At 39.6% G+C, this 72,089-nt stretch overlaps 1 protein-coding gene and 2 pseudogenes across 1 annotated transcript; 1 reads left to right on the forward strand and 2 right to left on the reverse strand.

Moving 5' to 3' along the window:
• Positions 1-11,206: 11,206 nt before the first annotated feature.
• On the reverse strand, positions 11,207-15,956 carry LOC144216888 (immunity-related GTPase family M protein 1 pseudogene; annotated as a pseudogene).
• Positions 15,957-29,223: 13,267 nt separating this feature from the next.
• LOC144216835 (interferon-gamma-inducible GTPase 10-like) lies at positions 29,224-41,660 on the reverse strand. The gene is made up of 2 exons (XM_077746281.1): positions 41,373-41,660; positions 29,224-30,938 (listed from the first exon to the last, which is right to left on the reverse strand). The coding sequence occupies exon 2, from the start codon at positions 30,916-30,918 to the stop codon at positions 29,653-29,655; it is 1,266 nt and encodes a 421-aa protein (XP_077602407.1). The 5' UTR covers positions 30,919-30,938; positions 41,373-41,660; the 3' UTR covers positions 29,224-29,652.
• A 20,008-nt stretch (positions 41,661-61,668) lies between these two features.
• LOC144216889 (immunity-related GTPase family M protein pseudogene) lies at positions 61,669-62,387 on the forward strand (annotated as a pseudogene).
• The last annotated feature ends 9,702 nt before the right edge of the window (positions 62,388-72,089 follow it).

Consider the following 72,089-nt stretch of genomic DNA (forward strand, 5'->3'; position numbering starts at 1 on the left):
TGCTCTGTCCCAGCCCCATAATGTTCCTGTGAGGTGGTGTCACAAAGACAGACAAGGGGGTAGGGGTGCCCCTCTAATAAGAAGGCAAGTCAAATGCCTGTCTGGCCGTGTCCTGAAGGAACTTAGGTGACACTTAGCCATAGTGCTCTCAGCTTTGTGACTTATGATTAGATACTATTCTAATGCCACCACAGACTGTATGCTGTTCACCACGCAAATGCAGACAGGCCCACTCAGACTCTCCAGGCTTTTGAGGACCTTAAGGGTGCCCACCCATCGAGCCACAGAATCGAACCTGGCAGGCAAGCCAGACCGAGTCCCACATTCACATTTACATACACACCAGAGGTTATTACATTCCCTCCCACAGAATTCCTACAGATGAGACCACTGTAGTCTCCAGGGAGTAATCAGCTCCCCCTTCCACCACTATGAGTGGGCTAGACAGATGGGAGCTCCAAACAGAGAGACCATTGAAGTCTCTGGAGTGATCAGGTCCACCTGATGGGATTGATGGATGGGCCGATGGAGTCCTTGCAGGTTTCCTGTCAGTGAGACTACTGAGGTCTCTGGGGAATGATCGGCTCCCCCTTCCTCCACTACGAGGGGGCAGGACAGGACAGACTTAGGGCCCAGGCCTTATCGGTTTCCTATGTCGGTTCCAGGTCCTCATTTGCCAAGTCTCCTCTAGTCCTGCGGGAATGGTGGAGTGGGGGCCGGCCCAAGTGACCGAGCTGGGGACTGCCTGCCTAAATTGAGGCAGAGAGTGACTTCTCTTTTTCAGTTCCTAGTTCCATCACCACCTCACTGGTTTCCCAAACCGGTGGCAACAATGGGCAAGCGCGGCTGGGTTTCCTGGTCAGGGAACCAAATATCCAGAAATCTGGTCTGGATCACTGGCAGAAGAACCAAGCGGCACTCGGAGATCTTGGAAGGGAGGAGGTTTATCTTGCACTGGTGGGCTCAGAGGAGATCATTCTCCACAGGTCTGAGACCAAAACAAAGGTGGTCATTTGTTTATAAAGTTAAAAGAAGTCCACCCATACTGGAAGAGATGTTTAAAGCTGATTGGATGTATAGGGGTAGGGTGTGACTTGGGGTCATCACTACACAGAGGTAGAGAAAGGAAGTGGGTGTGGTGCGCACCTGGCCTGGGAAATTTGGGTAGTTCGCCATTATGACCTATATGACCTCAAAGAGTTTTCCTTTATTTTCTCCATTAATGTTACTAGGGACAGTCAGGAAATTGACCTGCAGAGAGGCAGAAGGATCTCCAGAGTTGGAGGGAGACAGCTTGGTGGGAGCAACTTGTGTGAAGGTGAGTTGGGGGAGATAAATACAGTAGAGCAATGGAGTGGGAAGCCTTTCCATGGAGAGACTAAAGGGAGAGGAGAGAAGGTTTGAGATGATAGGGAAAAATCCATTATAAGATGGCTCACAGGACTGTTAGGGGAATTCCAGTCTGCCTGAAAACTCCCATTCCGGGTTCCCCTTCCCACCCTGCTTGCCTCCCAAACAGACTATAAATTGTCACCTCTGCTTATGCTCGGGGTTCAGACATCTGGAGAATGATCTGTTCTGAGACCACTGGTGTAAAATAAACCTCCTGCCTTTCAAGATCTCTGAGTGCTGCTTGGTTCTTCTCCCAGGTGATCCAGACCAGGTCTGTACCAGAGATAGTGTGGCATCACATTAGCATAAGTGGAAAACCTCTCTTGACCGTAGACTGGGAGCAAAAAGTAGTGAGTATCCGAGATCTTCTTTGCAAACAGCATGTGGAGTTCAAACTCAGAAGTTTTTTTTAAAAAATATAATTTATTGTCAGATTGGTTTCTATACAACACCCAGTGCTCATCTCAACAAGTGACCTCCTCAATGTCCATCGCCACTTTCCCCTCTACCTTACTCCCTCCATCAACCCTCAGTGTGTTCTCTGTATTTAAGAGTCTTTTATGGTTTCATCCTTTCCTCTCTGTTTGTTACTTTTCTTCCCTTCCCTCTCCCCATGGTCTACTGTTAAGTTTCTCAAGATCCACATATGAGTAAAAACATATGGTATCTGTCTTTCTCTGACTGACTTATTTCACATAACATAATACTCTCCAGTTCCATCCATATTGCTGCAAATGGCCAGATCTCATTCTTTCTCATTGCCATGTAGTATTCCATTGTATATATAAACCACATCTTCTTGATCCATTCGTCAGTTGATAGATATTTAGACTTTTTTCATGATTTGAAAGTGGTGCTATAAGCATTGGGGTACATGTGTCCCTATGCATCAGCAATCCTGTATCCCTTGGGTAAATTCCTAGCAGTGCTATTGCTGGGTCATAGGGTAGTTCTATTGTTAATTTTCTGAAGAACATCCACACAGTTTTCCAGAGTAGATGCACCAGTTTGGATTCCTACCAATAGTGCAAGAGTGTTCCCATTTCTCCACATCTTCGCCAGCATCTATAGTGTCCTGATTTGTTCATTTTAGCCACTCTGACTGACATGAGGGTATCTCAGTGTGGCTTTGATTTGTATTTCCCTGATGATGTGTGACATTGAGCATTGTTTCACCTGTCTGTTGGTCATCTGGATATCTTCTTTGGAAAAGTATCTATTATTGTCTTCTGCCCATTTCTCCACTGGTGTGGAGTTTGGTGAGTTCTTTATGGATTTTGGATATTAGCCCTTTATTCAATGTGTCATTTGCAAATATCTTTTCATATTCTTTCATTTGCTTTTTAGTTTTATTGATTGTTTCCTTTGCAGTGCAGAAGCTTTTTTATCTTGATGAGGCCCCAATAGTTCATTTTTGCTTTTAATTCCCTTGCCTTTGGAGATGTGTCAAGTAAGAAATTGCTGTGGTTGAAGTCAAAGAGGTTGTTGCCTGCTTTCTCTGCCAAAGTCCAGCCCCAGACAGGTGCAGGGGTCCCTGAAGGATGGACGGTATTTGCGAGGGAGGGAGTGAGAGAGCCCCAAGATTCTTTGTGATCACCAGGTAGGCATCTCTGTCCTGTCGGTTTTGGTGTCTTTGTTTAATGGTCAAACATTAATATAGCATCAGAAAATGGAGTTTTTACAATGGATAGTTCTCTGTGATAAGATGTTTCGGGGAAAAGTAGAATAACAGGTTTTACAGAAGTATTCTTGCAGAACTGCCCCAATCATAGTGAGGTTGAGTAACTAAGAAAATAACAGGGTGTTCACATTTTAATAACACTAAGATTAAGTCATAGGTTTGTAGATACTCTTATCCATCCTCATCACAACTGCCAGTGTAAGGGAAGATGTTTGTGGAATGTAGGCCTTAGGGAAGGGACTGCTATACACCACCAATTAGCAAAGGAATATGTGGTAACATGTTCTGCTCTTATCTGTTCCTTCTCTCTAAGTTAGGCTTTTTGTCTCCGGGCAAGACTTGATTTCCCAGTTATATTCTTTATAGCACCAGAGAGCCAACCGGTATGGTTTAAAGGTACTGTTTAAAGGTATTTTAAACAGTTTAGCTCATTTCCAATACATAGAATAGCCTCTTTGAGTGTATTTACCTTTGTGCCTAGTTTTATGATTTCTTGAATAGATAGGGCATGAGAAACATTTTTGGTTAGCTGATTTACATGTTGAGCTGTAAGAACATTTTGGACTAACACAATGGTAGAAACAGAATTGTACATGTAAAAGGTCAATCTTTTATGAGTAAGGGTCATTAGCCTGTTCATAGCTCAAGGGAGAGTATGAAGGGAAACAGGACCTGCTGGAGACATGATGTCTATTCCCATAATCAAAAGAAGAAGTTCCCACAATAAGTTCCTTCACAAGGTGCAATCATCATACCAAGGCCAGAATAAGGGGACAAGTCACTCCCCATATTGATCAGCAAGGTACCTTGGGGGCCAGTGCTCAGGCAGAAATAATTGAGTGGGGGTGGATATCGGTTGTCATCTGATTGGCAAGAGACTGTGCAAACTTGCTTTAACCTCATCAGGAGTTTTCTTGACTAGTGGGCTCAGAATGGCTCCCAACAGGAAATTACTAGATCATTAAGATAACTAAGTGACTTCATGAAATAAAACAATATCCATATCATAGGAATCTCAGAAGAAGACTAGTGACAAAAAGGACCAGAAGGTTTATTTGAACAAATTATAGCTGATAACTTCCCTAATCTCAGGAGGGAAATAGGTGTCCAAGTCCAAGAGGCAGGGAGAACTCATTTTAAAATCAACAAAACCAGGTCAACACCATGACATATCATAGTGAAACTGGCAAAACAGAAAGATAAAGAAAGAATTCTTAAAGCACCTAGGGACGAATGTTCTGAATGTAGAAGGGTAGATACATAAGGTTATCATCAGATCTGCCCACATAAATTTGGCAGGCCAGAAGGGAGTGGCAGGAAACATTCAATGTGCTGAATGGGAAAAAAAATATGCAACCATGAATCCTTTACCCAGCAAGACTGCCATTCAGAATAAAAGGAGAAATAAAGAGTTTCTCAGACAAACAAAAACTAAAGGAATTGTGACCACTAAACCAACCCTGTAAGAAGTTTCAAGGGGTACTTTTAAGAGAGAAAAAAAGGTGATGAAAGCAACAAAGGCTACAAAGGATAAGAGAATATCACCAAAAACACTAACTCAACTCCTGTTGAGTTACAATGACACTAAATTCATATCTTTCAATAATCACTCTGAATGAAAATTAATGAAATGCTCCAGTCAAAAGGTATAGGGTATCTAAATGGATTTTAAAAAATAAACAAACAAGTTTTATATGCTGCCTACAAGAGATTCATTTTAGACCTGGGAACACCTGCAGATTGAAAGTTAGGGTATGAGAATCATCTACATGGTAATGGGTGTCAAAAGAAAGCCAGAAAAGCCATACTTATATCAGACAAATTAGATTTTAAATAAAGACTGTAACAAGCAATGAAGAAGGGCATTATATCATAATAAAGTGGTCTATCCATCAAGAAGATCTAATAATTGTAAACACTTATCCTCCAACTTTGGAGCACCCAAATATATAAATCAATTAATCAAAAACATAAGGAAACTCATTGATAATAATACCATTATAGTGGGAGACTTTAATATCCCATTTACAGCAAGGGACAAATCATCTAAGCAGAACATCAGCAAGAAAGCAATGGCTTTGAATGATACATTGGACCAGATGGTCTTAACAGATATATTCAGAACATTTCATCCTAAAGCAGCAGAATACACATATTTTTTTAATACACATGGAACATTCTCCAGCATAGATTATATACTGGGTCACAAATCAGCCCTCAACAGGTACAAAAAGATTGAGGTCTAACCATGCAAATTTCCAGATCACAATGCTATGAAACTTGAAATCAACCACAAGAAAAAAATTTGAAAAGACCATGAATATTTGGAGATTAAAAAACAATAAATGGGTTAACTAAGAAATTAAGGAGGAATTTTAAAAAATTTTTTGTTAAATGTTTTATTTATTTCTGAGAGAGAAAGAGAGACAGAGACAGTGTGATCAGGGGAGGGTCAGAGAGAGAGAGAGAGAGACAGAGAATCTGAAGCAGGCTCCAGTCTCTGAACTGTCAGCACAGAGCCCGACCTGGGGCCCGAACCCACGGACTGTGAGATTTGACCTGAGCCGAAGTCGGACGCTTAACCGACTGAACCACCCAGGTGCCCCTAAAGTACATGAAGACCAATAAAAATGAAAACACATCAGTCCAAAACTTCTGGGATACATCAAAGGTGGTCATAAGAGGGAAGTATATAATAATCAAGGCCTTCCTAAAGAAGAAATAAATATCTCAAATACATACCTACAGGAACTGGAAAATAATATCAAATAAAGCCCAAACCCAGCAGAAGAAGGTAAACGATAAAGGCTATAGCAGAATTCAATAATATAGAAATTTCTAAAAAACGATTAGAACAGATTGAGGAAACTAGGAGCTGGTTCTTTGAAAGAATTAACAAAATTGATAACCCCCTAGCCAGACTGATCCAAAAGAAAAAGGACCCAAATAAATAAAATCATGAATGAAAAGACAAAAGATTATAACCAACACTGAAAAAATACAAAGGATAATCAGAGAATATTATGAGTAATTATATGCCAACAAATTGGGCATTCTGGAAGAAATGGCAAATTCCTACCATCATAAAAAGTACCAAAACTGAAACAAGAAGAAATAGAAAATTTGAACAGACCCATAACCAGTAAATTGAATCAGTAATAAAAAATCTCCCTATACATAAGAGTCCAGGGCTAATTGCCTCTCCAGGGGAATTCTACCAAACATTTAAAGAAGAGTTAATACTTTTTTTTTTGAAGCTTTAAAAAATATATAAATGAAAGAAAACCTTCCAAACTCATTCTATGAGACCAGCATTACATTGATTCCCAAGAGCAGATAAAGACCCCACTAAAATGCAGACCATTTCCCTGACGAACATGGTTGTAAAAGTTCTCAGCAAGATACTAGCAAACTGAATCAAATAATACATTAAAAGAATTATTCACCATGATCAAGTGGGATTTATTGCTGGGCTTCAGGGCTGGTTCTTTATCCAAAAATCAACTAACATGATACATCACATTAACAAAAGAACAGATTAAAATCACATAATCCTCTCATAGATGCAGAAAAAACATTTCACAAAATACAGCATTCTTTCTTGATAAAAACCCTCAAGAAAGTAAGGATAGAGGGAAAAAAGTTCAATATCACAAAGGCCTTGTATAAAAGACTCACATCTAAAATCATTCTCCCTCGGGAAAAACTGAGAGCTTCCCCCTAAGTTCAGGAACACAACAGGGATATCCACTCTTACCACTATTGTTCAATATACTGTTGGGAAGTCCTTAGATTCAGAAATAAGACAACAAAAAGAAACAAAAGACACCCAAATTGAGAAGGAAGAAGTCAAACTTTCACTCTTTACAGATGACGTAATGCTCTATGTGGAGAACCCAAAAGACTCTACCAAAAACTGCTAATACCGATACATGAATTCAACAAAGTCATAGAATATAAAATCAACATGCAGAAATCAGTTCCATCTCTATACACCAATAATGAAACAGTAGAAAGAGAACTAAAGGTATTGATCCCATTTACAATTGCATGGAAACCCATAAAATACCTAGGAATAAACCTAACCAAAGAGGTCAAAGATCTGTACAATTAAAACTATAGAAAGCTTATAAAGGAAATTGAAGATTACACAAATAAATGGGAAAAAATCCATGCTTATGGATTAGAAGAATAAATATTGTTAAAATGTCTATATTACTCAAAGTAATCTACATATTCAATACAATCCTTTTCAAAAAAAAAAAAAAAAAAACCACCAGCATTCTTCCCAGAGCAAAAACAATCAGTTCTAAAATTTGTATGGAAGTAGAAAAGGCCCCTAATAGAGAATGTAGTGTTGAAAATGAAAATCAAAGCTGGAGGCATCATGACTCCGGACATCAATCTGTATTACAAAGCTATAATCATCAAGACCATTCGGTATTGGTACAGAAACAGACACATAGATCAGTGGAACAGAATAGAAAATCCAGAAGTGGGCCCACAAATACATGGCTAACCAATCTTAGACAAAACAGGTAAAGAGACAGTCTTTTCAGGAAAAGATGAGGGGAAAACTGGACAGTGACATGGAGAATAATAAGCCTGGACCACTTTCTTACACCATACACAAAAATAAATTCAAAATGAATGAAAGACCTAAATGTAAGATAGGAAACCATCAAAATTCTAGAGGAGAACACAGGCAGCAACCTCTTTGACCTGGGCCACAGCAACTTCTTACTATTTTTATCAAGATAAAAAGCTTCTGCATAGTGAAGAAAACATTCACCAAAACTAAAAGGCAACTGATTGATGAGAGAATATATTTGCAAATGGATAAAGGGTTCCCAAAATCTATAGAGAATTTACCAAACACAACACCCAGGAAACAAATAATCCAGTGAAGAAATGGACAAAAGACATGAACAGACACTTTTTTTTTTTTACAAATAGTTTATTGTCAAATTAGTTTCCACATAACACTCAGTGCTCATCCCCACAAGTGTCCTCCTCCATGCCCACCCCCTCTCCCCCCCACATCCATCAGTCCTCAGTTTTTGTCAGCATTCAAGAGTCTCTCATGGTTTGCCTCTCTCCCTTTCCCCCACCATTTCCCCCCTTCTTCTCCCCCTTGTTCCTCCGTTAAGTTCCTCCTAATCCTCCTATACGTGCAAACATATGATATTTGTCCTTCTCTGCCTGACTTATTTCGCTCAGCATAACACCCTCAAGGTCCATCCATGTTGCTACACATGGCCAGATTTCATTGTTTCTCATTGCCATGTAGTATTCCATAGTATAGATAAACCACATCTTCTTGATCCATTCATCCGTTGATAGACACTTAGGCTCTTTCCATGTTTTGACTATTGTTGAGAGTGTTGCTATGAACATTGGGGTACATGTGCTCCTATGCATCAGCATTTCTGAACAGACACTTTTGAAAGAAGACATCCAGATGGCCAACAGACGCATGAAATGATGCTCAGCGTCACTCATCATCAGGGAAATACAAATCAAAACCACAATGAGATACCACCTTACACTTATAAGAATGGCTAAAATTAACAACTCAGGAAACAACAGATGTTGGTGAGGATGTGGAGAAAGGGGTACCCGTTTGCACTGCTGGTGGGAATGCAAACTGGTGCAGCTACTCTGGAAAATGGTACTGAGGTTTCTCAAAAAATTAAAAGTAGAACTACCCTACGACCCAGGAATTGCACTACTAGGTATTTATCCCAGGAATACAGGTATGTGGTTTCGAAGAGACACGTGCACCCAAATGTTTATAGCAACACTATCATTAATAACCAAGTTATGGAAAGAGCCCAACTGTCCATCAACTGATAAGTGGATAAAGAAGATTTGGTAAATACATACAAAGGAATATTACTTAGTGCTCAAAAAGAATGAAATCTTGCCATTTGCAACAACCTCAATGGAACTAGAATTTATCATGCTAAGTGAAATAAGGCAGTCAGAGGAACACAGATATCATATGATTCCATGCTATGTGGAATTTAAGAAACAAACCAGATGAACATAGGGGAAGAGAAGGAAGAATAACTTAGAAAGAGAGAGGGAGGCAAACCCTAAGAGACTGTTAAGTAACAGAGAGCAAACTGCAGGTTGCTGGAGGGGAGGTGGGAGAGGATTTGCTAAATGGGCATGGGCATTAAGGAGGTCATTGGTTTGGATGATCACTCGGTTTACATGTAAAGGATGAATCACTAAATTATACTTCTGAAGCCATTATTACACTATATGTTAATTAACTTGGATTTAAATTAAAACAAAAAGAATGAGAGAGAGGGAGAAATTGAAGTCTTTGTCTTGGCCCCTTAATCAACAAATTATCTGACACAGGACTGGTGAAGAAGAATATTTGGGATCTTATAGTATACAGACAGTGAGGAGTGGCTTAGCTCTGAGCAAAGGATATCCATACCTAATTCAAGTACTTGTCTGTAAAGTGTATTAAAGGAACAACCTGGAGGATGGGCACTGCTTTGTACTTATGTAGTAACTGTCCAGAATTTTCATTTGGATCTGTCCTTTGACATTTCCTTTCCTAAAGGCATGCACTTGCTTTGCTGTTATTTTAAAAAATACTCCAGTCCTGACTGTCTCTTTCCTCTCCAGACCCACTCTCTGCCTTTCTCCACTCTGTTAGACATCTTAAGTGTCAGATCTGCATGGATTGTTTCTGTGGAGCCTCTTGCACGCTGGATGGTGTTGGAATTTTGCCAATGGTCAGCACTGGCAGGACTGAAGGGGAAAAGAGTGAGGTTCTGGTTTCACCTTCTCTGGTCTGATAGGTGACTTCCTTCTTCTGTAGTCATGGCTATCAGGCAGTGTACACTGTGTATACACTGCACACTTTGTACAGCTCTCATCATCATAGGCCAACAATTTGCCACTTTACCTGATCTTTCAGACCTTAATGGAGTCACTCCCCTGCTGTTGCTTGGTCTGTACCCTTTCACTTGGTGTCTCCCTGTACCCTACTCATACCTTTGAAAGCACTCTCCATATTACATTCTCCTCAACGAAACAAGATTGAGATTCTAGGTTACCATCTCATTCTTGCCAGGATTCTGAGTAATACAATCCGACATGACTTTTTGAAATATTGATTGTTCTTTGAACCTGGTGAAGAGTGCTGTCAAGGATAAACATCTTTGAGGCCAGGAGGCCTACCTAAGAGTACTGTCCCATTGTTCAATATAGCAAAAAACCAATTATAACCACACTATCTGCCTCAAAATTGTGACATGCTCCTTTGCGCCAGATGTATCTCAGTGGGTCCAGTGAAAGGAGGGAGAATAAGACTTTAGTGAATAGGAATCAACTTTATTTATTTATTTATTTATTTATTTATTTATTTATTTATTTATTTTAACGTTTATGTAATTTTGAGAGACAGAGAGACAGAGCATGAGTAGGGAAGGACAGGGAGAGGGAGACACAGAATCTGAAACAGGCTCCACACTCTGAGCTGTCATCACAGAGCACAGCACAGGGCTTGAACTCACATACTGTGAGATCATGACCTGAACTGAAGTTGGCTGCTTAACCGACTGAGCCACTCAGGTGTCCCAGGAATCAACTTTAATGCATTAGGAGGTAAAGAAACTGATCCAGATGTACTTGACAATTTGCAACTCAAAACAAAATTTGCATATTCTGAACCCAGAAAAATTACTTAATTATTTTAACAAATATTTATTCTTCAAAGGAATAGCATTAGAACTGGAGTAGAAAGATAAGCCATTTTTAGAATTGCTTTCAAAGAATTGAGTAACACTTCTAGAAATAGAAGAAAGTGTTAGGTTAAATTTCTTCCTTTCTAGTGGAGAAAAAATGTGTCATACTGCAAGAGGACCCCAAGGCAGCCTGAGTTCCACTTGAAAACAAACCTATTGGACTTTTTTTCAAGCTGGTCTTCACCAGAAGAAAGATCTCCTTTGTATGGTGTTTGTTTCCTTGACATCTAACTAAGGAAACATCTTTGCTTCATTACCTGAAGCAGACAATGACAGGTTTACCCAAGAATTGGATGTAGTTAGGAAGTCTGAAGAACTCTTCATGACTGAATAAGTCATGGAAATCAGTCTCCAGTTCACATTATGGAGAATGTACAGATACGGAGACATCATGATGGCCCCTATTGTTTTTCATGGATATCCTCATACTCTGGGATACCTGCCAGAGAGATTCATTACCCATTCCAAAGAGTGAGTAATAGATAGTCATACAGTACTTCAAATCACCTTCATCTTGGAGGCCAAGAGTGTCCTGAAAACACTGTAAGGCTATTCTTTTCTGCAGAGAGGTTGCCTTGTCATTAATAATCGTCTCACAGGTGTGGTACAGGTTTTCCAGAAGACCACAGCACCCGATGTTGAAGAGGTCCCTGTGCAAATTGCTCCTATGTTCAGAGAAGTCATGACATAAGGGGTCAAGCCTAGAGACACACAATATGATGGGTTCACACACCTACTGATTCTCATGTGTTTTCCGGATATTCTCCTGCTTATTCTGCAGGAGTCATTCCTCTGAGATGGCACTTGTTCTGAGGTCCTTGCAGTTCAGCTTGGTCTGTATGATGAAGAACCTCTTTCCCAGTCTCTGGGTGGTTTTGGCAAGCCTCACGAGATTCATGCTGATCTGCTTAGATGCAATGATTAGAAAGAGGTCATACTTGCTAAACTGGATGTCCTCTAGATAGCTCTCCAGGCTTTGGGTGGCAGTCCTTGTGCCTGGCAGATTCCATAGCACCATGTTGGGAGAGTGGGAGGAAGAATAGGAAGTGGGAGTCTGAGTGGTCCTTACCACCCTAGTAGGAGCTGAGGTTTCCTCCTCATGCCCAATTACCCACAGTGCATTGATGAAGGAGGACATGCCCGAGTCAATCCAATGATCACAGAGGCACTGGACAGTGCCTCCAGTGTCCTTCTGACCACAGAGACCAACTCCAGCAACTTCCCTTCTCCTTTTCAATGTTCATGGCACCCACCTCACATTAAATACACTAGCCCATGTTGTATTGCACAGCAGAGGTGAAGGATGTAGGTAATGAGGTATGAAGGGACAAGGCTGGCTACATCACACTGCTAACCAGTGGAGTAACATGAAGAAGAAATATCAGTAGAGGAATTAGGAGGGTTGGGTGAATAGGGCAACAGAGGAATCATCAGACTTAGCATCAAGCCCAGGACATCAGATCCACACCTAAGCTGCTAACAAAGATGTTTTCTTTACAGGGTGACCAAAACCCCCATTCAGGAATATGTATACTCTTGAGGGTTAGAGGAGACTTCTGAGGAATACCCTGCAGCTGTGGTGCCAGTGGTAAGGGCCAAAACATGTTATGAATAAGAGTGGACTTGAGCTAAAAAGAAATGTGAGGGTCACTCAGTCAGGAGCCAACAAGCATCCCATCCCTCCTCCATCCCATCCTCCACAGGGGATGCTTGCAGGGCATATGTGGGCTCATGCCCACTCTCCATATCCTCCACTCTTCAGGACTTACATATCTTCACTGCATTTGTCTTTAGAGTCAAGAATAATTTCTTTTTTTGGTAAATACTGCTGGATATCAGGATAGTTTTATTTTTAACTTTTTTTTGTGGAATCTCCAAACTGTTTTTCCAGAGTGGCCGCACCATTTTGCATTGCGAGAAACAGTGCAGGAAGTTTCCCCTTTCTCCATATTTTCACCAACAACTGTTGTTTCTCATGTTGTTCATTTTAGCCACAAACTGATGGTTATCAGAGGGGAGGTGGATGGGTTATGAATTGAATAGGTGATGGGGATTAAGCAGTGCACTTGTTGTTATGTCTACTGGGAGTTCTATGTAAGTGTTGAATCACTAAATTTTACACCCCAAACTATTATTACATTATATGTTAACTAACTATAATTTACATAAAAACTCAGAAAAAGAATACTTTATTTTTATTAAATTTGAAAACTATATTTTCTTTCCTCTCATGACATTTCTTCGTTAAAAAAGTCTGATACCTTTCAACACTAGCCACATCCCTAAGGAATGCCTCTGTCTCTTCAATTTGAACATCTAAGTAACAACAAACTTCCAAATAATTGCCTACCAATTTTAAGTAATCACATATGGTTGTACATAATTGTTTATCATTGTCACTGTGGTTACTGTAAGCATTTAAGCTATTCCATGAATGCAGATTTTTCTTGCAGGCTGAACCTTGCAAAATTGTAGGCATTTTATAAGGCAGGGTTAGGAAAGAGAATTGTCTGGAATTATCTAGTGGGCTCGCTTCCTGTCTGTTGTACACAAGAGTTCTTAGATGGTGGGTCTTCCCAATCCCATAGGTTATGAATGTTTACTTGTTTTTATTTCCTTTAAAAATCTACTACTTCTATATGCATAGATTCAAATTTTTAAAATTCGTTACCAGCTTTGTGGAGTTGCCCTGACAGCCCCATGAAGCCCTTATGTTCCATGATGGGCTTGCCAGACCAATCTATGGGGGCCTAAGAAGCTGCTAGAGACCATACCCACACCAGCTTCCATTGTTCTGTCCAAGAAGACCTCTTATCACCTCCCTGGTAAAAGTTTCACACCCATCTGTAGTCCTCATGGTGCAGATTTACACTCTTCTCCTTGGGGCACTCAAGCTCACTTCTGGGGTGGGTCCTGCTTGCATCACTACTCCCCAGACTTCTCTGGTTGCACCATTTCAAGGGCTGGACTCACCATTCCCACTGAAAGAATGGGACGAGAGACAAGCTCTACCTGAGGTAACATGAACATTTTTCACATTGCAAGCTGAGCCTCAGGATTCTACCCCCTACAGCAGAGGAGCCATGTAACCAACCTCACAGGAATCCAGTGAGGAATGATCATGGTGAAGCTCTCTCATTACAACTCCTGGAAACCTCTCCCTGAATCCTTTCTGTTCTCAGCAGGATCTCTGAGTTAGATTTTCCTCTGGTTCTTCTTATTCCCTCCAACTCTTGCCACAGGGTATGAAGGTCTTGTGTCTGTGAGTCGGTCTGGGGCTAGGTCTTTTGCATGCCTTTTCTTGATTAATCTTCCCCACCCTCTATTAGATAATTAATATTATTATTCCTGGTTACAGATGAAGAAATGTGTGTCTCACTTCAAATCCAAGATGTGAATACATAGTGTGATTCTCTGCTTATGTCTGGACAGGAGGAGAGGATAATCCTATCCTACTTAATGCTGAACTTTCAACCCAAGAAGCTGATAGATTTCTGGATGCTGAGATGCTTCCCTTGGGGAATCATGGGTCCACTTATTGGTATTAATAGCCATTAACCTCTTCCTGGATGTACCCTTCCTAATTTGGGGAGAGAATGAAAGTCATTGTGGTCTCTCAGCTCCCATCCTCACTCCACATTAAAGAAAACTCATTGATTTGCAACTGTGAGGAAACATCCCGCAAAGTGTTCCCAATTCTCAGAAACTCTTCCCAGGAGTTTGCCCTCCGCCCCCCACTGAGAGATAGAGGTGCTTAACGAAATGATCAGGAGATGCTGAGAGTTCAGAGGAAGGGAAGTTGATGGAATATGATGTGATCACCATCCCAACTGCTTAGGAACCAGAATCTCCTGAGGCTTGTGTGCAGAAAGTCTTCAGGGTTCTCCATCAGGGCCCTGTGTGACAAACTTGAGGTACAATAGGTTAGTGAAGATGGTGTCTCTTCCTGCAGGAAGTAGAGGTTCCCTGAGCTTGATAAAGGAGTGAAGGACATGGTGATGGAGCAGAGCATGAGTGAGCAAAGCTGGCTAAAAGCCAAAAGATAGAGCCTTGGTTCTGCGTCAGTCTGGGTGGGAACATTCTAGAATGGGAGATGTGACCAGTGAGACACAACTCTGTGTTGTCAGATAACCATCTTGTCCTAAGCCCCAATTCTTATTCTTCTCACTGTCTACCTCTTTGCCATTAAGTTGAAATCATGTTTGTGATAACTCTATGCTTTCCTCACAAATGCAGTAGTTGAAGATGAGGAAGGAGTGGTCAGGAGTGGTGGAGGAAATGGTAAAGTCTATAAAGTCTCTTTTATTTAAGTTTCCTAAGAGTACCCATCCTTTGCCCTTGCACCAAACCCTTCTTCAAGATCTCTTTTGTTCCTTCTCAACAAAAATCTAGTTTCTTGTTTATGGGTGACATGGAGGTTCCCAGAGGCCTCAAGTGTCATCCTGGTTCCAGGGAGACAATCTCCTGGGTGAGTTCTGAGCTCTGACTTTGTCTTGTGAAGGAGTTTCTTCTGCCCTGGACCATGCTATGGATTCTGCTGGCATCTAAGATTGTCCCTAGTATAGGCTAGGATGAGCTCAATGTTCTTATCATCATTCCCCTGGGAAGAGGACAACCAGAAGGACAGAGACTGGTCAAGACCCCCTGAATCCCTCCCCTGGTTTGTATAAATACGACCATTACCTCCACACGCATCTATATCACCCTGACTTCTCTGTTATATCACTGAAAAAAACATGGTTTCCTCAATAGGTGTAGTATAAGTTCGTGATAATTAGCTTGTTTTCTTGTAGAGTCAATACCTGACAATGATGCCAAGGCATCCCTTTCAAGATATCCAATTCAAATAAACATGTTACCAACTGCACAACTGGATAAAGAGCTTGCTCACTCCACCCATGATGTTCTCTTCTTAGAAAGTCCTGGATATACTAGATAACCAACCACCCAAGTCACCCCGCCTTTCCCTTCCTGTGTTTTAAGTACCATCCTATGTTTTAAAACATCAATAAAGAGTGAACCATAAAAACCCTAGACATCCCACCTTTAGCTCCAATAAGACAGAACCCCAAGTCCACAACTCTCCTCTCAATGTCACTGTGTGGCCCCATGCATGCCATGTGCCTTCCAGCACCTATTAGTAGTACATCTAATTGTTCAAAGTTCTCTGATAATTTTTGCTGCGGTGTGTCTTGAAATCATACTAAGAAGCAGAAAGGCCAGGGGCTCTGGCTGGGGAAGTGTCTATATTAGCCACAAGTATTAGGAGCTCAGATGAGTGCTCCCGTCATTTTCAGACACTAGCACAACAATCAATAGGCTGACACTGACACAAAAGAATGGGTTAAAGTCTTAGAAACTATTACTGCATCTCATGTTAAATGATTGATCTAGAAACACACATTCAGGTCTTGGCACTTTCAATCAAATATTCCACTAGATTCCTTGCCCAGTGACCCTATCCCCCAGTTTATACTTGGCACATTTTTGCTACATGAAAAGAGCACAACATACTTTTTGTATATCCTTAACTTACTTGTGATAAACAAATTAACTTTTCTTCCTAAAATCTGTGGCCTGAAGTACTGAAGCCAGCTCTTCTACATCTCTGAGGAAAGTGAGTAGGGCCTACGACAAAATATGAGGGCCTTAAGGTGTGTGTGGTATGTCAGCACAATCCTACATTTTCCGGACCATTTCTATGACCATGTCTGACTCAATTATAGACTTTGCAGCTGCCTGCCTGCCTGAAACCTATGCTGGGCCCTGTTGGAAAGGGTGCTTAGAACACACGGTCCCAGCAACCTGGCCTTCACTGTCTGCCATATGGTCCTTACCCTTCACACTGGTGCTGGTCAAATCTGCACACAGCACCAGGTCAAACCCTAGTCCCAGTGCCCTTCCAGTGCAGTACTGTATCCCTGTGCCCTTACCAGACCAGGGGGGTCATGTAACTTTATGAGAAGTTACAGAGTCCCCCAGAAGTCAATATGCAACTTTTGATGTGTGTGAATCTCCAGGATATTGAAGCTCAGAGCACTAATCCAGTAGTTGAGGAAAGACCATCAAAGCTTGACCATCAAAGCTTAACCTGGGATGCAAGTGGCCCTCCATTTTCCCTTCTTTGCAGACCTTACTCCTGTTATACTTCTGGCCTCCCTCTCTGAAAAGAAGTTGAATGTCCCCTTTATTTTTTTAAAAAAATTGTAAATGTTTTTATTTATTTTTGAGAGAGAGACAGAGAAACAGAACATGAACAAGGGAGGGACAGAGAGAGAAGGAGACACAGAATCCGAAGCAGGCTTCAGGCTTTGAGCTCTCAGCACAGAGCCTGCCTGACACACAGCTCAAACTTGTGAACCATGAGAGCATGACCTGGGCTGAGGGTGGAGGCTCAACCAACTGAGCCCAGGTGCCCTTGAATGTCCCCTTTAGAAAAGTACTTGCCCTTTATGGAGAGAGCCCATGGAACAGGTCCAACTAGAGAAGGAAGTTGTGCTTAGAAGGAGAACCAGAACTCTGAGCAGGTTTTCCAAAGTCTTCTTGATGAGACCAGTAGTAAGAGATGCACTTCGCATAGGAACTAAGTATACACTGGACATACATGCGCACACACACACACACACACATTCATCTGAAATTCTGTTTCACTATGCATTGGTGTTTGTTTCACTCTCATCTGTTATAATTAGTTAACTTTTTTTTAAATGTAGGTCATAACTCATAAAACACAATTCAACATCTAAGACATAGAACAAGGACATTTGTTAGTGGATTTGCTATGCAGGGTTCTATACAAGTCACATGTTGCTTAATTTTCCTGAGCCCCAACCAGAGAGAATCACAGAGCTGTGGGACTCTGTACAAGATGTGGAGCCTGAAGCACCAAAGACTTTTGTCAGCACAAAACCCAATCTGGGTCAAATCCCCCAGTGTGTTCTTTATCTGATCAACTTTGGGAAAGGCTAAGAGGAAATCAATATTCCTGGTTTATTCTTGGAAAGTATAACAAACCTCACATGCTCAATGGGTATGGTGCTTAACAGGCCAGAACTAACCTGGGAAGATGATGAGAAGCACATTGCCTCCATACTGGAGGGCTGAATGGGTTTGGAGTAGCCAATGAGGTTGGGTTCTGAGTTTTGTCCGTGAAGGATATTAGGAAGCTATGCTGTGAATATTCATTGAAATAGATAAGCCAGTCCTTAAGCTCTCCTGCCCTGGTGTCAGACTCCAAATTTTATGTCTCTCTTATCTGCTGCTTTCTCCCTGAATAATTATTCAGTCTTTCTCGTATCATTGCATTGATTGTCTCTCTATGTCAGACAGACAATGTTTCTCTGATGTCCCCAAAATATGTCAGAAGGGAGAGAATTATGACTGACTACACATAAAAGAATACATGCAGCAACAATATGAAAATAACTGAGATACTTTTATATTTTAATGTTTATTTATTTTGAAAGAGAGAGCAGGGGAGGGACAGAGATGGGGGGGAGGAATATCTGAAGAGGGCTCTGTGCTGATATCAGAGGGCTCGATGTGGGACTCAAACCCATGAACCAAGAGATCATGACTTGAGCTGAAGTTGGGCACTTAACCTGCTGAGCCCCCCAGACCCTCCAGATATTCCTCTATTTTAAATATTTTGCTTTCTTGTGTAATACAGTGATCACATACACACTGAAAATCATCCAAATAAATAGAACATCTCTAGCAACCTATGTCTCTCTCTCTGTTCCTATTCACTCCAGTTCTGTCCACAGACCCTGGATCAAAATTTCATAAAGTATGTGTTAATGACTTCTTTTTTTTATTTGTGGTATTATCACTTACATATGCATGCCTAAACAATTTATGGTTTAATTTTTCTGAAACTTTATTTAAGGGGTTTTCTATTGATTCTTAATATTTAATCTCAACACTATACTAAAAGATTATTTCTCTCTCCATAAGTATGATTTATTCCTTTCAACACTGTATTGCTCAACTTATTTACCCATTCTCTGTTTATGTCTTTTTCACAATTATGAAGACTGCTATAGAAGCACAAGTCCACATGTTTCTTGTCTTATTTTGCAGAATGACTCTTCGATATAGTGTTAGGAGTGGAAACCTGAGTCCTGGGGCACATGAATGTGTAATTTAATGACTAAGCCATATTGTTCCTTCAAAGTGATTGTATTGATTTAATTTCCCAGCTGTCATCTTGCAGTTACTCTATCCATTCTACATTCTCACCAGTACTCGATTTTGTCTGACTTTTAAAATTCTCTAATTGAATTACTGTGCAATGTCATCTTGAAGTGCACAGACATACATTTGACTCATTATTAGTTAATCTGTGGTACTTTCTCTATTTTCCCCCAATACATGTTCTTCTAAGAACATTCTGTTCATGTCTTTTGCTCACCTCCATACTGGATTTTTTCACTTTTTCTTAGTGACTTCTGGAATTATTTTTTTAATTAAGAATAATTTTTAGATATTTTTAACTTAATTTTGAGAAAGAGATGCAGAGAGAGAGAGGAAGATAGAGCTCCACACTGGCAGTAGACAGCCCAATGTGTGGCTCAAACTCAGTAGCCATGAGACCATGACCTGAGGCAAAGTCAGAGGCTTAACCAACTGAGCCACCCAGGTGCTCCGTGACTCCTGGAAGTTTTATAATACTTTCTTTCCATTGATCCTTAGTTGAATACATTTGTATAAAATTCTTCTCCGGAATTATAGAAATTTTTAAACTTTCCCTTTGCTTTTGTTTCTGTGAAGGAAAGCTTTTCATTTTGATACAGTTAAAGGCATCACATTGGTCAATCTGTTTTATGTAGCTGTGATATTGATATCTTTATACAGGTATCTCCTTTAAGGCATCTGTTTCTAGGAACAGTTATATTTTTTTCTGTAGTTTCCACTCAAATTTTAATTCTTATATAAACATATGGGCTGACTATCGTAAGTAATATAAGTAGAGATTCAGTAACCTCTGTCTATGTGGAGTACTGGTTTGTCAGCTCCACTTACTAAATAGTTCCTTCTACCCCATTGACATCCCTGCACTTCTTCCATGCAACAGAATTCCACACATGTCTGAATCTTACACAGGGCTCTGTGTTCCTTTCTGTGGGTCAGTTGGTCTATCCCTACAGCAGCATCCAGCTGTCTTAGGTACAATAGCATTGAAACAAATCTTATCAGATTCAGTAAATCCTCCTATATTCTTCTTCTTCTAAAGAACTTTGGCATTTTCATCTTGATATTCCATATGAATCTTAGATCCTGGCTCCTCTTTCCTCTCTGCTCTCCAACCTTGTTGTCTTGTTAGATTTGCCCAGAGCCCCTCCTGGTAGTTTACATTGTTTTTGAGATGTGATCCCATCAAAGGTCAGGGTCATCCATGCCAAATTTGAACTCATGGTTGCCACAGCAAAACTCCTAAAAATAAAAGAAACAGAAATACAGAGAAAGGTTAGAGTCTCTCTTGTTTCAGACAGGAAACTCTTCTCTCATTTCACTGGAAGTATTAGAAACTTGCTCACAGCCTTCCTCCCTGTTCCCAGTGTTCTTATCTGAGTCATAGACACATTACCTCTCAAAGGTCATTGGTGAACTACCTCTCATGGTACCTGGTGTCCCTCTGCCCTCTTCCCACTTCCTTAGCCACCCGGAGTCACAACAGTTCTATTTCTTTCCCTGGAACTGTTTGTTCTATGGAGAAACAATGGTTTCAGTTTCATGTTCGCTAAATGTGGGCACTCAACTATCAGCCAAGTCTTCCTTAGGGAAGAGTTCAAGGCAGAGGCTGTCATCCTTCCTGCTGTCTTTCACACTTTACCCAGGCAGGATAAGGTCTCTCCAGTCCCTTGCTTACTGCAGTGACCTCAAAAGCACACAATACCTGCATTTCCCGAAGAGAATAGGCCTCTGGATTGTTCCTATACCAGGGGCTCCTGGGAGCAGTTCACTAGACTCAGCATTTTCTGCTGTGTTAGTGGAAATGTTTGTGATCTCTCACATCAGAAACCTCTTTTCTCTCGATAGCTGGTGAGTGAGAAAACTGTACTTGCAACAATGTGATACTGGCTTGCTCTTGGAGGGTTGAGGGGTAAGATTCCATCCTGATGCTCATCCCATTCTCTTTGGAGAAGAGAGAACCATGGACTGAAAATGTCATTTTCCTTCTTTTTATTTGATGAGAAAATTGTTAGTGCTCCCATTGGAGTCATGGTGAGACCATCTTACAGGATTTATCAGAGACCTCCCTCCCATGGAAATACTATGTTTTTGCAGAGCTGGTGTCTCTGCCTCCTCTCGCTCCCTGAATCATCTGAAGTCAAAACACTTTAATGTATCTTTTCCTGGAACTGCTTGTTCTGTGGAAAAATGATGGTTTCACTTTAACGTCTTGTAAATGTGGGCACTTAACTATTAGCCACACCTTTCTGAGAGACAGGGTCTCTCCAACCCCTTGCTTACTGGAATGATCTCAGGAGCACCTGACACCTGAATTTCCCAGGCGGGACAGGTCTGTGGAGTTTCCTATGCCAAGGGCTCAAGGGAACTCTTTGCTAGACAGCATTTTCAGCTGTGTAAGTTAAATCCTTCATGATCTCTGACATCAGAAACCTGTTTTCTTTCTAGAGTTAGTGAGTGAACCAAATATGCATTTACAGTGATGGAATGCTGGCTTGTGCTTGGAGCATTGAGTGGCAGGCGTAGCTGGTGGAGAGCTAAGATTTCATCAGCTACTCATGCCATCCTCTCTGAAGAAGAGAGAACCATTGTGTCTGAAGATATCTCTTTTCCTTCTCCTCTTTTAAATGAGAAAATGGAAGAAAATTTGGAAGTAGGAGAATATTTACTGGCTGTCTACAATTGGAAATGATGCCATATATTAATGAAATGTAGAACTTAGTGCCATAGAGATATTTAAAAGCTTGGTGAGTTTTCATAATTGGTAGCCATACAAATCTTTTGTTGGGCATGTTTTTCATCTATATAGGCTTTAACAAAACATAATAGACTGGGTGGCTTACGAACACAAATTTATTACTCATAATTCTTAATGATAGAAAGACCCAGATAAAGGCATCTGTAGATTCCGTTTTTGGTGAGAGCTCACTTCAGAGGTGGACATTACTTCCTGTAACCTTCATAACAGAAAGGGCTCTCTGTAGTTTCTTAAATGGCACTAGCCTATTCATGATAGCTTTGCCTTCGTGACTAAGGCACTGACCAAACATCCACCTACTAATACAAGAACTTTGAGCTTGTACTTAATCTATGAATTTTGTTAAAGACACATTCAGTCCACAGGCGTCATAGATACATCTGCCTCCATAGGTTCAATGGACTTCCTACTGTCATCTTAGAATAAAACACTCTTGCCCCATTTTAATATGCATTTCGATATTCTTAAACTATAATTGTTTCTTTTTTAGGATTGTCCCTTTAACTAGTTATATCGTATGTCTGGGTACTTCATTAATAATCAGTTAAGTAAAATTGTTAACACATAATCATTTTATACTTGCTTTAGAGTCATAGTTTCCCTGTCTGTTGAAAGTTGTCTTTGCAGGACATGTAGAATGGGGATGAACAACGAGCACTGGTAAAAACCCATGGGTAGTTCTTGAGATAATCTTATGTAGGCAAATATATATTATTTGATGTTTATTTACTTTTGAGAGGGAGAGAGATTATGTGAGAGGGGGGTGAAATCGCAGAGAGAGTGAGTGACAGAGAATCCCAAGCAGGTTCTGCACTATCAGAACAGAGCCTGATGCAGGGCTCAAACTCAAGAGCGTGAGATCATGACCTGAGCCAAAGTCAAGAGTCAGACTCTTAACTCACTAAGCCACCCAGGCACCCCCAAATATTTTTATTTTTATTTAAATTTTAGTTAGTTAAAGTACAAGGATTGAATTGGACCTGTAGGTCCTCTTTATTTTACCAATTATTCCATCCATCTTCCTTCTGGCAACCATCAGTTTGTTTCCTGTGTGTGTGTCTCTCTCTTTTTAAAATACTTTTTCTTTTTTTGTTTTGTATCTTAAATTTCACATATAAGTGAAACCATATGGCATTTGTCTTACTCTGTTTGACTTATTTAACTTATCGTTTTACCCTCTAAGTCCATCCATGTTGTTGTAAATGGGAAGATCTCATTCTTTCCTATGGCTAAGTAATATTCCATTATATATATAGGAATACATTTTGTATATTTTTTTGCCTGACTGTTATGGCTAAGACGTACAGTACTATTTTGAATAGAATTGGTGTGAGCAGGCAGCCTTGTTTTGTTCCTGATCTTAAAGGAAATCATGCTAAGAGAAAATAAGTCAGAAAAAGACAGATATCACATGATTTCACTACTCATATGTGGAATTTGAAAAACCTAACAGATAATCATAGGGGAAGGAAAGGAAAAATAAGTTACAAATAGAGAGGGAGGCACCCCATAAGAGACTCTTAAATACATAGAACAAACTAAGGGTGGATGGGTGTGGGGGAAAAGGTTAATGGACATTAAGGAGGGCACTTGTTGGAATGAGCATTGGGTGTTACATGTAAGTGATGAATCATTGGCTTCTACTCCTTAAATCAAGACTTTACTGTATGTTAACTAACTTGAGAATAAAAATAAATAAATATAAAAAATTGAAAAGTTTTCTGCTTTTCATTGTTGTATGATGTTAGCTGTGGGCTTGTCCTAAATAGCTTTTATTATGTTCAGTTCTCTTCCTACTATACACAATTTGTTGAACATTTTTATTATGAAATGCATTTAATTTAGTCAAATATATTTTGATCCAACTGAGATGACTATATGATTTTTTAAAATTATTTTTTATGTTTTTTATTTATTTCTGAGAGAGAGACAGCATGAGCGGGGGGGGGTCAGAAAGAGGGGGAGATACAGAATCTGAAACAGGCTCCAGGCTCTGAGCTAGTTGTCAGCACAGAGCCTGACACGGGGCTCAAAACCACGAACCATGAGATCATGACCTGAGCCAAAGTCCAAAACTTAACCGACTGAGCCACCCAGGTGCCCCATGATTTTTATAGTTTGTTCTGCTTATGTGGTGTATTATTTGCTCATGTTAACCCATGTGTACATCCATGCAGTAAATCCCACTTGATCATGATGTATGATACTTCTGATATGTTGTTGACTTGGGCTTGCTAGAATTTTGTTGAAAAAGTTTGCATCTACACTCATCAAGGATATTGACCTGAATTTTTTTCCTTCTGGTGTCCTTATTTGCCTTTTGTCTAAGGGTAACAATGGCCTTGTAAAATAAGTTTGAAAATGATTCCTGCGAGAGGGAGGCAAGATGGCGGAGAAGTAGGGAGCTCCATACATTTCGCTCGCCTCCATTTCTCAAGCAGAGAAGGCCTGAAGCCATAAGACAATGAACCACAGAAGTTTGGGAGGAAAAGAAAGTCCACTTAGAGCACAACCTCAAAGGGGTGTGAGTGCGGACTGGGGAAGATAAGGACAGGCCGGGACCTGGAGACACAGAAGGAGGGGAGGGAACCACCTTCGAGGGGAGCCTCAGAGAGTTGAGGGTAAGGGAAAGAACAGCTGAAGCTGCTCATAGAACTCTCCCTGGAGAAGAGAAAAACCTTGGCTTTGACGGAGAGTGATCCTATTTCTAGCTGTGGTGCTGACTTTGGGCTGGGTGCCCTGGTCCCAGGCGGCACCAGGAGAAACTGCTCTGGTGCTCTCCAGCCTCAATCACCGGCTGGGAAGCAGCCCCATCTGAAACTTCTCTGCTGCTCTCCCGGTTCGATCTCTGACTGGGAAGCGGCCCAACCTGTGGGATTATATTTTGGGTGATATCAATAAAGTGCACAGACTAAGACCTGGAAACAAGGCAGAGCTTGAGGCATAGAACATGGCTCGCCTTGGCTACACCCACGACACAGGGAGATTGGACCCAAAAGAGTGATTTGCAATGTTTGGTTTGAGAAGGGACTGGGGTGCAACCATTTTTCTCCCCACAATCACCAGGATGGGACCTCAGGGAGCGGCCTGGCAAGACCACAGTGAAGGCTAAACTTGCCTATACCAAACCATGCCCATCTCCACTAGAGAGCTGTTTTTGTTTTGTTTTGTTTTGTTTTATCGGAGTCCAGGGTAAGACCAACATGGATGCACTGCCGTGATAAATTCTAGATCAATTCTTTCGATTCAGATATATTTTCCCTTGTCTCATTCATATCCCTCCCCTCTGATGGACTGGGCACTCTGGTCGTTGGTTTGCTTAAACAGTCGCATTTAATCCATTCTCTCGATGTATATTCTATACCTCCACCACTACCTTTCTACCTCTCTCTCTGGAGTAATCAGACTATATAGTTTCTCTGAGTAACATTATCTTCATTTCTTTTTCCTCATCTCCTACCATATTCTCTTCTTTCTCTCTCTGAATTAAGCCTCTTAGTCTCTCTGTCTGGACATTGTCCAATTTCCCTTTCTTTCCACCCTGTCATTTCTCTCTTTATATATGCTCTTCCATCAGCACTACATACACCCTGCTTTTTATTTGTAGCTGGGAATTCTGGTTTTATGCTTTTAGACTGTCCTTTGTCTTTTGAATTTTTTTCTTTTTTCTTTTCCTTTTTTTTCTTTTTCTTTTTCTCTTTTGGTTTGCTTGTTTGTTGGATTTGTCTCTGCAGTTGTGTGCCTTTGTTCTTTGTGTGTTTGTCTGTCTGTTTTCCTTTCCAGGGCTACCTCAAGAAACAAGCCAAAGTACACATGGTGGAGAGTCCCAAATATCAATACAAATAGGGAAATATAATAACCAAAGTCTCAACAAGGGAGACCAAGAGACACCATTCAAAGAACAGATAGGCCCTCGACAGTCAATGAGCCTTCTTTAATATAACAGTGTTTGCAGGTGCAGAGTGCATAACAAGATTTTAAAATTAACAATAGACAGGGGCGCCTGGGTGGCTTAGTCGGTTGGGTGTCCGACTTTCGCTTGGGTCATGGTCTCGCGGTTCGTGGGTTCAGGCCCCGCATCGAGCTCTGTGCTGACTGCTGGCTCAAGCCTGGAGCCTGTTTCAGTCTGTGACTCCCTCTCTCTCTGACCCTCCCCTGCTCACGCTGTCTCTCCCTCTCTCCTAGAAATAAATAAAACATTAAAAAATGTTTAAAAAAATTAACAATAGACAGAAAGCTAGCCAAAATGATGAAATGAAAGAACTCTCTTCCAAAGAAATTCCAGGAAGAAATGACAGCTAAAGAACTGCTAAAACAGATATAAACAACCTAACTGAACAAAAATTTAGAACAATCGTCATAAAATTAATTGCTGGGCTTGAAAAAAGCATGGAAGACATCAGAGAAACTATTGCTACAAAGACTATGGAGCTTAAAAATAGTTGTGATCAATTAAAAAATGCTATATAGGAGTTGCATAATAAAATGGAGGCGTCCAATGCACAGATTGAAGAGGCAGAGAGGAGAATAGGTGAATTAGAAGACACAATTATAGAAAAAGAGGAAGCCGAGAAAAAGTGATAAACTGATCAAGGAGCATGAAAAGAGAGTTCCAGAGCTGAGTGATACAATCAAATAGAACAATATCATAGGAATTCCAGAATAGGAAGAGAGATGGAAAGGCACTGAAGGAGTCCTTGAACAAATTATAGAAGAGAACTTCCCTAATCTGGGGAAGGAAACAGACATTGAAATCCAAGAGGCACAGAGAACTCCCCTCAGATGTAACTTGAATCGATCTTTGGCATGTCATATTATAATGAAACTGGCAAAATATAAGGACAAAGAGAGAATTCTGAAAGCAGCTAGGGATAAAAGGGCCTGAACATACAAAGGGAGACCTATCAGAGTGGTTACAGATCTATCTACTGAAACTTGGCAGGCCAGAATGGAGTGGCAGGAAATCTTTAATATGATGAAGAGAAAAAATATGCAGCCAAGAATCCTCTATCCAGCAAGCCTGTCATTCAAAATAGAAGGAGAGATAAAAGTATTCCCAAATAAACAAAAGTTAAAAGAATTCATCACCACTAAACGAGTCCTACAAGAAATCCTAAGGGGGAACTCTATGAGAGAAATGTTGCAAGCAATACAAGGTACCAGAGATACCACTACAAGCATGATTCCTACAAAGAACACAATGACTCTAAACCCATATTTTTCAATAATAACACTGAATGTAATGGGCTGAATGCTCCAATGAAAAGACATAGGGTAGCAGAATGGATAAAAAAACAAAATCCATCTATTTGGTGTCTACAAGAGAAGGGTACCAAATACACAACCTTCAACTAAATGGTCAACAAATCTTTGACAAAGCAGGAAAGAATATTCAATGGAAAAAAGATAGTCTCTTCAACAAATGGTGTTGGGAAAACTGGACAGCATCATTTAGAAGAAACTGGAACACTTTCTTACACCATTCCAAAAAATAAATTCAAAATGGAAGAAATATCTAAATATGACACCAGAAACCATGAAAATCCTAGAGAAGAACAGAGGCAACAACCTCTTTAAACTCTGCCATTGCAACTTCTTATAAAACGCCCCTGAAGGCAAGGGTTGCAAGAGCAAACATGAACTGTTGGGACTTCGTTGAGATAAAAAGCTTCTGCACAATGAAGGAAAGAATCAACAGAACTAAAAGCCAGCCTACAGAATAGGAGAAGATATTTGCAAATAACATATTGGGTAGTGGGTTAGTATACAAAGTCTATAAAGAATTTATCAAACACAACACTCAAAACACAAACAACCCAGTGAAGAAATCAGCAAAAGACATGAATAGACTTTTTTCTAAAGAAGACATCCAGATGGCTAACAGACACATGAAAAAAATGCTCAACATCAATCATCATCAGGGAAATAAAAAAAATCAAAACCACAATGAGATACCACCTTACACCTGTCAGAATTGCTAAAATTAAGAACACAAGAAAAAACAGATGTTGGCGAGGATGTGGAGAAAGGGAAACTCTCTTGCAGTGCTGGTGGAAATGTAAACTGCTGCGGCCACTCTGAAAAAGAGTATGGAGATTCCTCAAAAAACTAAAAATAAAACTACCCTATGATTCAGCAATTGTACCATTAGGTATTTACCCAAAGGATACAAATGTCCAGATTTGAAGGGGTACATGCACCCCAAAGTTTATAGCAACATTATCAACAACAGCCAAATGATGGAGAGAGCCAAAATATCCTTTGAATGATGAATGGATAAAGAAGATGTAGTATATATATAAGTGGAATATTACTCAATCATCAGCAAGAATGAAACCTTGCCACTTGCAACAAAGTGAATGGAGCTACAATGTATTACGCTAAGTGAAATCAATCAATCAGCGAAAGACAAATACCATATGATTTCACACATGTGTGGTTTTAAATAAAAAAAAAAACAGATGGGGTGAGTGGCTAGTTCAATTGTTTAAGCATCTGACTCTTCATTTTGGCTCAAGTCATGATCTCACAGTTGTGAGATGGAACTCTGCATCTGGATCTGCGCTGAGTGTGGAGCCTGCTTGGAATTCTCTCTCTCCCTCTATCTCTGCCTCTCCCATGCTCATGCTCTCTGTCTCTCTGAAAATAAATAAGTAAACTTTAAAAAATGAAACAAAAATTATGAACATATATAGAAGTGAGATGAGGGGTGGAGAGGAGAGAGAAACAAATCAGAAGAGAGTCTTAAGAATTGAGAATAAAATGAAGATTGATGGAGGGAGGTGAGTGGGATGTGAGCTAGTTGGATACTGGGTATTAAGAAGGGAACTTGTCATGAATACTGGATGATGAATCACTGAATTCTACCCTGAAATCAATTTTGCACTGTATGTTAACTAATTTTTAAATAAAAAATAAAAACATAAGATGTGAGATATTCTTTTTAATAAAAATTATGTATATATAATGATATATATATATATACACACACAATGGAATACTGCTCCACCATAAAGCAGACTAAAATATTGCCATTTGCAATAAAATAAATGGAGCTAGAGTTATGTTAAGTGAACAAAGCCAGTCAGAGAAAGACAAATACCACATTATTTCACTCATCTGTGGAAATTAAGGAACAAAGCAAGCAAAGGGAAAAAGAGAGAGAGAGAGGCAAACCAAGAAACAGACACTTAACTACAGAACAAACTGATGGTTACCAGAAGTGAGGTGGTTGGGGGAATGGGTGAAATATGTGATGGGTGTTAAGGTGGGCACTTGTGATGACTACAGGTGTTGTATGGAAGTGTTGAATCACTACATTGTACACCTGAAACTAATATTACACTGTACATTCACTAACTAGAATTTAAATAAAATATTTAACAAAAGGACTTTATGTACAATAACAGAACGTCAGGAACACCAAATATGTACCATGTATTCATTTATTTAAAAACTCATTTTTCAGGACCTACTATGTGTATAGTCATTTATTACTAGTATTTCAGTCTTAAGACCATGGCTGTGTATAAAGTAACCATCACACAAAGAGTTATGCCCTCCGATAAAGCAGAAAATTCCAGATTATTGTTCTTCATTTTCCTAAGAAGGATCATATGAAAGAAGGATTCTAGAACTGATGGCTCAAACTGTCAAATAAAACTCACTAAGTCAGTGGTTGGTTGAAGTCAATTATGGAAATGTCTGTAATATTTTCTGAGGGCAGCGGGTCAAGATGGCTTCAAGGAAGCCCAAGTCATCTTTCCAGGCACCAGTACCAAAACAACATCAAGAATAATTCCAGAGCTGACTAGGTCTTTCCCATTTTTATGTCTATCATGCTAAAGAAGGTAGGCTTACCCAGAGCCCACAGAGTGCTTAAAAATCTCTTCTTTTCTAAGAAGACGTTTTGCATCACTCACCACAGTGTCAAGGAAATAATTTTGCAAATAGTAAACCTTCCTAAAGTAAACACCAGAGGCAATGAGTCCTCCATTAATACCACAGAATATTTCCAAATATCTCAAGAGTTTATCCCCTAAAGACTCTTCATCCTTCTCAATTGAAAGCAAATTGGGAGACATAAGGTTTTCCTTGAGTTTCTCCACTGACACATTCAAGTCCTTGGCCATGATTTTCAGGGATGCATCATCCAGCCCAAAGTAAAACCTATAGAGAGTTAAATTCTCCTTTAAAGTCTCCACGTCATTATCACTGATTATCCCCATGAGAGGGATGGTGGCAGATGCTCCAGCCTTCAGGGCCTCCATCCAGACCTTCTGTTTCAGAGAATCCCTCTTCCGGTCAATGGCGGCCTCAGTAATATTCGGCAGATATTGCATGAAGATGTGGCGCTTGTGGGCTGGGAGCTCTCTCAGAAGGGTGGTCTCTAGGTTTTGGAAATCATAGCCAGACAGCTCAAGGCTAGAGACTAAGAAGACCTGAGGGTCACTCACATTGGCTTTCTGCAGGTGTTTCACACAGTCATCGCGGATCCTTTGCAGAATTTCATCCTTATTGAATGTGGTGGGTTTACTCCTTTCTAGATTGTGTAAATCACTGTCCACTTTAGTTCGCACAAAGTAGAAATTCTTCTTCATTTTTCCAATAGCTGTAGCCAATTGCACATCATTGATTTTGAAACGTGTAGCAGAGATGATAATAAAGAAGTCATACTCACCAAATTTCATTTCCTCCAGATATTCTTGTGGCTGAAATCTAGTGGTCCCTATGCCAGGCAAGTCCCATAATGTCACATTGGGAAACTCTGGGTGTTTGTATGGGGTTCTCTGCATGGTTGTCTCCACTGGCCCCGTGGGAGCAGCCTCATCTTCCTCATGCCCCACCCCCCGCAGGGCATTGATGAAGGTGGACTTCCCTGTCCCAGATTCTCCTGTCACAGCAATGTTCAGTGGGGCATTGTCAATGTCTCTCAATGCATCACTGATTGCAGAAACTGCACTCTGAAGGTCGCCCTTCTCCAGGTGTGATTGAATCTTTGTGATGGTTTCCTGAGAGAGGATTTTGCTTTCCGGCTTCATTTCCTTAAAAAACTTGTTAAAACTGGAGGCCAAATCGCTAGCCTTTTCATGAGAGGGTAGAGAAGAAGAGGAGTGACCCATGGCTAGAGCAGTAGAAGGCACTGGGGAGAGGAGACAGGAGGGAAGGAAAAATAGTTAGTACAACAATGGATGTCTTGGGGTGTGCTATGATGGAGACAGAGAACCTCAGTCCTAGACACAACAGCGTACCCAGGATCCCTTTTCTTTGTGTCCAGGCATTGCTCTGGACTTCTCACCTAAATGTAAAGCTTGGTTTGCTCAGTCTCTTCCCTTATCTTGGAAAGTCCTTGTTCTTTAATATGCTCTTCACTCTTTCAGATTAATTTCAAGGCCTGATTCTTTTATCCAAAGATTCATGCCCATATTCTTTATTTATCTTACTTTAGTTTTCTTTATTTTTAATGTTATGAAAGTAATAATTTTTCATGGTGGCAAATCTTAAGACAGCACCAGCATTTACTTCCACACCCTTTCCCACTTGTGGTGTAAAACCCTCCAGAAAAACCACTTTTGATCATCTCTAACATCATCATGTAATAGATCTTGGTTCTCATATGAGAACCAAGCTAAATAAGGATGAGTGGTTCCTTTCCTTCTCAGAAAAGATACTTTATATCTTCATTAAGAGGTAGAAAATTTAATGATTGCAAATGTGTTTTCTTTTGTCTATAAAATGTGCTCGCTCCAGAAACAAGCTGTGAAAGGACTTTTTTCTGTTTCCTGGAGTAGAAACAGCAAGTGGGATGGATTCCTATGTTATAAAGAAGGAGTTGATATGAGACCTCACCCACCACCAGCATCATGCCTTTGTTCTATGAAAAGGGACAGAAATAGGTGGAGAGATAAGCCACCAGAAGGCCTGACCACTGTATAAAGTGTCATTGATGGAAAAGTTAGTGTGAGCAAAGACTGAAGCTGGAGCTGAATGGGGTACTGTAAGAGTCAACCATGGTAAGGAGGTCCCTTTATCACCTTTTTTGATATAATTCAAGGTGAGCTGGTTCTGGAGTCCTGGACCTATCTGATCATGGAAGAAATATTATATCCTGAGATGGGGCACCTGAAGAAATCATATACCCAAGACTAAAGGTTACATGAAAGATATGCATACTGTCCCCTACATTTCTAATCTGATCCTCTTAACAACATGACACACAGACTTTATAGTTCTATGGAGAGATGTGTTAAAAAGAAAGACACAGGGCCATATGGAGCCACTTAAGTTAATGCTCCAAGTTAGTAAAACAAGACTTACTGCCTAACAGCATTTTCAACCCTCAGAGATGTAATCTATCAAAAGTCAACATGGGAATTTCCTGGTCAGCACTAAAAACTATACTGACAGATGCTTTCTGTCTCCTTAGGAGGGCAACCTTGGCTAAAACAATGGTTTCTTTGCTGATAATTTCCTCTCCACTTTCTTTCTATACTTAAAAACTATTCTTTTCTGGGGCGCCTGGGTGGCTTAGTTGGTTAAGCGTCCGTCTTTCGCTTAGGTCATGATCTCGCGGTTTGTGGGTTTGAGCCCCGCGTCGGGCTCTGTGCTGAGTGCCAGCTCAGAGCCTGGAGCCTGTTTCAGATTCTGTGTCTCCCTCTCTCTCTGACCCTCCTCTGCTCACTCTGTCTCTCTCTCTCTCCTAGAAATAAATAAAAAAACATTAAAAAAAAACTATTCTTTTTCTTCAGCTTGATAGAGTTCTTTTTATTTGCTAGGTTGAACGCTGCCTGTTTCATAAATCATTTAATAAAGCCAGTTAGGCATTCAGAATTTACTTGGTTGAATTTTGTTTTTTAACAGATATGGTGGAGGTGTTGAGATCCTAAGCACATTTCTGACTTTATTTGGGAACAAGAAAAAACACAGGTGTGGCATCCCATGAGTAGTTTTGAGTTCACTGTCTCTCAACCTTTCCAAAGGCCATTGGTTTGAGCTCTGCTCTTTTTTACATTAGAGCTCCTGATTGAATTTGCTTTCCAGTCCAGGGTTAGCATACCACCTTGTCATTGACAGAAGGTCCTTAGTTCTTGGTTCAGTCCACAAGTCCACATTGGAATCCCTTCCCCTTTTACAGTCCACAATTTCTATTTGCCACTGTTTGCTGGGTTAGTCTGTTACCCTTTTCCTGTCTTCAGTCTCCATTAATGGAATCTGCTGGTTTAGTACATGATGGAAACTGATGGTAAGTTGTAGAGAGCATTCTCGAATAGTCAACAGTAATTTCTAAACCACGCCCTTCGTTATGGACTCAGATTCCAAATTAGGAAATGTTGGTGGCAGCTACAGTTCTCCATGTATGTGTTATCAATCTACATTCTCCATTCTCAGAGGTCTGCTAGGTCAATCCTTGACCAATCCCTAGTTCTTTGGCTACTGCTCGTGTCCATAGTTTCGCCATCTCAGTACTGTTGATTTCTATTAATATGTACATGAAGTAAAGCCTAGCTTAAAGAAAAATAATAAATAAATAAATAGATGCATAAATAAATAAATAAATAAATAATGGGATCCTTAAAATCTAGTGTTAAGTGTTTTACCTTCTAGCACATTGCTTATTTTATATCTAAGAACTATAGTTCTAGAAGCTATATAAACCTACAAGCTTGTTTTGTGTTCCTAATAACTTGGTTTAGTAAGTGTTAGATAAGGAGCTGCAAAATAAGGCCAGACAAACATGTGAGTTTTTCCATATTTGAGATTAGATATAGCTGGACAGAAATGTTGGTTAAACTCCACTTATGGCTAAGGTCCTACCAAACTGCTGCCAGGCCTCAGAATGACAACTTAGAATTAGAAAAGATCACTTAAGAAGTGTACTTAAAAGCAAAAGATTCAAAATTCCAAAAATAGGGGCACTTGGGTGCATTGAGCCCCTCATGTTCATTGAGCCCCACATCGTGCCTCTGCACTGAGCATGGAGTGAGTTTGGTGTTCTCTTTCTCTGTCTCCCTCTGACCCTCTCCCTGACTCACACTCTCTCTAAAAAATAAACAAAACTTCCCAAAATAGCTTCACTGAAAGTGTCACTGCAAAATGATGCTAAAAAAGGGAATGTGAAAAAACAACAAAAGATGTACCCAACACAAAACACTGTAAGACTGATGTAGTTCTTAATGCTTCCCACCTTCTTCCTTTATTTGAAATACATTCTAAGTTATTTTCTGTCTGAACTGTCTTTACAGGATGAGAAACAAAAGTCAGAGTCATCTCTAGAGGCTATTAGAAGTTCACCTATTCTTTTGCCAACCCTCAAACTTCCTCTATTTATCTTAAAAGGTTTGTGAGCTAAAAGGTCTTATGAAAACTAAATCCTTCTTGGAAAAATATGCATTCTTTCTCTGCCCCCTTAAAGTTATACAGTTTATCATGTCTTTGAAATATAAACACACCCACAATTGCCTGGGACTAAAGTGGGGACAAAAAAGGAAAGAAGAATTTCCATTGTACAAACTGATAAAATAAGTTTTGTGCCCAAACTCTAGCACAGACTCTTTACGATTAATTACAGGGATAAACAAATCTTAAGAATATTTTCCACAAAAATTAGTAACTATAAGGACTTGAAATGTTTGTGTGTCCATACATATGTGTAGCATTTTATTGTAAAACAGCTCTATTTAGTTGGTTTAAGGCAGACACTTGTAAGGATTTAGAGTTCGAAAATTCTCAGAAAGATAGATACTAACCTAAATGTTGTTTAAGTTCGCATGATCTGAAAAATATTCAGTATAAACCTAATTTATTTAAGGCTGTTAGTTTAATAAAACGAATATGTCTTTAGAGTTATGAGCATTAAAATTAACATTTTAATTCTGACTTTGTTTACTTAAAATCAAAGAAATAAGTTGATGCTTTCTCTTTTACAAGGTGGGTTTTTTTTAATGCTTGGGAGAGTGATCAGGTGGGATGTTTTTGCAGGATGCAAGGGTGGTTCAATATTCACAAAATGATCACTGTAATACTTCTCATCAATTAAAAAAAGGATAAAAAACATTTGATCATTTCAACAGATTCAAAAACTTTTGATAAATTAGGACATCCATTTATGATAAAAACTCTAATAAAGTAGGCTTAATGGGAACATACTTGAACAGAATAAAGGGATGATGTGATAAACCCACAGTAAACATCATACTCAATGGGGGAAAACAGAGTTTTTCTCCTAGAGTCAAGAAAAGAACAAGGATACCCACTCTCAACATTTGTATTCAACACAGAACTGGAAGTCAAAGCCATAGTAATCACACAACATAAATACAACAAAGACATCCAAGTTGGTAAGGAAGAAGTATAACTTTCACTATTTGCAGACAACTTGATATTACATATAGAAAACCCTAAAGACTAGACTGCTAGAACAGATAAAGGAATTCAGTAAATTTGCAGAATACAAAACAAATATCCAGAAATTTGCATTCTTATATACTAATAATGAAGCATCAGAAAGAGAAATTAAGAAAACAATCCCATTTACAATTGCATCCAAAATAATAAAATATTTAGGAATAAACTTAACCAAAGAGGTGAAAGATCTGTACTCTGAAAACTGTAAAACTTTGATGAACAAATTTCAGACAATCAAAATAAATGGAAGACATTCCATGTTCATGGGTGGGAAGAACAAATATTGTTAAAATGTCTATACTGCCAAGAAATCTACAGATTCAATGCAAACACTATCAAAATACAAATAGCAATGTTCACAGATTTGGAACAAACAATTTTAAAATTGACATGGTTCCATCTAGAATTTTGATGGTTTCAGGTTTTACAGTTAGATCTTTAATCCATCTCGAGTTTATTTTTGTTTATGGTATAAGAAAGTGATCCAGTGTGACTCTTTTGCATGTAGCTGTTCAGTTTTCCCAACATTTGTTGAAGAGACTAGCTTTTTAAAATGGATATCCTTTTCTGCTTGGCAAAGATTAATTGCCCATAGGGGCACCTGTGTGGCTCAGTCAGTTGAGCGGCCGACTTCGGCTCAGGTCATGATCTCACAGTTAGTGGGTTTGAGCCCCGCNAGAAAGAGTGAGAGAGAGAAAGAGAGTGCACCAGGGAGGGACAGTGAGAGAGGGACGGAGAATCCCAAGCAGGCTCCACACTGTCAGGGCTGAGCCTAATGTGGGGCTTGAACTCATTAACCCTAGGTCATGATCTGAACCAAAACCAACAGTCAGATGCTTAACTGTCTGAGCCAACCAAGTGCCCCTATTTTGGGGTTTTCTATTCTTTTCCACTGAACTATGTCTATTTTTATGTCAGTACCATACTATTTTTTTATATTTTTGTTTAAATTCTGGTTAGTTAACATACAATCTAATAGTTTCAGGTGTACAATTTAGTGAATCAACCAACACTTACATACAACATCTGGTGCACATCACAACATGCATACTGTTTCAATTACTACAGCTTTGTAATATAATTTGATGTCTGGAATTGTGTTGTCTCCAGTTTTGTTTTTCTTTGTTAAGATTTCTTTGGCTCTTCAGTCTTTTTGGTTCCATGTAAAGTTTTTTTCTTTTCTTTTTTTCTTTTTATTTATTTATTTTACAAATAGTTTATTGTCAAGTTGGTTTCCATATAACACCCAGTGCTCATCCCCACAAGTGCCCCTCTCTGTGCCCATACCCCCCTTCCCCCCCACATCCATCAGTCCTCAGTTTTTGTCAGCATTCAAGAGTCTCTCATGGTTTGCCTCTCCCTCTTTCCCCCACTATTTCCCCCCTTCTTCTCCCCCATTGTCCTCCGTTAAGTTCCTCCTAATCCTCCTATACGTGAAGCATATGATATTTGTCTTTCTCTGCCTGACTTATTTCACTCAGCATAACACCCTCAAGGTCCATCCATGTTGCTACACATGGCCAGATTTCATTCTTTCTCATTGCCATGTAGTATTCCATGGTATAGATAAACCACATCTTCTTGATCCATTCATCCATTGATGGACACTTAGGCTCTTTCCATGTTTTTAATGTCTATACTGCCAAGAAATCTAAAAATTCAATGCAAACACTATCAAAATACCAATAGCAATGTTCACAGATCTGGAACAAACAATTTTAAAATTTACATCCTTGGGATTCTCTGTCCCTCTCTCTTTGTCCCTCCCTGGTGCACTCTCTCTCTCTCTCTCACTCTCTCTTTCAGGAGAAAGAAAGAAAGAAGGAGAGAAAGAAAGAAAGAAAGAAAGAAAGAAAGAAAGAAAGAAAGAAAGAAAGAAAGAAAGAAAGAAAGAAAGAACCAAAATGAACTCACAATTATATGGGCNACAGGTGCCCCTATGGGCAATTAATCTTTGCCAAGCAGAAAAGGATATCCATTTTAAAAAGCTAGTCTCTTCAACAAATGTTGGGAAAACTGAACAGCTACATGCAAAAGAGTCACACTGGATCACTTTCTTATACCATAAACAAAAATAAACTCGAGATGGATTAAAGATCTAACTGTAAAACCTGAAACCATCAAAATCCTAGAAGAAAGCACAGGCAGTAATGACTCTGACATCAACGATAGCAACACTTCTTTAAATAGCTCTCTTGTGGCAAGGGAAATAAAAGCAAAAATAAAGTATTGGGGCTATATGAAACTAAAAAGCCTCTGCACAGCAAAGAAAACTATCAACAAAACTAAAAGGCAACCTAGTGAATGGAAGAAGATATTTGCAAATGAAATGTCTAAGGAATTAGTATACTGGGCCACCTGGGTGGCTCAGTCAGTTAAGCATGTGACTTTGGCTCAGGTCATGATTTCATGGTTCAGGAGTTAAAGCCCCACAGACTGTCTGTACTGACAGCTCAGAGCCTGGAGCCTGCTTCAAATCCTCTATACCCTCCCTCTCTCTGTCCCTCTCCCATTCATGCTTTCTTTCTCTCTCTCTCAAAAATAAACATTAACAAAATTTAAAAATAAAAAAGGTATTAGTATATGAAATATATAAGGAAGTGATACAATTCAATACCCAAAATACAAATAACCCAATGTAAAAATGGTCAGAAGACATGAAATTTCACCAAAAAAGACATTCATATGGCCAACACATACATAAAAAGATATTTAACATCACTCATCAGCAGGGAAATGCAAATCAAAACTATGATGAGATACCACTTCACACATGTCGGAATGGTAAAATGAACAACACAACAAACAAAAGTGTTAGTGAGAATGGAGATAGAGGAATCCTGGTGCACATTTAGTGGGAATAAAAACTAGTGCAGCCACTGTGGAAAGCAGTATGGGGATTCCTCCAAAAGTTAAAAATAGAACTATCCTATGATCCAGTAATCGGACTATTGGGTATTTACCCCCAAAATGCAAAAACACTAATTTGAAGGGATACATGCATCCCTGTTTATTACAGCATTATTTACAGTAGCCAAATTATAGAAGCTGCTCAAGCAGCTATCAATGGACACTGATAGATGAATGAGATATCTAGGATATATCACATATATAATTTAGCCACACAAAAGTGAAATTGCCATTTGAAATACATGAATGGAGCTTGAGAGAATAATGCTGAGTGAAATAAACCAGTCAGAAATAGACAATTACCTCATGATTTGGCTCAATGTGGAATTTATGAAACAAAGTTAATGAGCAAAGGGGGAAAAAGAGACAGAGAGAGTCAAACCAAGAAATAGACTGTTGACCATAGAGAACAAATTAATGGTTAACAGAAGAGAAGTGAGAAGGGGGGATGGGTTAAATAGAAGATGGAGTTTAAGGAGTTCACTTGTGATGAACACCAGGTATTGCATGGAATTTTTGTACACCTGAAATTAATATTACACTATGTTAACTACTGGCATTAAAATTAAAAACTTAATAAAAAATAAAAATATCTTGGGAGAATAATTGGCTTTGATTCCTTGTGATGTGTGATTATTGATGTTATGGGTAATCTAAGCATAACTGTTAAGAATAAGAATATTGAATAAATGTGTAAATAAAAGTTTTGAAAAATTTAGGTGAACTTCTAAGGACCCTTGTCTGGCTCACATGGTAGACCATGCGAGTCTTGATGTTGGAGTCATACATACAAACATAGAGCTTACTTAAGAAAAATAAATTATTAGGTAAACCTTAATTTTTTAAAATATTTTTGAGGAAAAGAGAGGCAGAGCATGAGTTAGAAAGGGCAGGGAGAGAATGGGAGACACAGAATCATAAGCAGAATCTAGGCTCTGAGCTGTCAGCACAGAGCCCAGCTTGAGGCTTGAACCCATAAATTCCGAGATTATGACTTGAGCTAAAGTCTGATGCTTAACTGACTAAGCCATCCAGGCACTCCAGGTAAACCTTAGTTTCCAAAATCTTTGATAAACTGAAATCTTAAAGTTCCACTGAGTTAGAGTAAGTAATAATTTCAGTTAAATTTGTTAAATATCTAGATAATTTCCAAAGAAGTTAAAGTAATGAAACATTATTTTCATTAACATAGACTAACATTTCTAAGCATAGGCTTCTCTAATTTTGGCTTCTTTAATAAAGATAAATGTAGGTCCGTTGGTAAGCTTTTTTTGGCGTTCTTTAGTGAAAGTTTGTAATATTAAAAAGAGCACATTTCTAGAAATTATAAAATGTAATTATAAATTTGCCAATCTAAAGAATGGTGGTATAACACACTTAAAAAGTACTTACTACTTAGTTTTCACTAAAAATTGAAGTCTAAGAGTTAAGAACTCTAATTAATGTATGTGGCCAGAGTTACTAAAAATAAAAAATGAAACATCTCTGCATGAAGGAAAAGTAAAAAAAAAAAACGTGTGTGTACTGGAGATGCACATTTTTTTGAGGTTAAAAAATTGTAAGAAAGTTGTGAGAAAGGAATCTTTGATAAGGAATTTTATGCATGGTCAGACTTGACTCATATTGGAATGAACAAATTTTATTACAAAGGTAAGCTGATGCAAAATTAGAATTTGGTTTCCTGTTTGTTAAAAGCACAAATTCAGGTTTCTGTGTGTGTGTGTGTGTGTGTGTGTGTGTGTGTTTTAACATTTGATCTACTTTTGATAATGTTTGTGAAAGTTTCTTTACCATTTAAAAGATCTTCCTAAAATACAAAGATCTTGTATTTTGTTTTATTTGTATAGATATATGTGTTCTAGAAATTATGTGAAATTTCTGGAAATTTGATATCCCCTAGTATAATGTCATTGCTTGTAATTAATTAGTCTCTTACTTTCTGAAATTGCTGTACTCAAAATTGAGGCTCACGTTAAAAGAAATACACCAGAGTATTGGGAAAATGCGCCAGCTGACTTTCATGCAAAGGCAGCTAGCAAAAAACCTATAAAGACAATGGCACACGTGGATAAAATCAATTCTGCTGCTACAAAAATGTCCTCATATTATGAGATCTTTGCCATTCTGATGTTAGAGTAAGAGCAACACTCTGCTTTTCAGTCACAGAAAATAAGATGGGTAACCAATGGTTGTAAGTTGAACACTCATGGCGTTAGGAAACACAGGACAGCTGCTTGATTCTTTCTGACTTCTGGGTAAGCTCCATTGTTGTTTTTTTTTCATTCCCTCAACCATTATAAGTGCATTTAAGATGACTCAAACTATGGCTAGACATTACTCAGGAGACTTCTATAATATTGTGGGAATAATCTACCAGCAATGTCTGACTTCTCAGGTCCATTATTCCGGAAAAAATATTTTTGCCCCTAGAGGCCTCACATCTATTCCCTATGGACTTTGAACACCTGCAGCTGGTCTTTAATCAATTGCCACCAAATTGGGATTACCAATATGTTTTTTTATTATATATGTGTTTTACAATTAGGTTGAAGCTTTCCTCTGCAGCAAGGCTGAAGCCTGCACAGTGCCAAAGTAACTGTTAATAATTTCTTTTTCTCCTCCTCTCTTACTTTGAAAATATTATTTTCCTACAGTACAATGAAGTTCCTCTCTATTTGCTAGATAAGATGCTGCCTAATTCATGAATCATTAAATAAAGCCAATCAGCTCTTTACAGTTTTTGATTCGAATTTTTTTTAAAAAACATAATATACATTGTTTCCCTGGTAAAAGATATTTAGACGTGAGATGATGGGTGTCTGACGGCAGAAATTCTTGGGGAAAGTACCTATCCACTGACACTCCTGACGTTCACATGAACCTCTTTCAATTAATAGGAATAGTTTGTTCTCCAACCGCTTTCTGAATATTTCCAAATAGTTAAATTCTCTAAATGGCTTACACTCATCCACCAGCCATCCTTCCCCTCATCCTTTCAAGTCCACAGTACCCAAAATCGAGCATCTAGTCTTCCTCACATTTAGACCACCAGATCTCTAGTTCTATTTTTATTTTTTTAAATTTTTATTTATTTTTAATAGTTTATTGTCAAGTTGGTTTCCATGTAACACCCAGTGCTCATCCCCACAAGTGCCCTCCTCCATGTCCATCTCCTCCTTCCCCTCCCCCCCGCCCCCATCAGCCCTCAGTTTGTTCTCAGCATTTTAGATCAGTACTCAATCCAAAGTGACTTGTTACTTACCAGCTCCTGAAAGAAAAGAGACTTGGTGTCAGCGTTGAGCTCTGAAAGTGTCCACTGGCAGAGCAGGAAATGCTGAGTCTGAAGTGCTCACCCAGGAACACTCCTGTCCACAGATCGTCCTTGCACTGGAACAGGTCCTGTGTGCTGGTGTGGTCTCTGCAGAGATTAAAGAACTTACTGGTTTCCAAACGTTTAAACGATGTATGAGGAGCTGGCAGGATTTAAACAATCTCTGGTATCTGCTCCACCCTCACATGAACCTGGCCAATAATAAACAAACAGCCATCACAGTGCAGAACCCTGCATTTCCAAGAACAGAAAGTGAAATCAAAATTCTGAGGGCCCCTTTTCCGTGAAACACAGCCATTTCCAAGAAATGAAACTGAAAGTCACCATGTCCATAGATTTTGTGTATTTTTGGCATCATAAGTGAGAGGAGGGCAGAGACACCCAGGCAGAAGGCTTGTCAGTGACCCCTGAGAGGGCACTCTAACCAGGCCCCAGACACCAGGTCAGGAAGAATCTGAATCCAGAATCAGAGAACACAGGCCTGAGTCCTGGGAAAATGACACTCAGTCCCCTTCATTACTCTTGGACAGCCCAGACTCTATGGAGAGTGAAGTCTAAAAAGAATATACCTAGTTCTTGTCCCTGGTTCCTGGCAAAGAGCACCAAAAAACCTGGACATTGCCTGAGTGAGTGAGAGGAGTTGACTTTGTTATGCTAATTAAATGATTCCAGACAATTTCCTAGATAGCTTCAGGTCAGTGGCAAGTCACCAGAAAGACCAAGCATGTGAATAGAGTGTGCAGACTTTGGACCAGCTGGAACTCTTGGGAGGAGAAGGGGGATGGAGATTGAGACCCTCCTCCCCCACCAAGTGCAGCAGCTAGTGTGTGACTTGAGGGCAGTCTTCTGAAGGACTGAGCCCTGAAACCTGGGGAGTCTGCTAACTCTGGGTGGTAAGTACAGGAATTAAAAGGCAGTGTACCCAGTTGAGGTGGAAACTGAATAGGGAGTAGCCCTGTGTCCTGGGGAGCCAGATTTTGGCTTTATTTTATGTTTTTTTTTCATTTCTTTGCCGAATAGAAATCCACTATATAGTTTCTAATTCAACAGTTATAAGATGTATGCACCAGAGGGACCATGCCATTTTTTCAGGTCTATTTTATGCATATATGAGCAAACGTGCACAATCTATTTCCTCTTGTTTACAAAAATGATAGCATTCCTACACAATATCCTGAGCCTTGATTTTTTATTTGATATTGGGTTCCAGATGAGCACACTCAAAGCTCCTCCTATTAAACTATTGTACCTCTAAAATAACATAACAGTATATGTTAACTAACTGGGATTAAAACAAGAACTTAATGTAAATAAATAAATAAAGTAAAAACAGTAAAATAAAAATATTTTTGTTAATGTTTTTTCAAACAGACATCTGTTTTACTGATAATTAGGTCAAGAAATAAGACCTATGTGAACTATATCTCAATAAAACTGACATTTTTAAAAAGAAGACAAAGAAATGGGACCTGCCATCGGCCGAGTAAACTCTGGTGATGCTTTGCAGGTAGCAAGCCCTCCTCCAATGTAGTTTCTTCCCTTCCTTTTTTTTTTTAAATTGAGGAATAAAATGTCATGTTAGTTTTAGGTGCACAACTTATTTAAAAAATTTTTTTATTCTTCAGTTTATTTATTTTGAGACAGAGACAGAGACAGAGAGAGTGTGCAGGAGAGCAGAAGAAAGAGGGACAGAGAGAATCCCGAGCAGACTCCACACTGTCAGCATGGAGCCCAATGAGGGGCTTGAACTCACAAACCATGATATCATGTCCTGACCTGAAGCCAAGAGTCAAATGCTTAACCAACGGAACCACCCAGGTGTCCCCGGGTGCACAACATATTAATTCAACAATTCTATATATTACTCAAAGTTCACCACAATAAGTGCAGTCACCATCTGTCACTGTACAACATTATTACAATATGTTCCCTCTGTTGCACTATTCATCTCTGTGGCTTTTGTATTTTATAACAGGAAGTTTGTACCTCTCATTTTCTCTTTTTTATTTTACTTTACTCCCACCTACTCCTCTTCTGGAAACTACCAGTTCATTCTTTGTATTTTGTAGTCTGTTTTGTTGTTGTTCATTTGTTTGTACAGATTTTACATATAAGTAAATTTATATGGTATTTGCCTTTCTCTGACATATTTCGCTTAGTATAATACCTTCTAAGTCCATCTATGTTGTTTCTAACGCCAAGAATTCATTCTTTATGATTGAGAAATATTCCATTTACACATCGTCTATATCCATCTATCTATCAATGCACACTTGCATTGCTTCCATATATTGACTATTGTAAACAATGCTGCAATAAACATAGAGGTGCATATGTCTTTTTGAATTAGTGTTTTCTTTCTTTAAGTAAATTCCCAGGAGTAGAATGACTGGCTTATCACTCCATACACATTTCTGCAGTAGTTGCACCAATGTACAATCCTACAACAATACTTGATAGTTCCTTTTGTCTCACATCCTCACTAACACTTATTATTTTTTATCTTTCTAATAGTAGCCATTCAGACTGGTTAAGATACTGTCTCATTGATGTTTTGATCTAAATTTTCCTGATGATTATTGATGTTGAACATCTTCTCATATCTCTTGGTCATCCATATATTTTTGTTTGTTGTGAGTTGTCTATTCAGGTCCTCTGCCTTTTGAAAATTTGATTTTTTTTTTTTTGGTGTTGAGTTGTACAATTTCTTTATAGGTTTGCTATATTATCCCCTTATCAGATTTCCAAATATCATCTCTTATTTACTGTGTTGCTTTTTTGATTTGTTAATGGTCTCCTTCCCTGTGCAAAAGATTTTTATTTTGTTGTATTCATAATAGGGTTTTTTCCCTTTTGTTATCCTGCCTGGAGAGACATATTCATAAATATGTTGCTAAGGGAGATGACTAAGAGATTACTGCATATATTTTTTTAGGAGTTTTATGGTTTCAGGTCTCACATTTAAGTCCTTAAACCATTTTGAGCTTTGTGTATGGTTTAAAAAGTGGTCCACTTTCATTCATTTGCACGTAGTTACCCATGGTTTTCCTAAAACCATTGTTGAAAAAGCTGTCGTCTTCCTGTGGGAGCCCGACAGTGACCACAAGAAAGCGTGGTTAGGGACTCGGGGATGTGCCTGCACACGGGGCTCCCTGCCTGGGCAAAGCCTGCCTGCAAACAGGATGCTCTGCCAGGAGGCCTGCACACAATATCCAAGTTTAATGGTCCGCTCGCAAACGAGGGAACATGCCCTCCTTAGAAGTAAGAAGAAGGCTGGAATTGTGGGCAGGCCTCTTAGTAAACATGTTGTGGTCACTTCCTCCCTTTGCTCCCCCCGGCCTTGAAATGTGTTTGGCTACTTGCCCTTAATTGGTAAAGGAATGCATCTTGTAGATTTCAGTTTGTATCCAGTTACCGGGGTATAAAATAAACCGCAAGAGGGGCTTGGGTAGAATTGTTCCTCCGGCCGGAGTTGTGTCTGTGTCTGTCCTTTGTGTGTGTCCTGTCTTTGTGTCATTTCGTTCGCTACACTTCCTTTGCATATTCTTACCTCCTTTACATTAATGGACCACATACATGTGGGTTTATTTATGGACTTTCAATTCTGTTCCATTTATTTTTTTATTATTTTAGAGAGAGACTGCATGAGCAGTAGAGTGGGGAGAAGGACAGAGAGAATCTTAAGTACACTACATGCTGATCAATGCAGGGCTCAATCCCACAACACTGGGATCATGATCTGAGTTGAAAGCAAAAGTCAGACTCACAAATGACTGAGCCACCCAGGCACCATTGATTTTGTGTCTACTTTTGTGCCAGTACCATACTGTTTTAATAACTTGAATTATAACTTTGAATATAACTTTGAATATAACTTGAATTTCAGAACTGGGATGCCTCCAGCTTTGTTTTTCTTTTTCAAGACTTTGGCTATTTGGGGTCTTTTGTGGTTCCACACAAATTTTTGGATTGCTTTTACCAGTTCTGTGAAAAATGCTGTTGGTATTTTGATAGGGATTGCATTAAATCTCTACATCCTTAGGCACTATATGGGCATTTTGACAGTATTTGTTCTCCAAATCCATGAGCATGAATATCTTTCCATTTGTTTGTGTCATCCTCACTGTTTTTCATCAGTATTTTATAGTTTTCAGGGTACAAGTCTTTCGCCTCTTTGGTTGTTTATTCCTAGGTATTTTTTTCTAATCTTTGGCACAATTGTAAATGGGATTTTTTTCATAATTTCTTTTTCTGCTACTTCATTATTACTTTACAGATATGCAGTGAGTTTTTGTACACTGATTTTGTATCCTAAGATCTTACCTAATTCACTGATGAGTGCTAGTAGGTTTTGGGTGGAATATTACGGTTTTTTAAATATATCATTTCATCTGTAAATCTTGAAAGTTTTTATTTATTGTTTAAAATTTTTTAATGTTTTATTTATTTCTGAGAGAGAGAGAGAGAGAGAGAACGCCTGAGCAGGGGAGGGTCAGAGAGAGAGGGTGATACAGAATCTGAAACAGGCTCCAGGCTCTGAGATAGTTGTCAGCACAGAGCCTGATGCGGGGCTGGAACCCACCAACTGTGAGATTATGACCTGAGCTAAAGTCAGAGGCTTAATCGACTAAGCCACCCAGGCGCCCCAATATTGAAATTAAAAATTTTTTTAATGTTTATTTACTTTTGACAGACAGAGTGAGCAGGGGATGGGCAGAGAGACAGGGAGACACAGAATACGAAGCAGGCAACAGGCTCCTCGCTGTCAGCACAGAGCCCTACACAGGCTCGAACTAAGGAACCATGGGATCGTTACCTGAAGAGAGGTCAGCTGCTTAACTGACTGAGCCACCCAGGAATCCCTGTAAACAGTGAAAGTTTTACTTCTTCCTTACCACTTTGGATGCCTTTTATTCATTTTTTATGTCTGAATGCTGTGGCTAAGACTTCCATTATTAGGCTGAATAAGAGTGGCGGGAATGAACACCTTTCTCTTGACTCCTGTAGTTTTTCACATCGAATATGATGTTACTTATGGTGTTTTCACAGCTAACATCATTATGTTGAAGTTTGTTCCTTCTAAACTTACTTTGTTGAGGGTTTTTATCATGAATAAATGTTTTGCTTTGTCAAATACTTTTGCTGAACCTATAAAAATCATTATATGATTTTTACCTTTTCTCTTGATGTGAACATGATGTATCATGTTGATTGATTTGTCTGAGTGATATGCAAATATTGAACTACACTTGCATGCAGAAATAAATCCCACTTGATCATGGTGAACGAATTTGTAATAGATTGTTGGATTTGTCTTGCTAATAATTTGTTGAAAATTTTTGCATCTATGTTCATTAGACATATTGATTAGTAGTTCTCAGTTTTTGTAGTGTATTTCTCTGGTTTTGGTATCAGGGTGATGCTGGCTTCATAGAATGAACTTGGAAGTTTTTTTGTTACTCTTCTGCTTTTGGAATTGTTTAAGAACAGGTATTAACCCTTCTTTAAGTGATTGCTATATTTCACCTGTGAATCTTTCTAACCCTGGATTTTTGTTTGTTTTGAGTTTTTTGGATTACTGATTCAATTTCATTTCTGATAACAGGTCACTTCAGATTTTCTATTTTTTCCTGATTCAGTTTTGGAAGGTTACATGTTTCTAAGAATTTACCCACTTCCATTGGATCCATTATCCTTTGGATTTAGGTTATCCAATCTGTTGTGATATAATTTTTCATAATATTCTCTCACAATCCTCTGTATTACTGATGTGTCAGTTTCTTGCATTTCTAATTTTATTATTTGAGTCCCCCCCCACCTCCTCTCATGAGTCTGGCCAGAGTTTTATCAATTTTTAGAATCTTTTTAAAGCACCAGCTCCTGGTTTTACTGATCTATTCTATTCATTTTGTAATGTATTTTTAAAGTTTATTTATTTATTGAAAGAGAAAAGAGAAAGTGTGTGAGGGAGGGAGGGAGGGACAGAGAGAGAGAGGGAGAGAGAGAGAATCCCAAGCAAGCTCTGTACTAGCAGTGGGAATCCAACAAGGGGCATGAACCACACTGATCTGTTCTATTTGTTTTTTTAATTTCTATTTCTTTATTTCTTCTGTAATCTTTGTAATGCTTCTTTCCTTCTACTGTTTTGAGGTTTGGTTTGTTCTTTTTCTAACATCTTTAGGTGTATGCTTGGTTTGTTTATTTGAATTTTTTCTTGCCTCCTAAGGTAGACTTGCATTACTATAAACTTAAATCTTTGAAATGCTTCTGCTGCATCCCAAAGATTTTGGACAATTTTGCCTTTATTTTTATTTATTTACTTGTTTAAATTCAAGTTAGTTAACACATAGTGCAGTAATAGTTTCAGGAGTAGAATCCAGTGATTTATCACTTATATATAACACCTAGTGCTCATCACAAAAAGTGCCCTCCTTAATGCCCATTACTGATTTAGCCAGTCCCCCCCTCCAACCTACTATCCAGCAACCCTCAGTTTGTTCTCTGTATTTAAGAGTCTCTGTTTTTACCTTATATTTCCTTCCCTTCCCTATGTTTATTGGGTGAAATCATATGGTATTTGTCTGTCTCTGAATGACTTATTTCACTTAGCATAACACATTCTAGTTGCATACAGTTTGTTGCGAATGGCAAGATTTTACTCTTTTTCATTGCCCAGTGCTATTCCATTGCATATGTATACTACATTTTCTTTATTCATTTATCAGTCAATGGACATTATTGTTGATATTGTTGATAGTGCTAATGTAAACACTAGGGTGCACGCACCCTTTCAAATCAGCATTTTTATGTCCTTTGGATAAATACATAGTAGTGCAATTGCTAAGTGATAGGGTAGCTCTACTTTTAATTTTTTGAGAAAACTCCACACTGTTTTCCAGAGTGGCTGCACCAGTTTGCATTCCCAAAAACAATACAAAAGTGTTTCCCTTTCTCCACATCCTAGCCAGCATCTGTTTTTTCCTGAGTTGTTAATTTTAGCAATTTGGACGGATGTGAAGTGGTAGTATCATATTGTGATTTTGATTTGTATTTCTATGATGATGAGTATGTGAGCATCTTTTCATGTTTCTGTTAGCCATCTGGATGTCTTCTTTGGAAAAGAATTAACAAAACTAAAATGCAAACAACAGAATGGGAGAAGATACTTGCAAATGATATATCAGATAAAGGATTAGTATCCAAAATTTACAAAGAACTTATCAAATTCAATATCCCATAAAACAAATAATCCAAGGAAGAAATAGGCAGAAGACATTTTGTATTTATTTTTATTTGTCTCCATGTATCTTTCTTATTTCCTCTTTGATTTCTTGGTTGACTCATTCATTGTGTAGTAGCATGTTATTTAACCTCCATGTATTTGTGGCCCTTACAGGTTTTTCTTGTGATTGATTTCTGGTTTCATAGAATTGTGTTAAGAAAAGATGCATGGTATGAGTTTGATCTTTTAAATTTGTTAAGTCTTATTTTCTGGCCTAATATGTGGGCTGTTCTGGAGAATGTTCCATGTGTGCTAGAATAGAATGTATATTCCACTGTTTAGTGATGGAATATTCTAAATATATCAGTTAGTCCGTCTGGCCCAATGTGTCATTCATGCCACAATTTTCTTTGTGGTTTCCTCTTTGGATGCTTTGTCCATTGAGGTAAGTGGTTATTAAAGTACTCTACTACTATTATATTATTATCAAATAATTCCTTTATGTTTGTTATTAACAGTTTAATGTATTAGGGTGCTCACATGTTGGGTGCATAAATATTTATAATCTTCATATCTCCTTCTTGGATTGTTTTATGATTATTTGTTGTCGTTTTGCTTCTTATTAGTCTTAGGTGAAAGGTCTATTTTGTCTGATATAAATGTTAATACATCCACTTTCTCTTTGCATGATTTGCATTATAAATGTTTTTTCATCCCTTCACTTTCCTTTTTTTTTCTTAGTTTATTGTCAAATTGGTTTCCATATAACACACAGTGCACATCCCAACAGTGCCCTCCTCCAACCCGTTACCCCCCTTTCCCTCTCTCCCACCCCCATAAGCCTTCAGTTTGTTCTCAGCATTCAAGAGTCTCTCATGGTTTGCCTCTCACCCTTTCCCCAACGATTTTCCCCTTTTTCTCCCCTATGGTCCTCCATTAAGTTCCTCCTAATCCACCTATATGTGCAAACATATGGTATCTGTTCTTCTTTGCCTGACTTATTTCGCTCAGCAAAACACCCTCAAGTTCCATCCATGTTGCTACACATGGCCAAATTTCATTCGTTCTCATTGCCATGTGGTATTCCATTGTATAGATAAACCACATCTTCTTGTTCCATTCGTCCGTGGATGGACACTTAGGCTCTTTCCATGTTTTGGCTATTGTTGAGAGTGCTGCTATGAACACTGGAGTGCATGTGCCCCTATGCATCAGCACTCCTGTATCCCTTGGGTAAATTCCTAGCAGTGCTTTCGCTGGGTCTTAGGGGAGTTCTATTGTTAATTTTTTGAGGAACCTCCACACTGTTTTCCAGANTTATTTCCTCTTTGATTTCTTGGTTGACTCATTCATTGTGTAGTAGCATGTTATTTAACCTCCATGTATTTGTGGCCCTTACAGGTTTTTCTTGTGATTGATTTCTGGTTTCATAGAATTGTGTTAAGAAAAGATGCATGGTATGAGTTTGATCTTTTAAATTTGTTAAGTCTTATTTTCTGGCCTAATATGTGGGCTGTTCTGGAGAATGTTCCATGTGTGCTAGAATAGAATGTATATTCCACTGTTTAGTGATGGAATATTCTAAATATATCAGTTAGTCCGTCTGGCCCAATGTGTCATTCATGCCACAATTTTCTTTGTGGTTTCCTCTTTGGATGCTTTGTCCATTGAGGTAAGTGGTTATTAAAGTACTCTACTACTATTATATTATTATCAAATAATTCCTTTATGTTTGTTATTAACAGTTTAATGTATTAGGGTGCTCACATGTTGGGTGCATAAATATTTATAATCTTCATATCTCCTTCTTGGATTGTTTTATGATTATTTGTTGTCGTTTTGCTTCTTATTAGTCTTAGGTGAAAGGTCTATTTTGTCTGATATAAATGTTAATACATCCACTTTCTCTTTGCATGATTTGCATTATAAATGTTTTTTCATCCCTTCACTTTCCTTTTTTTTTCTTAGTTTATTGTCAAATTGGTTTCCATATAACACACAGTGCACATCCCAACAGTGCCCTCCTCCAACCCGTTACCCCCCTTTCCCTCTCTCCCACCCCCATAAGCCTTCAGTTTGTTCTCAGCATTCAAGAGTCTCTCATGGTTTGCCTCTCACCCTTTCCCCAACGATTTTCCCCTTTTTCTCCCCTATGGTCCTCCATTAAGTTCCTCCTAATCCACCTATATGTGCAAACATATGGTATCTGTTCTTCTTTGCCTGACTTATTTCGCTCAGCAAAACACCCTCAAGTTCCATCCATGTTGCTACACATGGCCAAATTTCATTCGTTCTCATTGCCATGTGGTATTCCATTGTATAGATAAACCACATCTTCTTGTTCCATTCGTCCGTGGATGGACACTTAGGCTCTTTCCATGTTTTGGCTATTGTTGAGAGTGCTGCTATGAACACTGGAGTGCATGTGCCCCTATGCATCAGCACTCCTGTATCCCTTGGGTAAATTCCTAGCAGTGCTTTCGCTGGGTCTTAGGGGAGTTCTATTGTTAATTTTTTGAGGAACCTCCACACCGTTTTCCAGTTTACATTCCCACCAACAGTGTAAGACAGTGCCCGTTTCTCCACATCCTCGCCAGCATCTAGAGTCTCCTGACTTATTCATTTTAGCCACTCTGACCGGCATGAGGTGGTATCTCAGTGTGGTTTTGATTTGTATTTCCCTGGTGATAAGGGACGCTGAGCATCGTTTCATGTGTGTGTTGGCCATCTGGATGTCCTCTTTGGAGAAGTGTCTGTTCATGTCTTCTGCCCATTTCTTCACTGGATTATTTGTTTGTTGAGTGTGGAGTTTGGTGAGTTCCTTATAGATTTTGGATACTAGCCCTTTATTTGATATGTCATTTGCAACTATCTTTTCCCATTCTGTCAGTTACCTATTATTTTTCTTGATTGTTTCCTTTGCCATTCAGAAGCTTTTTATCTTTTTTTAAAAATGTTTTTATTTATTTCTAGGAGAGAGATAGAGACAGCGTGAGCAGGGGAGGGTCAGAGAGAGAGGGAGACACAGAATCTGAAACAGGCTCCAGGCTCTGAGCTGGCAGTCAGCACAGAGCCCGACGCGGGGCTCGAACCCACGAACCGCGAGATCATGACCTAAGTGAAAGTCGGACACTTAACCGACTAAGCCACCCAGGCGCCCCCAGAAGCTTTTTATCTTGATGAAGTCCCAATAGTTCATTTTTGCTCATGATTCCCTTGTCTTTGAGGATGTGTCAAGAAGCTGCTGTGGCAGAGGTCAAGGAGGTTGTTTCCTGCTTTTTCCTCTAGGGTTTTGATGGTTTCCTGTCTCACATTCAGGTCCTTTATCCATTTTGAGTTTATTTTTGTGTACGGTGTGAGAAAATGGTCTAGTTTCATTCTTCTGCATGTTGCTGTCCAGTTCTCCCAGCACCATCTGTTAAAGAGGCTGTCTTTTTTTCCATTGGATACTCTTTCCTGCTTTGTCAAAGATTAATAGACCATACATTTGTGGGTCTAATTCTGAGTTCTCTCTTCTATTCCATTGGTTTATGTGTCTGTTTTTGTGCCAATACCATACTGTCTTGATGATGGCAGCTTTGTAGTAGAGGCTAAAGTCTGGGATGGTGATGCCTCCCGTTTTGGTTTTCTTCTTCGCTATTACTTTGGCTATTCGGAATCTTTTGTGGTTCCATAGAAATGTTAGGATAGTTTGTTCTAGTTTAGAGAAGAATGCTGGTGCAATTTTGATTGGGATTGCATTGAATGTGTAGATTACTTTAGGAAATAATGACATTTTAACAATATTGATTTTTCTGATCCATGAGCATGGAATATTTTCCCATTTCTTTGTGTTTTCTTCCATTTCCTTCATAAGTTTTCTATAGTTTTCATCATATAGATCTCTTATATCTTTGGCTAGACTTACTTGTAAGTATTTTATGTGTTTTTTTTGTGCAATTGTGAATGGGATCAGTTTCTTGATTTCTTTTTCTGTTGCTTCATTACTGGTGTATAAAAATGCAAACGATTTCTGTACGTTGATTTTGTACCCAGTAACTTTGCTGAATTCATGGATCAGTTCTAGTAGGCTTCTGGTGGAGTCTGTCAGGTTTTCTATGTAAAGTATGATGTCAGCTGCGAAAAGTGAAAGTTTGACTTTTTCTTTGCCTATTCTGATGCTGTTTATTTGCTTTTGTTGTCTGATGGCTGATGGTAGGACTTCCAGCACTCTGTTAAACAGTGGTGAGAGTGGACATCGCTGCCATGTTCCTGATCTCAGGGGGAAAACTCTTAGTTTTTCCCCATTGAGGATTATGTTAGCTGGGGGCTTCTCATAGATGGCTGTTATGACGTTTAAGTAAGTTCCTTCTATCCCGACTTTCTCGAGGGTCTTTATTAAGAAGGGATGCTATATTTTGTCAAATGCTTTTTCTGCATCTATGACAGGATCATATGGTTTTTATCTTTTCTTTTTTTGTAATGTAATGTATCACATTGATTGATTTGAGAATATTGAATCAGCCCTGTAATCCAGGAATGAATCCCACTTGATCATGATGGATAATTCTTTTCATGTAGTGTTGAATTTGATTTGCAAGTATCTTGTTGAGGATTTTTGCATCTGTATTCATCAAGGATGTTGGCCTGTAGTTTTCTTTTTTTGCTGGGTCTCTGTCTGGCTTGGGAATCAAAGTCATGCTGGCTTCATAGAATAAGTCCAGAAGTTTTCCTTCAATTTTTATTTTTTGGAATAGTTTGAGAAAAATGGGTACTAACTCTGTTTTAAATGTCTCATAGAATTCCCCAGGGAAGCCATCTGGCCCAGGGCTCTTATTTGTTGGGAGATTTTTGATAACTGATTCAATTTCTTCACTAATTATGTGTCTGTTTGGATTATCTATCTCTTCCCATGTGAATTTTGGTAGTGCGTGTGTGTTTAGGAATTTGTCCATTTATTCTAAGCTGTTCAGCTTGTTGGCATATAATTGTTCATAACATTCCCTGACAATTGCTTGTATTTCTGAGGGGTTGGTTGCAATAAGTCCGTTTTCATTCATGATTTTGTCTATTTTTGTGTTCTCTCTTTTCTTTTTGAGAAGACTGGCAAGAGGTTTGTCAATTTGCTTATCATTTTAAAAAAACAACTCCTGGTCATTGATCTGTTCAACTTTTTTTGGGTTCTATATTGTTTATTTCTGTCCTGAGTTTTATTATTTCTCTTCTTCTACTGGGTTTGAGGTGCTCTTGTTGCTCACCTTCTTGTTCCTTTAGGTACACTGTTAGATTTTGTACTTGCTTTTTTTCTAATTTCTTGAAACAGGCTTGGAGTGCAGTGGACTTTCCTCTTAGGACTCCCTTTGCTGCATCCCATAGAGTTTGAATTTTTGCATTTTCATTTTCATTTGTTTCCATATATTTTTAAATTTCTTCTCTAATTGCCTGATTGGCCCATTCGTTCTTTAGTAGGGTGTTCTTTAACCTCCATGTTTTTGGAGGTTTTCCAGACTTCTTCCTGTGGTTGATTTCAAGTTTCATAGTATTGTGATCTGAAAGTATGCATGGTATGATCCGTATTCTTATATATCTATTGAGGGTTACTTTATGTCCCAGTATGTGATCTAACTTGGAAAATGTCCCATGCACACCTGAGAAGAAAGTGAATTCCATGGCCTCAGGATGTAGAGTTCCAAATATATCTGTCAAATCCATCTGGTGCAATGTGTCGTTCAAGTCCATTGTTTCTTTAGTCATTTTCTGTCTAGTTGATCTACCCATTGCTGTAAATGGAGTCTTAAAGTCTCCTGCTATTAGCACATTCTTATCCATAAGAATTTTTCTGCTTGTGATGAATTGTTTTATGTATTTGTATAGGTGCTCCTGTATTCAGTGAGTAGGCATTTATAATTGTTAGCTCTTCCTGATGGATAGACCCTGTAATTATTATATAATGCCCTTCTTCATCCCTTGTTACTGCCTTTACCTTAAAGTCCAGTTTGTCTGATATAAGTATAGCTACTGCAGCTTTCTTTTGACTTCCAGTAACATGATAGATATTTCTCCATCCCCTTACTTTCAATCTGAATGTGTCCTCAGGTCTAAATTGAGTTTCTTGTTGACAGCAAATATATGGATTTTGTTTTCTTTATCCATTCTGCTACCCTATGTCTTTTCATTGGAGCATTCAGCCCATTACATTCAGTGTTATTATTGAAAAATATGGGTTTAGAGACATTGTGTTCTTTGTAGGATTCATGCTTGTGGTGGTGTCTCTGGTACCTTGTGTTCCTTGCAGCATTTCCCTCATAGAGTCCCCTTCAGGATTTCTTAGGGCTGGTTTAGTGGTGACGAATTCTTTCAATTTTTGTTAATTTGGGAAGACTTTTATCTCTCTTTCTATTCTGAATGACAGGCTTGCTGGAATGAGGATTCTTGGCTGCATATTTTTTCTGTTCATCAAATTGAAGATTTCCTGCCACTCTGTTCTGGCCTGCCAAGTTTCAGTAGATAGGTCTGTTACCACTCTGACAGGTCTCCTTTTGTATGTTGGGGCCATTTTATCCCTAGCTGTTTTGTCCTTATATTTTGCCAGTTTCACAATGGTATGTCGTTCAGAAGATAGATTCAAGTTATATCTGAGGGGAGTTCTCTGTGCCTGTTGGATTTCAATGTCTCTTTTCTTCCCCAGATTAGGGAAGTTCTCTTCTATAATTTGTTCAAGGAGTCCTTCAGCGCCTTTCCATGTGTCCTCTTCTGGAATTTCTATGATATGGATATTGTTCCGTTTGACTGTATCACTCAGCTCTCGAACTCTCCTTTCATGCTCCTGGATCAGTTTATCTCTTTTTTCTCTGCTTTCTCTTTTTCTATAACTGTGTCTTCTAACTCACCTATTCTCCTCTCTGCCTCTTCAATCTGTGCATTGGATGCCTCCATTTTATTATGCACCTCATTTATAGCATTTTTTAATTCATCATAACTATTTTTAAGCTCCATAGTCTTTGTAGCAATAGTTTTTCTGATGTCTTCCATGCCTTTTTCAAGCCCCGCGATTAATTTTATGACTATTGTTCTAAATTCTTTTTCAGTTAGGTTGTTTATATCTGTTTTGAGCAGTTCTTAGATGTCATTTCTTCCTGGAATTTCTTTGGAGGAGAGTTCTTTCATTTCATCATTTTGGCTAGCTTTCTGTCTCTTGTTAGTTTTAAAATCTTGTTATGCACTCTGGACCTGCAAGTACTGCTATATTAAAGAAGGCTCATTGAACTGGGTGTTATATGGAAACCAACCTGACAATAAACTATTAGAAAAAAAATTAATAAAGAAGGCTCATTGACTGTCCAGGGCCTGTCCATTCAGAAAGTGTTCTTTGGGGGCACCTGAGTGGCTTAGTCGGTTAAGCGTCCGACTTTCGCTTAGGTCATGATCTCGCGGTTTGTGGGTTCGAGCCCCGCGTCGGGCTCTGTGCTGAGTGCCAGCTCAGAGCCTGGAGCCTGTTTCAGTCTGTGACTCCCTCTCTCTCTGACCCTCCCCTGCTCACGCTGTCTCTCTCTCTGTCTCTCCTAGAAATAAATAAAACATTAAAAAAAAAAGTGTTCTTTGAATGGTGTCTCTTGGTGTCTCTTGTTGAGACCTTTGTTATTTTATTTCCCTACTAGTATTGGTATTTGGGACTCTCCACCATGTGTACTTTGTCTTGCTTTTGAGGTAGCCCTGGAAAAGAAAACAGAATGACACACACTCTGGGAACAAAGGTATACAAACACACAGACAAATCCAACAAGCAAGAAAACCGAAAGGGAAAAAGAAAAAAAAGGAAGGAAAAAAAGAGAAAAAACAAATATAAAAAATAAATAAATAAAGAAGAAAATAAAAGAAAAAAAACAAGACAAAGGACAGTCTAAAAGCATAAAACCAGAATTCCTAGCTACAAATAAAGCGCAGGGTGTATGCAGGAAGAACATATACAAAGAGAGAGATGACAGGGTGGGGAGAAAGGGAAATTGGATAATGACCAGGCAGAGAGACTAAGAAGCTTAATTCAGAAAGAGAAGGAGGAGAATATGGTAAGAGGAGAGGAGAAAGAAATAAAGATAATGTTACTTAGAGAAATTATGAAGTCTGATTACTCCAGAGAGAGAGAGAGAATGGTAGCAGTAAAGGTGTAGAATATACATCTAGAGAATGGATTAAATGTGACTGTTTAAGCAAACCAATGACTAGAGTGCCGAATTCAGCATAGGGGAAGGATACGAATGACACAGGGGAAAATATCTGAATAGAAAGAATTGATCTAGAATTAATCACAGCAGCGCATCCATGTTGGTCTTGCCCTGGGCTTGGGTTAAAAAAAAAAAAAAAAGCAGCTCTCTAGCGGGGATGGGTATGCTGTGGTGTAGGCAGGTCTTAGCCTCCACTGCATGCCTTGGGCTGCTCCCTGAGGTCTCACCCTGGTGGTTGTGAGCAGAAAAATGGCAGCACCCCAGTCCCCTCTAGAACCAAGTGCTGGAAATCATTCCTTTGGTTCCGATCTCCCTGTGCTGTGGACATAGTCAAGGTGGGCCGTGTTCTATGCCCCAAGCCCTGACTCATTTCCAGGTCTTAGTCCGTGCAGTTTATTCATATTGCCTGGAATATATTCCCACAGGCCGGGCCACTTTCCAGCCAGGGATTGAGCCGGGAGAACTGTGGAGCAGTTTCTCCTGGTGCCACCTGGGACCACGGCACCCAGCCCAACGTCACCACCACAGCTAGGAATAAGATCAATCTCCATCCCAAGCCAAGGTTTTTCTCTTCTCTAGGGAGCTCCTTGTGCAGTTTCAGTAGCTCTTTCTTTTCCCCTCAACTCACTGCAGCTCCCCGCAAAGGGGGCTCCTTCTCCTCCCTCCATGTCTCCAGGTCCCGGCCCATTTTTATCCTCCCCAGTTCGCATTCATGCACCTATGATGTTATCTTCTTTGTGGACTCTGTCTCTTTTCCTCCCAACCTCCTGTGGTTCAGTGTCCTATGGCATCAGGCCTTCTCTGTTTGAGAGATGGGGGCGAGTGAAATGTACGAAGCTCCCTACTTCTCCACCATCTTGCCTCTGACATGAGAGATTATACCCTTCCCCAGTCTCTACTTCTTTCCCAAGGGATGTTGAGGAGCTAGATTCAGTATCTCAGGTGAGAGATTCAGGGAGCAGAGTTCATTTATCTGTCAACCAGTAAAGGAAGTATATACAATGGTATATTATGCTTCATTCATCTAACAGAAATGCATCTCATACCTGCTGGGCACTAAAGACACCCGGCAAAAATGTAGGGAATTATTTATTGTAAAAGCTAAGACTTTCATTTTTTTTAATGCTTTCAGGAATCTACATGGGATGACACAATACTTTCTGGGACTTTAGCCTCTGGAAGAGATAGCGTTTTTTTCAACTTATCTAACACAGTGTAAGTCAAGGTAAGATGGGCACATGTGGATGTTGTGATGGGATTTAGATAAGCTGGGAAAAGAAATCAAGGTCTCTAGCCCAGGTCCTGTGTTCTGGCTGGCCTGGGACCTACAGAACTACTGACACCAGCCTTCCCTATCTCATACTAGGGGCAAACTTATAGGCAAGCAGAATACATATTATGCTCAGAGGCAAAGGAAACCCTTTTGTACAATCAAGTCAGTAAGCCTGGAACTCACCCCGGAGATTGTCTCCCTGGAGGCAGGACGGCAGTTGAGGCTTCCAGGAACCTCCACGTCCTCCATAAATAAGAACTTGGGTTATTTTGGAGAATAATCAAGAGAGGTCTTAAAGAAGGCTTTGAGTATAAGGGAAAGAGAAGGCTCTTAGGTATTCTCATCCAGAATGTTTCCTCAAACTGAATCAGGTAGGACTTCATCTTTCCGGCATCTAGCCAGTTTTGCCCATGTGTGCTCTGCCCCACTACCAAGTGATTCACCCTCTCACTGAATTCAGGGCACCTCCACCCCCTGCAGGAGGAGGCACCATCCTCACTGACCAATTCTATGATCTCAGAAGAAGTATCTCAGCATCCAGAAATCCCTCATCCCTTGGGGCTGGAGATTCGGCATTAACTAGGATTGTCCTCCATTCCTGTCCAAGCAGAAACATAGAATCACACTGTGGATTTAACTATTGGGTCCCCCATCATTTCTTTGTAATCCAAGACTTGTTTCTTGTCTGTGAGACACTATTTCTTCATCTGTAACCAGGAATAATAAGACCTACTAACAGAACTTGGTAAGATTAATCATGAGTAGGTATGCATTAGACCCAGCCAGATAGACTCACAGATCATAATCTTCACAGACTGTGGTTAGAGTTGGCAGAAGTAAGAAGAATCAGAGGAATGTCTACTTCAGAGACCAGAGAGTATTCACCAAGAGGTTGCTGGGAGTCCTGCCTAGAGCTTTGTATTGATCATACCATGCAAAACCCTCACTGGAGTCCTAAGAGATGGTTAGCATGGCTTCCTTGCTTAACAGAATAGAACACTAGGGCTCAGTTTTCAATGTGAAAATGTTACATTGCCCCAGGGCTGAGTTGTCTGAAAACTCAGTAGGTAATCTTAGCGATTTCATCATTGGGAGGGTGAATCCAGTCCTTCTGTTTGATAAAGACACACAGAGAAATCTGAGGTGCAGTGATGCAACCAGGACCCACCTGTAGAGAGGAAAGCAGGTAGGGGTGGTGGAGGAAGAGAACAATAAGATGCCACACAGGACCTGCAGGTCAACATGAAATTTGTCCTACATATAGAACTCCAGTCCTTCTGAGGCAGAAATCTGAGCAGTTGGGTGTAAGGACTTGTCTCCAGCAGCCTGAGGAGAGTGTATTGATGGTCTGGAAGAAAAACCCTCATGGAATATAAGTCCTCATGGGTCTCACAGGGAAAGTCCTCAGCCAAGGAGACAGTCATAAATTATAACATCTTTTAAAATTTGCATCTGTACACATAAAGATAGTAGATGTCTTAAGAGAAATTGACACAGAAAGCAGTCATAACTTGTGGGATTGTGAAAGCTCACCAGCTAGCACTGTGTGTGTAGCCCCCAGAAGGAGATTTCACTAGGTAATCCCAACCATTTTCTTTTCCAATCCTGTCTCATAAAATGCTTGCTATTCTACCATGGGACTCAACTTACAAGAAAAATGTTCAAGGGAGAACTTAAATATTTATAATAATAATAACAATCACAGTGACAAAGATAAATAATCATGTACAAATATAAGTGATGACTTAAAAAATCAGGAGGATATTATTTTGACAGTTGTGTAACTTAGATGTTGAAGTGAATGAGGGACAGGGATTCCTTAGGCATGCAATTATTGGTGAAAGATATGGAAGATGTCTTGAGAGGGAAGAAATTGCATTTTTCACTGTTGTTAATCAAATTATCCTTGACTCTGTAGACATAAGCAGTGAGGATGTATGGATCCTCAGGACTGAAGGACATGGGGAGTTGGTGCAAGCTTGCTTCTGCCCTATGGTCATTCCCAGCAGGACATTTGACTCCTCTGTTTGGGAGGAGGTGTATCTGTACCTGATTGCCTCCTGACTGAACAATTCTCATGATGTTGTGCTGCTCAAGTCCACTCATGTGTATAACTTGCTTTGGTGCTGACTACTGGAATTACAGCTGGAGAGAATGCCTCAGTGGTCTCCTCTGAGCCCCTAAAATGTGAATATCTCTTGGATGAGCACCTCCGCTACTTCTGTTTTATACAATTTTATTGGGGTATCATTTACACATTCTACAACTTGCCTCTTTTAAGTTTTCTGTAACTGTTAATATATTCAGAAAGTTGTACACCTGTCATAATAAAATTTAGAACATATTCATTATCCAAAAGATATCCTGTACCTCTTGATTGTTATCTCTCTTTTCCCTCATACCACTTGCCCTACATATCTAGAAAATCCCCAGTATATTTTCAGTGCCTATGAATTTGCCTTTTCTGAACATTCCATATGAATAGTATCATACAATATGTGTATGGGCTGTCTTCTTTCACTGAGCATAATGTTCTGGCTCATCTATGTTGTGGCAGATATTAGTATTTATTTTTTCTCTTGCCCAGTGCTGATCTCTTGTATGGATAGACCACTTTTGTTTATACACCTAGCAGTTGGTGGACAACTGTGTTAATTCCACCTGAGGGTTATTATAAGTAATGCTGCTATGAACATTTGAATGCAGGTTTTTTGTGTATGTTGTCACCTCTCTGGGGTATGTATCTAGCTAAGAGTATAGTTGTTGGGTCATTTGGTGACTCTTCCTAAATTATTTTATCAGTTTTATTTAAAAATAATTGACATACATCACTACTTATGTCATAAGTTTAGGAGATATAGCATGATGAATTGATTTACATATATTGTGAAATGTTTACCACAATAGGTTCAGGTAACATCCATCATCTCAACAAAAAGAAAAGGAAGAAGAGAAAAGAGAAAAAATCCTCCTTGTGATGAGAACTCTCAGTACTTATTCCCTTAACAACATTCCTATAAATCATACAGCAGTGTCATCTATAGTCATCAGGTTGTACACTATATCGCTAGTACTTACTTATCTTATAACTAAAACCTTGTACCTTTTGACCACATCCTCCAAAAGCCTGTCTTCTCTGCCTCTGCCTCTCCACATGTGTGATTTTTTTCTGATGAATTTATTTTATTATATTTTATTTTTAGATTCCACACATCAGTTAGACAACACAGTATTTGTCTCTGATTTATTTTACTTAGCAAAATGGGTTCAAGGTCCATCCATGTTGTCATAAATGGGAGGATTTCCTCATTCTATGATTGACTAATATGTTTAAATTTTTTACAAACTCTCAAAGATTTTTGCAGAGACTTGCTGTTTCTGTTCTAAATGTCTTTGCAGTGAGTTGGGTGTGGATCTGAAACCCTCAGTCTGGGATACCAAGTCTGATGAATCCTCTGCTGCCCTGTGCACCTGGACCTTCTAACTTCTTTGCTATTCCTATATTTACAAGTCAGTCCACTGTTCAGCAACATGACAGAGTTTTCCTCATCCCTTCACACTTCATTACCTACATCCTTCACCTCTTTTATGCAATACAATATGGGTCAAAATGTCTTATCTAAAGTGGGTGTCATGAACATAGAAAAGGCTTTGGGAGAAGTGAAGTGATCTCTGTGGTCAGGGGGACCCTGGAAACAGTAGCCAGTGCTCCAGTGAGCATTGCTGTGACTGGGGACTCTGGCAATGGCTAGTCCTCTTTCATCAACATACTGTGGGAAATTGGGCATGAGGAGGAGTCCTTTGCTCCCACTTGAGTGGTAAGGAGCACCAGATCCCACTTGCTACTCTCCCACATTCCCACTGTGGTGCTATGGGAACTGCCAGGCACAGGGACTGCCACACTAAGCCTGGAGAACTATCTGGAAGAGAGGTTTAGCCAGTACGACCTTTTTATCATCATTGCATCTGAACAGTTCAGCGTGAATCTTGTGAAGCTTGCCAAAACCATACAAGGCCTGGATAAGAGGTTCTACATCATCTGGACCAGGTTGGATAGAGACCTCAGTGCAAATGTCCTCTCAGAGGAATGAGGCCTGCAGACTATTTGGGAGAATATCCAGGAAACTCTCCAGAAGGAGGGAGTGTGTGAACCCATCATATTCCTGGTCTCCATACTAGGGAAAGTAGCAGCAGTAAATATGTTACCTGACCTGAGTATCCTAAGGCCAGTGGGAAGAAGCAGACAATAGAAATGTGGGCAAAACATGTAGAATAAGATTATCCAAAGCAAACTCTGCTGTTCAGGTGAGAAGCATGTGTCTCTGGTAACAACTGTCCCAGGACTGATAGAATGTGCTGTATAGGGAATATGTGGTCAATGGTATTGTACTAGTGGTGTATGGTGACAGAAGGTAGCTACACTTATGCAGTATGTATAGCAGTATGTATAGAGTTGTGGGCTTACCGTGTTGTAACATTGTGTGTCAACAACACTGCAATTAGAAAAAATTGTATCCCAGAACTTTGGACACAGGATCTGAAGCAGGTTCCAGGCTCTGAGCTGTCAGCACAGAGCCTGATGTGGGGCTCAATCCCACAAACTGTGAGATCATAACCTTAGCTGAAGTCAGAAGCTTAACTGACTGGGCCACTCAGGTGCCCCAAGGACTACTTATTAAAAAGTAAAATGAGGGAAGATCTGACTGTAGGGGCATATGGGAGGCCAGATGAAGTCTGTTTCCTTCCCTGATCTCCACATTGATCAATCCATCAATTAATGCAGGATCTAGAGGCCTCCTGCTACCCTTTTCCCTTGCATCAGACTCTGGCTCAGCTCCACCACTGACCAGGGCAGTCTTAATAACACCCTGGACCTCATTCCGCATGCATAAAATAAGCAACTAAAGAACTAAGCTATTCAAGGAGCCATCTTGCACAAATGTTTTTGGTTATGTGACTCCTGGACAATTTTCTTGCTCACCTAGGTGGAGACTTGCAGGTCTGCTAAAGCAGATTGAGCTCAATCAAGGGCTTCAGCTGCCCCTAGGAGCCTGAGAGTTTACAGTTGGAACATACAGAGCCTCAGGGACATGACCTGAGATTGGCTCTCTAATATGTGAGTCCAGAATTCTGTCTCACACAGAGCAACCTCCTTATTGAGAACAGCTCTAAGTGGGCCAGGATGATGACAACTTGCCCACCTTTTATTACAAGCACCACTGAGACCCCCAATTCCTTTCCTCCTTCCTCAGACTTCAGAAATGATGCGTACATTGTGTGTGTGGTATCAGATACTTTTACTATTGCAAGCAGATTCACCTCAGCCTGATCACTAGTCACCAGCCATCGTGTTTTTGTCAATATTATTTCAATTACAAGAGCTTTGTCTACTCAGGCTGCCATAACAAAGTGCCANGACTGAGACCCCCAATTCCTTTCCTCCTTCCTCAGTTGACTTCAGAAATGATGCGTACATTGTGTGTGTGGTATCAGATACTTTTACTATTGCAAGCAGATTCACCTCAGCCTGATCACTAGTCACCAGCCATCGTGTTTTTGTCAATATTATTTCAATTACAAGAGCTTTGTCTACTCAGGCTGCCATAACAAAGTGCCACAGTTTGGGTATCTTAAACATCAGAAGTTGATTTTCTGTTTTTGGGTTAGAAGTCCTAGATCAACATGTCTTCAGGGTTGGTTTCTTTTGAGTCCTCTGTCCTTGGTTTGCAGAGAGCCACCTTAGCCCTCTGTTCACAAAGTTTTTCCCTGTGTGTCTGCATATCTGTGTCTGATTTACCTCTTCTTATAAAGAATGGACCTTAGGGACCATAATAAAAGTCTCAATTTATGTATGTATATATGTATTATTTAAATTTATTTATTTATTTTGAGAGAGAGAGAGAGAATGTGTGCCTGAGCAGGTAGAGAAAGAAGTGGAGACAGAGAATCCCAAGCAGGCTCCACATTTAACACACAGCCCAATGTGGGGCTCTATCCCACAAAAGTTAGATCATGACCTTGGCCAATATCAAGAGTCAGATGCTTAATGGACTGAGCCAACTAGGTGCTCAAAAATCTTATTTTAACTTCATTACTTATCTCCAAACATAGTTACATTGTGAGACATTGGGGGCTAGGACTTCATCATACGAATTGGGGTGGGAATCAGGGGACACAGCTCAGCCCCAAATAAGCTTTGAGTTATTCTACCAGCCTGGAACACTGGGGAGAAAATGGGGCTGCCTCATTGTCACCTTAGGGTTTTGTTTCCTTGGGTCAATGAAATCCCTTACCAGCTACTTATCTGTTTCCCAGTTTTCCTTAATGTCTTTTTGCAGTCTTCTTGCCTGGTGTCTCTCTCTCTCTCTCTCTCTCTGTTTGTGTGTGTGTGTGTGTGTGTTTGTATCACTATTTGGAAAAGAGGCACATGAGGGAGCAGGAGGAAAACAGACCTTTAATTAGTGTCAGAGAAATAAAAATTACTACACTATCCCCACACCTAGATAAATGTCTGGCACCTAGCAGCCACTCAGTGATTTTCTACCTTGTTGAAAATTGTGTGCACAAAAGTAGGGGGCCATAAATAAAGAAAATTCAGAGAATAAGAGAAACTTCTTTGAAATATAAAATGTGAAAATCAGGGGGAAATACAGTACAAGACTTGGAAAATAAAATAATCCTCAAGAAAGTAAAAATAAAATTTAAAGCTCTTCTTAAGTGGCCTAAAGTGATCTCTGAAAATGGCTCACTATTCACTTACCTAGATATCCCTACAAAATCTTGCACGTCAAGAGGTCCAAGTCAGCCTCTTCAGCAAGTGGTGCTAGAAAAACTGGAAAGGAACTTGCAGAAAAATCAACCTGGACCACTTTCTTCCACCATACACAAAAATAAACTCAAAATGGATGAAAGACCTAAATATAAGACAGGAAGCCATCAAAATCCTTGAGGAGAAAGCAGGCAAGAACCTCTTTGACGTTATTCACAGCAACTTCTAACTCAACACATCTCCAGAGGCAAGGGAAACAAAAGCAAAAATGAACTACTGGGACCTCATAAAAAAAAAAAGCACAAACTTCTGCACAGAAAAGGAAACAATCATCAAAACTAAAAGGCAACCAATGGAATGGGAGAAGCTATTTGCAAATGGTATATCAGATAAAAGGTTAGTATCCAAAATCTATAAAGAACTTATCAAACTCAACACCCAAAAAACAAATAATCCAGTGAAGAAATGGTTTAAAGACATGAACAGACACTTCTCCAAAGAAGACATCCAGATGACCAACAGACACATGAAATGATACTCAACATCACTCATCATTAGAGAAATACAAATCAAAACCATAATGAGATACCACCTCACACCTGTCAGAATGGTTAACATTAACAACTCAGGCAACAACAGATGTTGGCAAGGATGCAGAGAAAGAGGATTGCTTTTGCACTGCTGGTGGGAATGCAAACTGGTGCAGCTACTCTGGGAAACAGTATGGAGGTTCCTCACAAAATTTAAAATAAAACTATCCTATGACTCAGTAATTGCACTACTAGGTATTTGTCCAAGGGATACAGGTATGCTGTTTCAAAGGGACACATGCACCCCAATGTTTATAGCAGCACGATCAACAATAGCTGCTGGGAGCCTCACGGGCCTAGCTGGATGAAAGTCACAGCGAGGAAATGGCAGCATTTGCACAGCTCCTGCCATGAGAAACCAAAACTGTTATCTCCTTCTGCTACTACTGGCTCATGTTGGAAATGAGCCTGCTGGTATTGACCAGGCCTCACAATATTCCAGATCAGACCGATATTCCCCACACAGTTTGCTCATAAGGAAAAGCATATTCCTGCCTTTTCAAAAGAGACTTCAGATGAAAGCATTGTAGATGATTGTCGAAAGGCTCTTCCTATGGGCCTTGCAGATCCAAGACTTAGATAATAAAGGGGGCAAAGAACACAAGAGTTACAATTGATCCTGGCCCTGAGACAAAGAGCCTAATTTAGAGTTAAGGACAGATATCCACCCCCACCCAATTGTTTCTGCTTGGAGCACCGGCCCCCCAAGGCATTTGTGAATGACTTATTCTGGTCTTGAATATGCTGATTGCTCCTTGTGAAGGAACCTATTGAGGAACTTCTTTTGTGATTATGGGAGGAAAGGTGTTTTCTGAAAGACGTGTTTTTCTTAATACTCGTTAAACAAGCTATTGACCCCTGCTCACAAAGAAGTAACTTCAGCCTTTTTATGCTAAAAACATTGTCTTGTATGCTAAAGATACCTTCTTTCCCCATAGGATAAGCATCTAAATCACCTACCTCAATCACTATTGATAAAGGTTATGCAGGAGTCTTCTACAAATCTATGTTCTGGGAAATTCTTACNTGGTAAGGAGCACCAGATCCCACTTGCTACTCTCCCACATTCCCACTGTGGTGCTATGGGAACTGCCAGGCACAGGGACTGCCACACTAAGCCTGGAGAACTATCTGGAAGAGAGGTTTAGCCAGTACGACCTTTTTATCATCATTGCATCTGAACAGTTCAGCGTGAATCTTGTGAAGCTTGCCAAAACCATACAAGGCCTGGATAAGAGGTTCTACATCATCTGGACCAGGTTGGATAGAGACCTCAGTGCAAATGTCCTCTCAGAGGAATGAGGCCTGCAGACTATTTGGGAGAATATCCAGAAAACTCTCCAGAAGGAGGGAGTGTGTGAACCCATCATATTCCTGGTCTCCATACTAGGGAAAGTAGCAGCAGTAAATATGTTACCTGACCTGAGTATCCTAAGGCCAGTGGGAAGAAGCAGACAATAGAAATGTGGGCAAAACATGTAGAATAAGATTATCCAAAGCAAACTCTGCTGTTCAGGTGAGAAGCATGTGTCTCTGGTAACAACTGTCCCAGGACTGATAGAATGTGCTGTATAGGGAATATGTGGTCAATGGTATTGTACTAGTGGTGTATGGTGACAGAAGGTAGCTACACTTATGCAGTATGTATAGCAGTATGTATAGAGTTGTGGGCTTACCGTGTTGTAACATTGTGTGTCAACAACACTGCAATTAGAAAAAATTGTATCCCAGAACTTTGGACACAGGATCTGAAGCAGGTTCCAGGCTCTGAGCTGTCAGCACAGAGCCTGATGTGGGGCTCAATCCCACAAACTGTGAGATCATAACCTTAGCTGAAGTCAGAAGCTTAACTGACTGGGCCACTCAGGTGCCCCAAGGACTACTTATTAAAAAGTAAAATGAGGGAAGATCTGACTGTAGGGGCATATGGGAGGCCAGATGAAGTCTGTTTCCTTCCCTGATCTCCACATTGATCAATCCATCAATTAATGCAGGATCTAGAGGCCTCCTGCTACCCTTTTCCCTTGCATCAGACTCTGGCTCAGCTCCACCACTGACCAGGGCAGTCTTAATAACACCCTGGACCTCATTCCGCATGCATAAAATAAGCAACTAAAGAACTAAGCTATTCAAGGAGCCATCTTGCACAAATGTTTTTGGTTATGTGACTCCTGGACAATTTTCTTGCTCACCTAGGTGGAGACTTGCAGGTCTGCTAAAGCAGATTGAGCTCAATCAAGGGCTTCAGCTGCCCCTAGGAGCCTGAGAGTTTACAGTTGGAACATACAGAGCCTCAGGGACATGACCTGAGATTGGCTCTCTAATATGTGAGTCCAGAATTCTGTCTCACACAGAGCAACCTCCTTATTGAGAACAGCTCTAAGTGGGCCAGGATGATGACAACTTGCCCACCTTTTATTACAAGCACCACTGAGACCCCCAATTCCTTTCCTCCTTCCTCAGACTTCAGAAATGATGCGTACATTGTGTGTGTGGTATCAGATACTTTTACTATTGCAAGCAGATTCACCTCAGCCTGATCACTAGTCACCAGCCATCGTGTTTTTGTCAATATTATTTCAATTACAAGAGCTTTGTCTACTCAGGCTGCCATAACAAAGTGCCACAGTTTGGGTATCTTAAACATCAGAAGTTGATTTTCTGTTTTTGGGTTAGAAGTCCTAGATCAACATGTCTTCAGGGTTGGTTTCTTTTGAGTCCTCTGTCCTTGGTTTGCAGAGAGCCACCTTAGCCCTCTGTTCACAAAGTTTTTCCCTGTGTGTCTGCATATCTGTGTCTGATTTACCTCTTCTTATAAAGAATGGACCTTAGGGACCATAATAAAAGTCTCAATTTATGTATGTATATATGTATTATTTAAATTTATTTATTTATTTTGAGAGAGAGAGAGAGAATGTGTGCCTGAGCAGGTAGAGAAAGAAGTGGAGACAGAGAATCCCAAGCAGGCTCCACATTTAACACACAGCCCAATGTGGGGCTCTATCCCACAAAAGTTAGATCATGACCTTGGCCAATATCAAGAGTCAGATGCTTAATGGACTGAGCCAACTAGGTGCTCAAAAATCTTATTTTAACTTCATTACTTATCTCCAAACATAGTTACATTGTGAGACATTGGGGGCTAGGACTTCATCATACGAATTGGGGTGGGAATCAGGGGACACAGCTCAGCCCCAAATAAGCTTTGAGTTATTCTACCAGCCTGGAACACTGGGGAGAAAATGGGGCTGCCTCATTGTCACCTTAGGGTTTTGTTTCCTTGGGTCAATGAAATCCCTTACCAGCTACTTATCTGTTTCCCAGTTTTCCTTAATGTCTTTTTGCAGTCTTCTTGCCTGGTGTCTCTCTCTCTCTCTCTCTCTCTGTTTGTGTGTGTGTGTGTGTGTGTTTGTATCACTATTTGGAAAAGAGGCACATGAGGGAGCAGGAGGAAAACAGACCTTTAATTAGTGTCAGAGAAATAAAAATTACTACACTATCCCCACACCTAGATAAATGTCTGGCACCTAGCAGCCACTCAGTGATTTTCTACCTTGTTGAAAATTGTGTGCACAAAAGTAGGGGGCCATAAATAAAGAAAATTCAGAGAATAAGAGAAACTTCTTTGAAATATAAAATGTGAAAATCAGGGGGAAATACAGTACAAGACTTGGAAAATAAAATAATCCTCAAGAAAGTAAAAATAAAATTTAAAGCTCTTCTTAAGTGGCCTAAAGTGATCTCTGAAAATGGCTCACTATTCACTTACCTAGATATCCCTACAAAATCTTGCACGTCAAGAGGTCCAAGTCAGCCTCTTCAGCAAGTGGTGCTAGAAAAACTGGAAAGGAACTTGCAGAAAAATCAACCTGGACCACTTTCTTCCACCATACACAAAAATAAACTCAAAATGGATGAAAGACCTAAATATAAGACAGGAAGCCATCAAAATCCTTGAGGAGAAAGCAGGCAAGAACCTCTTTGACGTTATTCACAGCAACTTCTAACTCAACACATCTCCAGAGGCAAGGGAAACAAAAGCAAAAATGAACTACTGGGACCTCATAAAAAAAAAAAAAGCACAAACTTCTGCACAGAAAAGGAAACAATCATCAAAACTAAAAGGCAACCAATGGAATGGGAGAAGCTATTTGCAAATGGTATATCAGATAAAAGGTTAGTATCCAAAATCTATAAAGAACTTATCAAACTCAACACCCAAAAAACAAATAATCCAGTGAAGAAATGGTTTAAAGACATGAACAGACACTTCTCCAAAGAAGACATCCAGATGACCAACAGACACATGAAATGATACTCAACATCACTCATCATTAGAGAAATACAAATCAAAACCATAATGAGATACCACCTCACACCTGTCAGAATGGTTAACATTAACAACTCAGGCAACAACAGATGTTGGCAAGGATGCAGAGAAAGAGGATTGCTTTTGCACTGCTGGTGGGAATGCAAACTGGTGCAGCTACTCTGGGAAACAGTATGGAGGTTCCTCACAAAATTTAAAATAAAACTATCCTATGACTCAGTAATTGCACTACTAGGTATTTGTCCAAGGGATACAGGTATGCTGTTTCAAAGGGACACATGCACCCCAATGTTTATAGCAGCACGATCAACAATAGCTGCTGGGAGCCTCACGGGCCTAGCTGGATGAAAGTCACAGCGAGGAAATGGCAGCATTTGCACAGCTCCTGCCATGAGAAACCAAAACTGTTATCTCCTTCTGCTACTACTGGCTCATGTTGGAAATGAGCCTGCTGGTATTGACCAGGCCTCACAATATTCCAGATCAGACCGATATTCCCCACACAGTTTGCTCATAAGGAAAAGCATATTCCTGCCTTTTCAAAAGAGACTTCAGATGAAAGCATTGTAGATGATTGTCGAAAGGCTCTTCCTATGGGCCTTGCAGATCCAAGACTTAGATAATAAAGGGGGCAAAGAACACAAGAGTTACAATTGATCCTGGCCCTGAGACAAAGAGCCTAACTTAGAGTTAAGGACAGATATCCACCCCCACCCAATTGTTTCTGCTTGGAGCACCGGCCCCCCAAGGCATTTGTGAATGACTTATTCTGGTCTTGAATATGCTGATTGCTCCTTGTGAAGGAACCTATTGAGGAACTTCTTTTGTGATTATGGGAGGAAAGGTGTTTTCTGAAAGACGTGTTTTTCTTAATACTCGTTAAACAAGCTATTGACCCCTGCTCACAAAGAAGTAACTTCAGCCTTTTTATGCTAAAAACATTGTCTTGTATGCTAAAGATACCTTCTTTCCCCATAGGATAAGCATCTAAATCACCTACCTCAATCACTATTGATAAAGGTTATGCAGGAGTCTTCTACAAATCTATGTTCTGGGAAATTCTTACATATCAAAGAAGTTTGTCATCAGAAATCATTGTCTAAGGCAAATGCCACTTCTGTGCCCTTCCCCAAACACTTAATTATAAAATAACGTTGAGCCCCAGTCAGAAAGGAGATGCCTGCCTGGTGACCAGAAAGATTCTCATGGCTCTCTCACCCCTCCCTCGCCAACATCGTCCATCCTTCAGGGACCCCTGGACCTGGCTGGAGCCGGCCTCTGACAAATAGCCAAAGTATGGGAAGAGCCCAAATGCCCATCAATGGATGAATGGATAAAGAAGATGTGGCACACACACACACACACACACACACACACACAATGTAGTATTACTCAACAATCAAAAACAATGAATTTTGCCATTTGCAACTATGTGGATAGAACTAGAGGGATTATGCTAAATGAAATTAATCAGAGAAAGAAAAATATATGACTTCACTCATACGAGGACTTTAAGATACAAAACAGATGAACTTAAGGGAAGGGAAGCAATGATAATATTAAAACAGGGAAGGGGACAAAACATAAGAGACTGTTAGATATGGAGAACAGAGGGTTACTGGAAGGGTGGTGGGAGGGGGGGAGGGCTAAATGGGTAAAGGGCAGTAATAATCTATTCCTGAAATTATTGTTGCACTATATGCTAACAAACTTGGATATAAATTTTTAAAAAAGAAATAAATTATATAAAAAAGAGATTCAAATCTTTATTTTCACTTAATGAACACGTGAAAGTGCCCAAGCCATCAAGTATATGCATGTCTGAAAACCACCACGTGTCTGAAGGATGTCACTTTGCAAAAGCAATTTGTGCCATTCTGTCACTACAGTGGTGGAGTTGGTAGGTGTGTGCAGGTCAAACAGAGCATGTGGACACGGGGTCAGTGGCCCATAATGAGTGCTGAATTATTACTCCACATGTTTACAAATCCAGAGACTAATGCTGACCTTAAGGTTTTGGATGTACAATCTCTGGTCATTAAGCGCATCCAAATGAACAAAACCCCCAGGATGAGGCATAGAACTTATAGGCCACATGGTCAGATCACCCATGATCTGAGCTCTTCCTGCCACATTCAGATGATCCTTACTGAAAAAAAGCATATTGTTCCTGAAGCAGAAGATGAGGTTACACAAAAGAAAAGATATCTCAGAAGAAACTAAAGAAATAAAAAATTATTGATGGGGAGTAAATTCTGCAAAA

The sequence above is a fragment of the Crocuta crocuta genome, unplaced genomic scaffold (assembly GCF_008692635.1).
Source record: "Crocuta crocuta isolate KB4526 unplaced genomic scaffold, BGI_CrCroc_1.0 scaffold218, whole genome shotgun sequence".
In the NCBI taxonomy this organism is placed as follows: Eukaryota; Metazoa; Chordata; class Mammalia; order Carnivora; family Hyaenidae; genus Crocuta; species Crocuta crocuta.

Excerpts from the sequence above, each read along its gene's own strand:
- LOC144216835 (XM_077746281.1), bottom strand. The coding sequence starts at position 30,918 with ATGGGTCACTCCTCTTCTTCTCTACCCTCTCATGAAAAGGCTAGCGAT.